This window comes from Heterodontus francisci, chromosome 34 (genome assembly GCF_036365525.1).
Source record: "Heterodontus francisci isolate sHetFra1 chromosome 34, sHetFra1.hap1, whole genome shotgun sequence".
Taxonomy (NCBI): domain Eukaryota; kingdom Metazoa; phylum Chordata; class Chondrichthyes; order Heterodontiformes; family Heterodontidae; genus Heterodontus; species Heterodontus francisci.
The window spans coordinates 48,233,445-48,305,533 of NC_090404.1; positions in this window are offsets into that span (position 1 = coordinate 48,233,445).

The following is a 72,089-nucleotide window of genomic DNA, read 5'->3' on the forward strand; positions in this document are numbered from 1 at the left end:
TTAGCCAACCCTTTATCAAAAAAGGAGCTTAGTCATATGACACCTCATCAAATGCCTTTTGCACAAGATGTACTAATTGCATAAATGTCCTTTCCAAAAATGTTGCCAGATTACAATTTTAATTTTAATCCCTGAATGAGGCTCTTGCAATTTTAGTGCCAATTAACCAATAGCTTCCCCTTTTGCCTCTTTTTCCCTGAGGAAGCATTACATTTGCACTTTTCCAATCCACAGAATCCACACAATTTTGGAAAATTACCCAATGCCTGTTACATCTTCAGCCACTTTGTTACCACAAAGCCAGCCATCAGGTCCAAAGGAATGGTCATCCTTTAGACCCATTGTTCTTGGCATTCGACTGGTAGAAAGTTAACCACTCCTTTTTCCCCCTCAATTCTTGAAATGCTTTGTGTATTCTAGGGCAAAAATCTCTATTAATTTCCTCAACCTCTCCCTGTAAGGGCGTTTACTTTAATGACTTACTGCACTTTGAATTTGTAGCCGTCTTTTGCTAGTTTACACATTCTAATTTCTAGAATGCTATCCTTTGCGGGTTTCCAAAGTTTTCCAAATCTTTCTGGCAGGTTCAATCGGATACTATCTTTAACTTACTTAAGTAGGAAGTCTAATTTTCGTTAAGTCTCAAGAGTTACAGAATAGCTCCTGAAAACGTCTGCCACTGCTGTTTTGGGTTAACGTAATGAGGGCAAAGTTAACATCCATACCAGTTTCAATTTAAGTTCTGTTGAAATTGTCTTCGTTATAAAGAGGCAGAACTAATCAAGTTGAACTGAAAGTACAAATGCGCCCTCCAATAACACTGGGATCACAGCATCATTGATACCAAACCATTGATTCTAATAAATACTCAAGTGCCTACCCTGGACTTAGCTAAAATAATAAGTTTATTATTAGTTGGGAAACTTCCATTGTATGTGGCTCAAAATTTGAATTTCATACACTGAAATATGCAGAAAGATTAGCAGTAAATTATGCCTTACAGTTGGATGTTAAAGTCTGAACAAAAAAGTTTGTTTGAGGCTCAATTTGTTTGCTAGATCAATTGAACGGAATTAAATGCGTCAATACTTTCAAAATTGCCTACAAATTGCACCAGCTACAATACATAGCAAGTGAATTAGAACGAAAATCGAAGACTTTCCAGTCTCATGACCGAGTACCACCTTCACCGCTGATAAGAGCTAGATCCCTAACCAGCAACAAGTTAGGTCGAGGAACAATATTCACAGGCTCAGGAGAATACAAGCAGGAAGGTGGTGTGGGAAATTACATTTTACTATTGATTTCTCTATTAGCGTTGGCATGCATAACAGTTTAAACACCCAGAATATTAAAACTTCCAGACTCAGCCACAGGAGACCAATAACTGATGCCCAGAGACTGAAGCTAGAGAAATAATTAATTCATACCTGATTTACCAAGTCTTTCCCAGTGAATCATAGGACACACAATAGCCTTTGGTACGCCATATTTCCAAGGTGCAGAAGGTAAGCTCACTCTGGTATTTGATGCTCCATATTTCCAAGGTGCAGAAGGCAAACTTACTCGCGCACTACTCTCCATATTTAGTTTTATTCTACAGTCACGAGTACTTCGGATTAATCTGCATCAAGAAGAAACAGGACCAGCTAGTGAAAACTTGCTTTTCACACAAAAAAAAACTGAAGCAAGGAGAGTGGAGTCTAAAACACAGCAAACATGAAATTAAAACAGTGCAGTCTTACTCCAATTATTTAAATGTGGAGTGTCCAAAATGAAAAATAAATACACGAGTAGGAGTCAACCTAAAACTTGTGAACAAGCCAAATAGTTTAGTTATTTACGAACATTTCAAAATATTAATGTGATTATTTCAATTAGAACAGGAACTGCTCCAGATTTTAGCAGAAACGTTTCAGTCATCCGACAGAACTAGAATGAAACAGACCAAGTACGAGGAAAAACAAATAACCACTTACTCACTGAAACCTTGTTTTTTATTTTGCTGGCAGAGCACCAGAAACTACTTCCAAAAAACTCACAATATATCATAAAACGCACCAGAAAACTCTTCACATTCTCTAAAAATCGTCTTTATACTGGGAAGCCAATCATGCGTTCGCCAATCAAATACCAACTCTAATCAAGTCCTCATTTGACGACCCTTATGGTCAGTGACAGTAGCAATGTTCTCAGCCAACGGCTGTCCATTCTTGTTGAGATAAATCATCATGCCAATTAAAATGGGATTGTGTGGTAATGGTGCTGCTAATTGAAGCCAATTCTCCGTCATTGGCCATGTTGATGGACCAATCAGGGTTACAATGTGTTGCCCCAGGGTCAGCAATAAAATCAATCACAAAACGCCTCTTTTAGAGTACTAGTTTAAACAAATGGTCTAAACAAGCTGTAAAGGTGCTAACAGAATAATCAACTACAACCAAGACCGATTGCATAATTTATGCTAATAAGATAGAAGAGAGGGGAAAAGTTTAAAGGGGATGTGCGAGGCAAGTTATTTACACAGAGGGTGGTGAGTGCCTGGAAATTGTTGCTGGGGGAGGTGGTGGAAGCAGGTACCATAGAGACTGTTAAGAGGCATCTTGACAAATATATGAATAGGATGGGAATAGAGGGATACGGAGCCCAGAAGTGCAGAAGGTTTTAGTTTAGACAGGCATCAAGATCGGCGCAAGCTTAAAGGGCCGAATGGCCTGTTCCTGTGCTGTACTGTTCTTTGTTCTTTGATGTTCCATAACGCTGTCATTTGGTCATCTAGGTGCTCAATTGGTTTCAGAAACTCACTCAAAAAGGTTGCACGGGGAGTGAGAGTGTTCCTTTTGGTAACGTTATCTTCTCCATGACCAGTGTTGACATCATTTTTGCAATTAGTGCTTTACTGCATGTTGGGGTCAGGCAGCGTTGCACTGAATGTTGAGGGCTAGGTAGTGTTGGAGGTCAGTATTGAGATAAGTGATAGTGTTGTGGTCAGTGTATGGATCATCATTTTGATCAGTTAAAGAGACAGTGCTAGTTTTCGGGGTCAGTTTCGTGTTTAATTTTCGGGGCAGTGTTCTGGTCAATGCCAGTGTTGGATTAGGGTTAGTTTTGGAGTTTACTTGGATCAGTGTCAATGTTGTGTCCAATCTTAGGATTAGTTTTGCAATCAGTATCAGTTTTGGGACTGATTGTTTGAGTCAATGGTGGGTCAGTGATGTCAGAATTTGGTTTAGTGTTGGTGGTCAGGTGTATCAATTTCTTGTGTTAATTTCGGGGTCAGCGTCGTGGTCAGTCGTGGAGCCAGTGTCCGCTTTTGGTCAATGTTAATGCCAGTTTTGAGGTCAGTGTTGATTCAATGTTGGGGTCCAGCCAGTGTGGTCTGCTAGTTTGGGGCCAGTATTGGTGTCGAGTCAATGATGGGGGTTTGTGTTCCATATCAGTTTTGGTTTAGGGACAATGTTGGGGCCAGTGTCAGTGTTTGGGTCAGGGTCTCTGCTACTGGTGAATTTTGGGGTCAATGTCTCTTTTGGTGTCCAGGTCAGTGTTGGGATCCGGATCAGTGGTGGACCTCAATGTCAGAATTCATTGCCTGTCAGTGTCAATGTTGGAATTAGTATTGGGGTCTATGTCGATATTGGGGATCATAGTTTGGGTCTGTGTCTGTACTGTGGTGAGTCAGTGTTGGAGATGAGGGCTGTTTTCAGTGTTGTGAGTCAATGTTGAGGGTCAGTGTTTGGCTCACTGTTGCGGTCCATTCCAGTCTTGGTTTAGGGTCAGTATTGGAATCACTCTTGAAGTTAGTGTCTGTGTTGTGGCCTATGTTGCAGTCAGTTTTGGGGTCATTGTTTAAATCAATGTTACCGTCACTGTTAGGGTTATCATCAGTGTTTGGCTCAATATTGGGGTCAGTTGAGTTAATGTCGTGTGTTAGTGTCGGGGTCAGTGGGCCCTGCGTCGGTGGTTTAATTTCGGGGGCCAGTTTGGAGGTCAGAGACAGTGTTGCAAAGAATATTCAAGTTAGTATTTGGTGAAAATTCGTTGTCAGCATTGTAATCAGTATTTGTCAGTACTGGGGTCACTACTACAGTTATGTTTGGGTCCAGTATTGTGTTCTGTTCATTTTTGGAGTTAAGTGTTGGGGTAGTTTTGCTGGTCAATGTTGGGTTCAGTGCCTGTTTTAGGGTCAGAATCAGTGTTGAGTGTTAGCGTTGAGGGTCAATGTTACAGTCAGTGTCAGAGATGGAGTTATTATAATTGCTGTGGCTAAGTGTTAGGGGTCAGTACTGTGGTCAGTATCAGCGTTGGGCGTCACTGTTGGGGTTAGTGTCCATGTTGGGGCCATTGACAATGTTAGAGTTCATTGGTATCCCCTTTCTTGGTAAACGCCGATATATAATGTTCACTTAGTATTATAGCCTTGCCTCTCTAATCATGTATCGCTGTCTTTTTCCCTAATAGGCTCTTACTACCCACTTAGTATTTACATGCCAGTAGAATACTTTTGGCTTCAATTTCATATTCTCTGTCAGTCCTATTTTCCTCTTCACTTTCCCTCTCAATTTAATGCACAGACACGGGTACTCGATTGAGGAATTTACCTGGCATGCATCGTGCACCCTTTTTTTTTGTTTCATTATATTCTCTCTCTCTCTCGTCATCCAAGGACACCTGGCTTTAGTTGTCCTACCTTTGTTCTTTGTTCTTCTGCATTACTAATCTCAAATTTCCCCCCGACACTTGGTTCATTTAGTCGACCTCATTTCACACACGCACACAATTTGGAGTACTGCAATATAACCCCAGTAATGTGATCATCCCCTTTTTTGCTGCTCAACTCAAACCAAATGAATTCTGTCCTTGCCCCTCAAGGACGCCCTCTCTTTTCAACAATAGAAAGTCTTCTCAAATTAGCACTGCCACACCACCTCCACTCTTTCCTTCCCTGTCCTTTCCAAACGCTTGAATGATATTTTGAAACGAAATCAACGTCCATTTATTCCAATGACCGAGATATAGAACCTCTTGTGAACGCCAACACTATAATCCTTTTACATTGTATTTCATGCTTATTTTGACTTTTTTTTTGTTTTAGTTGGATTGGACCATCTTATATGACTGAATCCCAAAAAGGAGCATTGTTTGTGTTGACCATTGCCTGCTGATGTTGGGGTAACCCAGTGTCACCCTGATTGGTCCCTTTTGTTGAAACAATTAATGAAAATTGGTTTCGATTTGCAGCACCGTTACCATCAATCACATTCAAAGTAGGTTGATACATTCTGTCAACAAGCACGACAGATAATGGGCAAGAAAATGTCTGACATCAATGATGACTGGCCGACCAATGAGGATTTTATTGAAAACGTGATTTGATTAGGCAAATGCACCATTGGTGTCCCTCTATAAAGTAGAACTGCGGTAAACAGAACTCCGTTAGGTTTTTTGGTGTACTCTGGGACTAGTTTCTGGAGCTTTACCAGAGGTTATGATACAACTACATTTCAGTGAGTGGGTGATTAGTTTTGTTTTTTGTTTACTCTATTCCCTCTGGTTTCAAGTTGATAATTGAACAATTTTATGTTGAATCTGGAGCATTTTTCATGGTAGTGTTTGAAATAGTTGTGGTAATCTTTTCCTTCAATATTTAGAGACTGTAGGTAACTGGGTTTCCAGATCTAAGTGAAATACTGATCTCGGCTACTTTTTCACTTTGAATATTGGGTTACCTCTTTTGTCAACTAATGAGTGTAATGTAGCCCTCACTTCTAAGATTGTGATATTTTAGTTTTGCCGCCTTTGTCTTGACACCTACTGTTATCAGTGACCTCTTAAGTGATCCTTTTAGTTTGGATGCAGATAAAAGCTAAGTATCATCGACTTTTTACAGCTTAAAAACTAAGCATGGAGTGTGGCGCTAAGGTGAGTTTACCTTCTGCACCCTGGAAATGTGGAGTAGCAAAGGCTTTTCAGTCCTATGATTTACTGGAAGGGCTCCAAAAATTTGGTTACCAGCTGATCTAGTTCTCTACTCGTTCAGTCTCTGGTCGCTAATTATTGGAGTTCCCTAGTCTCGTGGCTGACTCTAGAGGAGAACGTCCTGTGAGTTTAATTTTCTAATTGGGGTATACTTCCTAGTTGTTCTGGGCCTAGTGAGTAATGCCAGGCCAGATCTAATGGATCGCCCCATATTCCTGAACTGTTTGTAAACTAACTATCGCCTGTAACGATATATTTTGGGAAGATATGTTACTTTGCCCATTGAGTGAAGACCTTGCTCTCAGCAGCTGTTGCACTGAGCCACAGACTTTGGGTAGCCTTCAGTCTTGGTGCTTCAGTTCATTGACAGGACCTTAGTCCTGCCTTTTAATTTAGCAAGTAGTTTGGAAATAGCTTGAAACTAAGGCAGTTCTTTGAAGGGCATAAGCAGTTGATGTACCTTCAAACTAGACCAAAAAATCAAACTATACTCGTCCAACTTGTAAACCGGGGGAAGTTAATAAAGTGGGTGAAATTTCAACTGTTAGAGTCCTGTTAACCAAACAGCTTAAGTTGCGTTGTACTTGAAACAGTATAATTAAAATTCCAAACTAATAACTGGTCACTTAAAAAATCCTGGTGAAGCATATAATATCGCTTTATTTACAAAGTCCACCATCACTTGTTTGCTCCAATGCTACCCCATGTGCCCTTTCCAACGACAGTTGCATAGCTTGTCTACTCCAGCAGCACTAATTACACTGACCTTACGCTGCAGTGATCAATGACTTCGGTGCTTAACCTGCTCCTGATATCACGTGTCACCCAAATGAATTTCAGCCTCCAATGAGATAGCTGCCATAATTTGGGAAATTATGATACAAGGGGTACGGAGTCTTATGTGGACGCTCGACTTGGCTCTTATAGCTTGTAAATATTTTAAAGTTGTATACAATTGAATTCGAGTCGGTATCATAGTTCAGGAATTCTGACTTAACTTTTGTCGCACTCCTCTTTGCAGAGGCTAGAGCAATGAGCACTGAAGTCTACATTGCACCTACGAACTCTCCTTCACTCAGTATGGAGAGTCGAGTTTCTGCTATTAACAGTCCTACACAGCCTTGGGGATAAGTAACGCTTATGTTCCACTCCACCCGATAAACCTTTTCACCTTCCCAAAGTGATCAATCCCATCAGAGGATTGAGCTCGGGTTCCCAGTAGGTACCGTAGTGATGACACTATCTGGCTTGTATGTTCTCTCTCAGGTGACTGCACAATGTTTGAGAAGTTGAGTTGATGCTCCGAAGTGGTCGCTGTTTTGACACTGTACTTCACTGGAGTCGTGGCCATTCCCAACTAAAAAAAGGCACAAACTGTCCAATGCACTGTCAGGTGAACTTGCAGCTTACTGAAAGGGCAGAAGCGTCTTGGCTTCAGGCCCATTCTATGAATAGCTAGAATTCTTTTAGTAATTAGACAATTGCTGCAGAGTGAATTTACATTTTACGTGGCTCTCAAAAGCAATTGAGACACTGACTTAAATTATCCTCATAGCAATGGCAGACCAGAACCTCTTGGATTTTATTTGCCAGATGAATAGTCAGCATGATAATAGAAGACAAACGGTGAATGTGATTTTGGTGTAGGTTATGATGGGGAGGAAAGAGGGACCGAATGTGTATCTGATTTACTCAAGATCCGTGGCAAACATCACATGAAAATGCGAGCCATGCAATGTTTTCTGATTGCCCATCTGATGAGTCTTAATGTCAGATGATATTAGGAAGCTGCACACAGATACACCCCATTTATGACAGACTTTGTTGTAACTTGCTTGAAAACTGGGGTTTTGGGCACAGTCAGCTTGGGCCTCCAGAGATGCATCGCGAAGCCTCTTCTATCGGAGAAGTTCTGCAGCAATCCTGCTGGAGTAGAGAAAATTAACCATTCAAGTCAACTTTTAGCAGTGGGAAATTTATTGCACCAGGCAGTTTGGTAAGTTACCAGAAGAGAAATGAAACCCATTTAACAATGACATTCACTCCTGGATGGTGGTGACTGAGAATAAATTGATAATCTACTCTTCTGATATAAATGAGCGTTATCTACTAGCCACATTATTCAAGTCTGAATTAGCAAGTGAGGTTGGAACAATTGTAGTAATGACCAACTTGCCCTCAAAAGGAGACATACAGCAGCTGGTAGAATCGTGCTCTAATCCTTGAACAACTAAGTCAATAAACTGCGGCCAGCATCACCTCGTGATGAACCAGGTATCAAGATGTGTCTAGTTAATGCGATAGCATTACGATATATTGCTATAATAACATCTGAAATGTGAAGAGAGCTACAGACCAAGCAAAATTAATGACTACATCGTCCAGACAATAGTTTGAGACAGTTGCCCCTTTATTGGAAGAAAATATTCAATGGTTGTCCTGATGGAACTATTTCACTGACAGGTGGGCAGCAAATTCAGTTTATCGTATCAATCCGATGATGCAGATGAAGGCCACTTAGCCCATTATTCTGAAAAAGCCAATAAACTCATTCTAGTTCCAGCTCACCAAGTATTCAATTCCCTTGAAATCTCCCATTGAATCTTTATCCACGACCATATTTATGAAATACATTTGTATCCTTACTGTAGATACTGTTTATTCAATGAATAGCCTGACACTGGGAAGTTCTGAGGAACAAAGGGACCTTGGCGTGATTGTCCATAGATCTCTGAAGGCAGAAGGGCAGGTTAATAGGGTGATGAAGGCATATGGGACACTTGCCTTAATCAATCGAGGCATAGATTACAAAAGCAGGGAAGACATGTTGGCGTTGTATAGAACTTTGGTCAGGCTACAGCTGGAGTACTGTGTGCAATTTTGGTCGCCACATTATAGGAAGGATGTGATTTCACTGGAGGAGATGCAGAGGCGATTCACCAGGATGTTGCCTAGGATGGAACGTTTAAGCTATGAAGAGAGATTGGATAGGCTTGGATTGTTTTCGCTAGAGCAGAGAAGACTGAGGGGTGACCTGATCGAGATGTACAAGATTGAGGGGCATGGACAGGGTGGATAGGGAGCAGCTGTTCCTTAGTTGAAGGGTCAGTTACGAGAGAATACGTTTGAGGGGAGGGGTAAGAGGTTTAAGGGGGATTTGAGGAAGAACTCATTTTACCCAGAGGGTGGTAACGGTCTGGAATGCCCTGCCTGGGAGGGTGGTAGAGGCGGGTTGCCGCACATCCTTTAAAAAGTACCTAAATGAGCACGTGGCACGTCATAACATTCAAGGCTATAGGCCAAGTGCTATCAAATGGGATTAGTGTATTTAATGCATTGGTGCAGACTCGATGGGCCAAAGGGCTTCTTCTGCAGTAGTATTCTGATTCTGTGATTCCAGAGAAAAGACTCCTGTCGCCAGTTGTAAATCACTTAATTTAGCTCCTTTTTGGTTCTCATGGCTTCAGCCACAGACTGCCGATACTCTATCTAAACCCTTGATAATTGACAACTTCAGCCTTTTGTTTCCTAAGGAAAAGAGCCCCAGATTTTCCGGTTTATAGACCAAATGCCTCTGGAGTGCACATGGGCTATGTGGGAATTCTAGGACACATCCTGGTGTCCTACATAGCCATTATGTGCAGGAAGCATTAGTTTTTTTTTTATTCATGTGGGCATCACTGCCTAGCCCAGCATTTATTGCCGATCCCGAACTGTCCTTGATGGTAGTGGTGAGTTGCCTTCTTGAACAGCTGCACTCCATGTGGGGTAGGTGCACCCAAAATGCTGTTGGGGAGTTCCAGGATATTGACCTAGCAACAGTGAAAGAATGGTGATATCGTTCCAAGTCAGGATGGTGTGTGGCTCGGAGGGGATCATGCAAGTAGTGTTCCCATATATTCGCTGCCCTTCTCCTTCTGGGCAGTATAGGTCGTGGGTTTGGAAGGTGCAGTCTGCATAACCTTGGTACGTTGCTGCAGTGCATCTTGTATATGTTACACACTGCTGCCTCTGTGTGCTTGTGTTGGGAGTGTATGTTTGTGCAGAGGTTGCCAATCGAGCGGGCTGCTTTGTCCTGGATGGTGTTAGCTTCTTGAGTGTTGGATCTGCACCCATGCAGGCAAGTGGAGAGGATTCCATCACATTGCTGACTTGTGCCTTTGTATATGGTGGACAGGCTCTGGTGATTCAGTAGGAGAGTTACTCCCCGCAGGATTCCTAGTCTCTGAACTGCCACGGCGTTTATATGGCTACTCCTGTTCCATTTTTGGTCAAAAAATGGTAACCACCAGGATGTTGGTGTGCGGATGGGGGCAGGGGGTGGTGTCAGCCATCATAATGCCACTGACTGTCAAGGGGAGATTGTTGATTCTCTCGTTGGGGATGATGACTGCCTGGTACTTGGGGTGCAAATGTTACTTGGCACTTATCAGCCCAAGCCTGGATATTATCCAGGTCTTTCTGCATTTCTACAAGGACTCCTTCAGTACCTGAAGAGTCGCGAATGGTGCTAAAACTTTGTGCAATAATCAGTAAACATCCCCACTTCTGACCATATGATTAAAGGAAGGTCATTCATGAAGCAGCTGCAGATGGTTGGGCCGCGGACACTACCCTGAGGAACTCCTGCAGTGATGTCCTGGAGCTCCGAAGATACACTTCCAACAACCACAACCGTTTTACTTTGTGATCAGTGTGACTCAAACCAGCAGAGTTTTCTCCCCCGATTCCCATTGACTTCAGTTTTGCTGGGCTCATTGATGCCATACTCGGTCAAATACTGCTTTGATGTCAAGGGCAGTCAGTCTCACCTCGCCTCTTGAGTTCAGCTCATTTGTCCATGTTTCAACCAAGGCTGTAATGAGGTGGAACCCAAACTGAGTGTCAATGAGCAGGTCACTACTAAGCAAGTGCCGCTTGATAGCACTGTCGATGATACGTGTCCTCACTTTCCTGATGATCGAGAGTAGACTGATGGTGCAGTAATTGTCTGTGTTGGATTTTCCCTGCTTTTTGCGTACAAGACATAAAGAACAAAGCACAGTACAGCACAGAAACTGGCCATTCGGCCCTCCAAGCCAGCGCCGATCTTGATGCCTGCCCAAAGTAAAACCTTCAGCACTTCCAGGTTCCGTATCCCTCTATTTCCATCCTATTCATGTATTTGTCAAGATGCCTCTTAACAGTCTCCATGGTACCTGCTTCCACCACCTCCCCCGGCAACAAGTTCCAGGCACTCACCACCCTCTGTGTAAAGAACTTGCCTCGGACATCCCCTTTAAACTTTGCCCCTCTCTCCCTTAAACCTATGTCCCAAGTAACTAACACTTCCACCCTGGGAAAAAGCATCTGACTATCCACTCTGTCCATGCCGCTCATAACTTTGTAAACCTCTATCATGTTACCCCTCCACCTCCGTCGTTCCACTGAAAACAATCCTAGTTTATCCAACCTCTCCTCATAGCTTAGCCCTCCAGAACAGGCAACATCCTGGTAAACCTCTTCTGTACCCTCTCCAAAGCCTCCACGTCCTGCTGGTAGTGTGGCAACCAGAATTGCATGCAATATTCTAAGTGTGACCTAACTAAAGTTCTGTACAGCTGCAGCATGACTTGCCTATTTTAAGACTCTATGCCCCGACCGATGAAGACAAGCATGCCGTATACCTTCTTGACTGCCGTATGCCTTCTTGACTACCTTATCCACCTGCGTTGCCACTTTCAGTGACTTGTGGACCTGTACGCCCAGATCTCTCTGCCTGTCAATACTCCTAGGGGTTCTGCCATTTACTGTATACTTCATACCTGCATTAGACATTCCAAAATGCATTACCTCACATTTGTCCGAATTAAACTCCATCTGCCATTTCTCTGCCCAAGTCTCCAACCGATCTGCATCCTCTGACAATCCTCATCACTATCCGCAACTCCACCCACCTTTGTGTCATCCGCAAACTTACTAATCAGACCAGCTACATTTTCCTCCAAACCATTTATATATACTACAAACATGAAAGGTCCCAGCACTGATCCCTGCGGAACACCACTAGTCACATCCCTCCATTCAGAATAGCACCCTTCCACTGCTACCCTCTGTCTTCTATGACCGAGCCAGTTCTGTATCCATCTTACCAGCTCCCCTCTGATACCATGTGACTTCACCTTTTGTATCAGTCTGCTATGAGGGACTTTGTCGAAGGCTTTACTGAAGTCCATGCAGATAACATTCACTGCCCTTCCTTCATCAATCATCTTCGTCACTTCCTCAAAAAGCACAATCAAATTAGTGAGACACGACCTCCCCTACACAAAACCATGCTGCCTCTCGCTAATAAGTTCGTTTGTTTCCAAATCGGAGTAAATCCTGTCCCGAAGAATCCTCTCTAATAACTTCACTAGCACTGACGTAAGGCTCAACGGCCTATCTTTTCCTGGATTATCCTTCCTACCATTCTTAAACAAAAGAACCACATTGGCTATTCTCCAGTCCTCTGGGACCTCACCTGTAGCCAATGAGGATGCAAAGATTTCTGTCGCGGCCCGGGCAATTTCTTCCCTTGTCTCCCTCAGCATTCTGGGGTAGATCCCATCAGGCCCCGGGGACGTATCTACCTTAATGATTTGCAAGACACCCGAGACCACCTCCTTTTTGATAATGAGATAACTGAGACTATCCACACTCCCTTCCGTAGGCTCATCATCCACCAGGTCCTTCCCTTTGGTGAATACTGATGGAAAGTACTCATTTAGTGCCTCGCCCATTTCCTCTGGCTCCACTCATAGATTCACTTCTCTGTCCTTGAGTGGGCCAACCCTTTCCCTGGTTACCCTGTTGCTCTTTATATACGTATAAAAAGCCTTGGGATTTTCCTTAATCCTCTTTTCCAATGAATTCTCATAACACATTTTAGCCTTCATGACTCCTTGTTTAAGTTCCTTCCTGCTGTCTTTATATTCCTCAAGGGATTCGTCTGTTCCTAGCCTTCCAGCCCTTACGAATGCTTCCTTTTTCTTTTTGACGAGGCTGACAATATCCCGCGTTATCCAAGGTTTACGAAACTTGTCAAACTTATCCTTCTTCCTCACAGGAACATGCTGGTCCTGGATTCCTGGAAGTCCTTGATGAATACTTTGCTTCAGTATTCACTAGTGAGAGGGACATTGTCGTTTGTGAGGACAGCGTGAAACAGGTTCATGTGCTCGAACAGGTTGATGTTAAGAAGGAGGATGTGCTGGAAATTTTGAAAGACATGAGGATAGATCAGTCCCCGGAGCCAGACGGGATATACCCAAGGTTATTATGGGAAGCGAGGGAAGAGATTGCCACGCCTTTGGCTATGATCTTTGCGTCCTCACTGTCCACTGGAGTAGTACCAGATGATTGGAAGGTGGCAAATAATCCCATATTCAAGAAATTGAATAGGGATAACCCTGAGAATTACAGACCAGTAAGTCTTACGTCGGTGGTGGGCAAATTATTGGAGAGGATTCTGAGAGACAGGAATTATGATTATTTGGAAAAGCATAGTTTGATTAGAGATAGTCAGCATAGCTTTGTGAGGGGCAGGTCATGCCTCACAAGCCTTATTGAATTCTTTGAGGATGTGACTAAACACATTGATCAAGAAAGAGCAGTGGATGTGGTGTATATGGATTTTAGCAAGGCGTTTGATAAGGTTCCCCATGGTAGGCTCATTCAGAAAGTAAAGAGGCATGGGAGACAGGGAAATCTGGCTGTCTAGATACAGAATTGGCTGGCCCATAGAAGACAGAGGGTGGTAGTAGATGGAAAGTATTCAGCCTGGAGCTCGGTGACCAGTGGTGTTCCACAGGGATCTGTTCTGGGACCTCTGCTCTTTGTGATTTTCATAAATGACTTGGATGATGAAGTGGAAGGCTGGGTTAGTAAGTTTGCCGATGACACGAAGGTTGCTGGAGTTGTCGATAGTGTGGAGGGCTGTTGCAGGTTGCAAAGGGACATTGACAGGATGCAGAGCTGGGCTGAGAAGTGGCAGATGGAGTTCAACTTGAAAAAGTGTGAAGTGATTCATGTTGGAAAGTCGAATTTGAATACAGAATGCAGGCTTAAAGACAGGATTCTTGGTAGTGTGGAGGAACAGAGGGATCTTGGGGTCCATGTCCATAGATCCCTCAAAGTTGCCACCCAGGTTGATAGGGTTGTTAAGAAGGCGTATGGTGTGTTGGCTTTCATTAACAGGGGGATTGAGTTTAAGAGCCACGAGGTTATGCTGCAGCTCTATAAGGGCCTGGTTAGACCACACTTGGAATATTGTGTTCAGTTCTGGTCGCCTCATTATAGGAAGGATGTGGAAGCTTTAGAGAGGGTGCAGAGGAGATTTACCAGGATGCTGCCAGGACTGGAGGGCATATCTTATGAAGAAAGGTTGAGGGAGCTAGGGCATTTCTCATTGGACCCAAGGAGGATGAGAGGTGACTTGATAGAGGTGTACAAGATGATGAGAGACATAGATAGTGTGGATAGCCAGAGACATTTTCCCAGGGCGGAATGGGCTATCACCAGGGGGCATAATTTTAAGGTGATTGGAGGAAGGTTTAGGGGAGATGTCAGAGGTAGGTTATTTACACAGTGGTGTGTGCGTGGAATGCACTGCCAGCGGTTGTAGTAGAAGCAGATACATTCGGGACATCTTGCCAGCTCAGTTCTGATCCCGTGTGACGTTTTCTAGATTGGAAGAGAGCAGATGTCAACACGATGAGACGGGATCTTGAAAGGATTAAATGGCCAAGACAGGGAGGAAAAACTGGAATAGAACAATGGCTGATCATTAAGGTCGGGATGCTTCAGGCACAGGAATTTACATTACAACAAGGCTAAAAGGTATGGCGGGGAGGGGGACCAAAAACAGGACTCCTTGGATGACGAGGGAGATAGACATTATGGCAAAACAAGAAATGGGGGCATGATGCAATTAAGATTAATTATACAAATTAGAATCAGGCTAAATATAATAAACTGAAGGGGAGGTGGAGTAAAATAAGACTTGGCAAGAGAGAATATGGCAATAGAATGACAGTTAACACTAAAGGGACCCCACAATTCTTCTACCAGCATGTACTTAGCAAGCGGGTAGTAAGAGGTGGAATGGGGCGTATGTGAAACCACGAGGGTAATAAATACTTCGAGGCTCAGGTAAAGGCTGGAATAGTTAGTAAGAAATTTGTATCAGTGTTTATTAAGGAAGAGGAATCTTATATAATATCGTAGAAGCAGAGAGTATAGAGGCAATGGATAGGTAAAAATTGAGAGTGAAGAGATACTGGAAGGTTTGGTTATGCTGAGGGTAGATAAGTCACCCCGTCTGGATGGCGAAAGGAAGTGGGAGTGGAGGTGGTCGAAGGAGAAACAGAGGTGACCTTTCAGGTCTGTGACATTTCATCAGATGCTGCCAGATCGGCTGAGTATTTAAAGCACTTTCTGTTTTATTACAAATTTCCAGCTTCTGCAGCTTTTTGCCTTTATTATTGAGATGGGGAAGGGCTTTCCATACTCTTTCCATCTTCCCTAGATATGGGGGCGGTGCCAGAGGATTGGAAAGTGCAAATATGACATCCTTATTCAAGAATGGATGTAAGGACAGTCCTAGCAACTACAGGCCATTTAGTTTAACATCATTGATGGGTAAGGTTTTGGAAACAGGGAAAAAATCAAGGGTAACCAGCATGGATTTGTAAAAGGCAGATACTTATTCATTAATCTAACAGAATTTTGTGACTGAGTAACAGAGATTGTTGATCAAGGGAGTCGAGTGGACGTTGGCGTTTAGGAAAGCATTTGATAAAGTATCACATAAAAGCTGGTTTGTCAAAACTGAGGTACATGGAATAGGAGGACCAGCGTCCAAGTGGACCAAAAAATTGGCTGAAGGAAAGAAGCAGCAAGTCATGGTAAATGTTTGTTTTTCAGACTGGACTATTTTAGACAGTGGTGTTCTCCAAGGGTCAATGCTGGGACCACTGCTTGTTTCCATATACAAATAATTTAGATCTTGGAAGACAGAACAGAATTGCAAAATTTGCCAATGATCCTAAATTAGGAGGTGTTGGAAGCAATGAGGATGATAGGAATCACCTGAAACAGGACTTCAATGGGGTAGAGGAATGGGAAGACAGGTGGCAGATGGAATTTAATAGAGTACTGCCTCCAGTTCCAGTCACTGCACTTTAGGGTGGAAGTGAGGATCCTTGAGTGGGTTCAGAGGAGATTTATCAGAATGGTTCCAGAGATGGCGTTTGAGTTACAAAGTGGGGTTGAAAAAGCTGGGCTTGTCTTCCTGGACCACAGGGGATTCGTTTCTGATTGATAAAGGGCTATAGGGAATGTGAGTGGAATTTTAATCAGTGATGGATTGATCCATGGCAAGGGGGAGGAAAATATTCATGGAATTGGTTTGACATTGATGCTGGACGGTGGAGCAGTCGGTTTAGCTTTGAATTCATAAAGAGCTGGTGAAGTTACTTGGGGAACTTGTATTATTTCTGCATTGATGCACAGCTATGGGAAGAAAGCGAGTCATTGCAATTACTTTGTGATGGAAAACGCCGTCTGTCAAAATTATAGTGGATTGAGATGAGTCTGCGATTGATACTAGGCTATAGAGAGACAGCATGGCGACGTCATTAGTTTGCGATTGAGACAAGGCTAGGGGAACATAGGAGGGCATTCGTTTTTTGAGTGATTTAGAGTTAAGTGGTAACAGTGGGATAGCAGAATAACTTTTTTATTCATACAGGGCTACGGGGAGAAAACGTTTTTTTTACGTTTGTTGGAGGTCTATGATGAGATAGCAAGGCATTTGTGAAGGATGACAGTTGGTGTACATTTGGATTGGTACATCGCTATTTGGAGAGGCAGGCAGTGGGATTTATTTGGGATTGATACATTGTTGTGATTACAGCGTGGGTATTTTGTTGGTTATGGAGGTGGAATTGATAGAGATAGGGAGGGGTGAGGCCGTGAAAAGATTTGAAAACAAAGATGAGAATGTTAATTTCAATGTGTTGCTTAACCAGCAGCTAGTGTAGGTCAGGGAGCACAGGCATGATGGGTGAACGGGGTTTGGTTTGGGTTTGGAAGTTTTGGATGAACTTGGCTGGAGTGTGTTAGCACAGTCGTGTCCAGAGATATCAAAGCATGGATAGAGGTTTCAGAAACAAATGGGCTAAGGCAATGGCAGTAATTGGGGGGGGGGGGGGTGTTTTTGAGGGCGAAATAAGCTGTTTTATTGATTCCTTGGATACGTTGTTGGAAGATCATGTCTGTGTTGAATATGACAGCAGGTTTGTGACCAGTCATGTTTAGCCTCGGACAATTGACAGGAAGAAAGATGGAGTCACTGAGTCGGGAGCAATGTTTGTAGCGGGGAATGAAAACAATGTCTTCAGTATTTCAAATATTTAATTGGAAAAAATAAGTGATCATGCATTATTGGATGTTGGACAAATAATCTGGCAATTTAGGGACCGTGGAGGGTTCGAGGAACGTGGTGGTAAGGTGGAACTGAGTGTCATCAGCCTACAGACAGAAGCTGACGCTTTGTTTTGAGATGATGTTGCCAAGGGAAAGCATACAGATGCGAAATAGCAGAAGCACAAGAATAATGATTGGGGAACACCAGAGGTAATAGTAAGAAAGTTGGAATAGAAGCTATTGTGGGTGAGTCTTTGGGTACGCCTGTATTGATAAAATGGAACCAGGCATTTGCAGTCCCATGCAGCTGGACGGCAGTAGAGAGGTCTTGGAGGTGGACGCTGTGGTCAACCTCATCAAAGTCGGGCCGTGAAGGGATACTTTACTTTTTCCACAGTCACATAGATTGCCATTTGTCACTTTGACACGAGCCATTTTGATGCAGTGCTGCAGGCAGAAACCTGATTGGAATTATTCAAATATGGAGGTCCAGTAAAGATGTGCTCTGATTTGGGAGGTGACAACAATGCCCAAGGACTTTGGAGGGGAAAGGAAGGTTAAAATATGGGGCGGCAGTTTGCAATGCTGATTTGTTGAGGAAGAGTGTAATGAATGTAGATTTGAAGAGGGTACAGACAGTTCCTAAAGAGCAGGAACCATAACAATATCAATGGTAAATGACAAACCTAACAGGCCATCAGAAACCTTCTCACAAACTAATGAGCTTTAACATAAAATAAATGTTTTCCAAACAGATGTTTCATAGATGCCCATAATTGAAGAGTGCGCACAGTCCCTATAAAATTAATGAACTTTGTGACGATGTGATGGCATTCTTCTTTGCTTACCCAAGTCTCAATACAGAATTGTTTCTTTACAAATTACATTAATTGAATTAATACGAAAAATAATTTATTGTTGAAGAATAACATCGAACTAAAGTGGTGGCGCATACTTTGCCTATTTAGTACTCCACAGGCTCTCATTTATTTGTCAATGAACCAGTAATGGCTAAAAATAAACCAGCTCACACTTACTAAACATGTTTTTTTGTCAATAAACCTGTTCCCGCTGAGGACGTGCATTAATTAAATTGTTTGCGGTAGCAAATTCTCCTCTTCCCAGGATACAACTAACCATCAATTATGAAGAGATAATTCCTTTTGCTGCAGCCATTTAAAGTGATGTCGACCTATGTGGCTTTAATTCCGATTATAGTGATTCTCTCTGGTGGCGACTTCAGCTGCAGTGGTGCCTCTGACAGGAACTGTTGGGAACAACAACAGCAACAACTTATATTTATATAGCGCCTTTAAGGTAATGAAACATACCAAGGCATTATAAAACAAAGTATGACACCAAGCTACAAAAGGACATATTATTTCAGATGATCAAAAGCTTGGTCAAAGAGATAGATTTTAAGCAGTGTCTCAAAGGAGGAAGTGAGGTGCAGTGTTAGAGAGGTGGAGAGGTGTAGGGAGGGTCCTCCAGAGCTTGGGGCCTAGGAAACTCAAGGCGTGGTCACCAATTTTGGAATGATTAAAATCAGAGATGCACAGGAGGCCAGAATTAGGGAGAACAGGTATCTTGGAGGGTAATGGGTCTGGAGGATATTTCAGAGCTAGGGATGGGTGATGCCATGGAGTGGTTTGAAGACATGGATGGGAATTCTAAAATCAAGACTTTGCTTGACCTGGAGCCAATGTAAGGCAACGAGCACTGGAGTGATAAGGGAACGTGACTTGGTGTGAGTTAAGACATGGGCAGCAGGGTTTTGGATGATGTCAAGTTTATGGAGAGTGGAATGTGTGAGATAATCCAAGGGTGCATTGGAATAGTCAAGTTTAGAGATACCGAAGGCATGAATGAGGGCTTCAGTAGTAAAAGAGGTGTAACAGGGCAAAATCGGGCGATGTTGTGGAGGTGGAAATAGGTGATCCGAATGATGGCAAGCATATGAGGTCGAAGGTTGATCTTGAGGTCAAATGTGACATCAAGGTGGCAAACAGACTGCCTCAGTCTAAAATTGTTGCCAGGAGAGCGATGGAGTCAGTAGCTAGGGAACGGGTTTTGGAGCAGGGACAAAAACAATGGCTTCAGTCTTCCCCATATTTAATTGGAGGAAGTTTGTGCTCCTCCAGTACTGGATGGTGGATATGCAGCCTGATAATTTAGCAACAATGGAGGAGTGGAGAGTGGTGGCAATGAGTATCAGCATATGTGTGAGGACCTCTTCTGGCTTAATTGAGGTGTACAAAATTGTGGGGGGCCTAGACAGAGCAGACAGGAAGAACCTGTTCCCCTGGTGAAGAGTTCTGTTAACGGGGGCACAGACTTAAGGTGATTGGTAGAAGGATTACAGGCGACATGAGGGAAAACCTTTACACCCAGAGGGTGGTGTGTGTCTGGAATTCACTGCGAGGAATGGTGGGTGACGCAGAAAACCTCACATCACTTCAAATGTACCTGGACATGCACCTGAAGTGCTGTAACCGGCAAGACGTCGGACCAGGTGCTGAAAGGTGGGATTTCATTGGATGGCTAGAAATTTCAACTGATGCAGACTCAATGGGCAGAATGGTCTCCTTCCATGTCGTAATTTGTCTATGGGTCGATGGTTTTAATGGCATCAGTGGCAGCAGAGATTCTGCGCAAGGAGAATGATTCCTTCAGTGACATGATAACTTTAGCTAAGAATAAACTAAACTAATTGGTGGCTAAATTGGTGTTAGAATTGAAATAAGGTGACAAAAACAGTGATAATTGACCTAATAGCCCAACATCTGGAATTAGAAGAAGAGGCGAGGAACAAGAAGGCAATAAATCAGAGATTGATGCAGTGCAATTAGCCAAAATTCAGTTAGAACTGGAAAACCTTGAATTGGAGAAGGAAGAAAGAGAAAAGGAAAAAAACAATAGCAATAATAAAACTTGAGGCTGAAAAAGAATTGAGAAAACTTGAACTTGAAAAAGAGGAAAGACAGAGCGAGAGGAAACTTAGGCTAAAAGAGATGTAATGAAGACAAAGGGTTGGTCCTGACTCCAGGGAAAATTCGGGTCAGGAAGAAACTGTATTCAGCCCAGTACACAGTGAAAAGTTGTTTAAATTTATTGCAGCTCTTCCGAAGTTTGAGGAAAGGGACTCAGAGGAATTTTTCATATCTTCTGAAAAAATAGCCAGACATATGAAATGGCTGAAGAAAAGCTGCACGCTGCTTAGGCAATGCAGGTTGGTAGGCAGGGCTCAAAGTTTATGCCATGCTTCCTGAAGATACTTTTTGCAGACTATGAGATGGCAAAAAAGTCGATTCTCACTGTGTATTAGTTATTCCCTGAAACTTAGATTAGATTAGAGATACAGCACTGAAACAGGCCCTTCGGCCCACCGAGTCTGTGCCGAACATCAACCACCCATTTATACTAATCCTACGCTAATCCCATATTCCTACCACATCCCCACCTGTCCCCTATATTTCCCTACCACCTACCTACACTAGTGACAATTTATAATGGCCAATTTACCTATCAACCTGCAAGTCTTTTGGCTTGTGGGAGGAAACCGGAGCACCCGGAGAAAACCCACGCAGACACAGGGAGAACTTGCAAACTCCACACAGGCAGTACCTGGAATCGAACCCGGGTCCCTGGAGCTGTGAGGCTGCGGTGCTAACCACTGCGCCACTGTGCCGCCCAACTTGCCATCAGAAGTTTCAGAACTTATGGAGATTCGTTGTGCAGACATATGTAGAATTAAAGAGGGTGAAACAAATTAATTTTGACTGTTGGATGCGGGCATTAAAGATGGAAGCCACTTATGAGAACCTTGGAATGTTGATTCTCTTGGAGCAACTTGAAAACTCCATTCCTTTAGTCGTGAGAACTCATCTAGATACCCTGAAGGTTTTGAAATATAGGCAAGCATCGGAAATTACTGATGATTTTGAGCTTGTGAACAGCCATCACCCCCATAACCCCGAGAATGATACGAAGTGGGAGAGTGTGAGGAAAACAAGTAGCCTTGACAAGAAGTAAGAGCTGGGAATGCCCCAGGATCACCTCCTCAGGCCAGGAAGGAAGGTGCTGAGGGCAGAAGTGAAGTTCGTAAGCCAAAGTGTTATCATTGCCACAGATATTTCATCTTCATTCAGAATGCTGGAAATTGCGCGGTAAACCCACAGGACTCATTGGAGTACGCAAAGCTAATGAAGAGGAAAAGACTCTGAAAGAGAGTATAACAGAACAAGCTATAGCTTTAATGACAGCTATGAAAACAGATACAAAAACTAAAGTGAGTGTAAAGGTTAAGAATAAGAGAGCCAAAAGTTATAACTAATTCTTGTCAAAAGTGGAAAGTACCTCCATATCCTTTAAGTGAGGCAAGGAAACCGAACATTATACTTAGGGATACAAGAGCAGTCCAAACCCTCTTGCTGGGGAAAGATATAACGTTTCCACCAGAGAGCGCCTTGCATGCTAAAGCTTTACTTAATGGAATTGGCGGGGAGCATATACCCGTACCTATATATAAAGTATGTCTGGAGAGTGACTTTATATCTGGGATAGTAACTGTAGGGGTTGTCCACAGTTTTCCAGCAGAGGGAATTGATCTGCTCTGAGGAACTGATTTGGCTGGAGCAAAAGTATCAGTTTCTGCAATAATTACAGAGGAACCAAGTGAAGTTAAAGGAACAGAATAATTACAGGAACAAGTTCCAGGAATATTTAATGTGCGTGTAATCACCTGAGCAATGGCTAAAGTGGAACCATTGTCGGAGCTAAAGGTGACACACAAACAGCTAGCCAAGTATTTGAAACCTTACTGGGGACTTAGATAATCCAAAAGAGAAGTTTAACAGATCTTCTATCATTGCAGCACGGCAAGCTGATCCAGAGATATGTCAAATGGCACTGACGGATGTGATGAAACTGAAGTGTTGGAGTTCTGGAGGGCTATTTAATGGCAAACGGTATTTTGAAGAGGAAATGGAGATTGCCTCATAGACCTGCGGATGAAGAGTGGGCAGTTGTTGAACAGATAGCGGTACCACCAACAATCGCCAAGAATTATTAACGTTAGCACATGAAATTCCTTTTGCAGGACCTCAGGGAAATCGAAATACCAAATCACTCGTATACCAGCATTTTTGCTGCCCAGGTCTTACAAAGTGTGTGAGACAATTTTGCAGGACATTCCATACATGTCAAATGGTGGGAAAAACACAACCTACCATAAAACCAGCACCAATAGTTGCCATCCCAGTGATTTGAGGAACCATTTAGCAGAGTAGTCGTAGACGTTGTGGGACGCTTGCCAGAAACAAAAGTGGGGCATCAATACATACTTACTATCCTGTATATGGCTACTCGATTTCCAAAAGCCATTCCTTTGAGGGGAAACACTGCTAAAATAGTAGTAGAAAAGTTAACCCAATTCTTTGAGACATTGGTTACCACTTGACGTTCAATCGGATCAAGTTTCTAATTTCATGACTAAGATATTTCAAAAAGTCATGAGCAATTTGCGTATTAGTTAGTTGAAACCTTCAGCATATCGCCCACAGTCGCAGGGAGCTTTAGAAAGATACCACCCAGCTCTCAAAACAATGATTAGAACATACAGTCACGATAATCCGCATGACTGGGATAAAGGACTGGACTTTCGTTTATTTGCCACCAGAGACTCACCGAATGAGTCCACAATCTCCAGTCCTTTCGAATTGGTTTACAGACATGAAGTAGAAGGTCTTCTAAAACGCATAAAAGGCAGATCCGTGAAACAAAGGAATGAATCTTTGATACTGGACTATGTATCTGGGTTCCAGGAAAGACTCATGAAAGCTTGCAGTGTCGCTCAGGAACACTTGAAAGCATCCCAAGCCAATATGAAAATAATGGGCACACAAGGACCATTGAAAGCTCGGTTCAGTGGCCCATAGATAGTGATCAAAAGAGTGGGCAATGTGGATTACTTGATTGACAACCCTGATCGCCGGAAGAGTAACCAGTTGTGTCACTCAATATGTTAAAGTTATGTTATCGCAGGGAGAATGGTAAGAAAGTATATGTATGTCATGTTATAGGGATTGTTGAGAAGGAAAAGTATAGTGAGGATGAGGCAGAAGGAGGCCTAGAAAATTCTCAAATTGGCCCTCCAACTGTCAGATTAGCGAACACAAAATGGCTAGGACAATTGGACAACATATGTTAGCACTAATAGGCAAAACAACGTGAAGACATAATCAGGCTTTTCACAACATTTAAAATAATCTGTAGGGATAAGTGGGGATGTACAACCTTAGTCACACATCATGTCGATGTAGGGGCAACCGTTCCTTTAAAACAACATCCTTTCTGCTTGCGTCCGAATGAACAGGCCCAAGTGAAAGCAAAGATCAGTACATGCTGGAAAACAATTTGAGCGAACCTGGTCAAAGTAGTTGGAGTTCAACGGTAGTTCTATTACCCAAAACTGGGTCAACCCGGTTTTGTTTGGACTACAGAAAAGCCAATGCAGTAGCGAAGGCAGACTCCTACCCAATTCCACATTTAGAAAACTGTATCAACAGAGTGGGCAGTTCTAGGTTTCTTACCAAGATCGACTTTTTAAAAAGTCACTGGCAAGTTCCTTTGACTCTTCGAGCCAAAGAGATATCATCCTTTTTAACACCTGACGGTCTTAATCAGTGAGGTCAGTAATGGTGATGTCATTCGGGCTGAAAAAATGCCCCAGCCACATTTAAAAGATTAATGAATCAGTGTTTCCAACTGTGTAGTCTATCTCCATGATGTACTAATAGACAGTAAGACTTGGCAGGAACACTTAAAACAGCTAAAAATTATATTCAAAAAGTTACAAGCCTTAGGCTTAGTGATGAATCTGGCAAAAAGCGAATTCGGAAAAGCAAGACTAACTTACCTCGGACACATCATGGGGCAAGGACAAGTATTGCCAAAAACGGCAAAGGGACAAGCCTTGGTAGAGTTCCCTATGCCTAAATCTAAACGGGAAATAATGAGGATTTTAGGGATTGCAGTTTTTTAAAGGAAATTTGCACGGAATTGCACTTTGGCCGCTCCATTCACCGATGAGCTTCACACAAAAAGGAACACCAAAGTGGTGTGGTCAGATGAATACCAGGATTTTTTGTTATTGAAATACTCAAGGCAGTCTCAAGGCGGCACAGTGGCGCAGTGGTTAGCACTGCAGCCTCACAGCTCCAGCGACCCGGGTTCAATTCTGGGTGCTGCCTGTGTGGAGTTTCCAAGTTCTCCCTGTGTCTGCGTGGGTTTCCTCTGGGTGCTCCGGTTTCCTCCCACATGCCAAAGACTTGCAGGTTGGCAGGTTAATTGGCCATTGTAAATTGCCCCTAGTGTAGGTAGGTGGTCGGGAAATATTGGGACAGGTGGGGATGTGGTAGGAATATGGAATTAGTGTAGGATTAGTATATATGGGTGGTTGATGGTTGGCACAGACTCGGTGGGCCGAAGGGCCTGTTTCAGTGCTGTATCTCAAAACTAAACTAATGAACCAGTGTTGGCTGCTCACAAATGCGATAAAATGGTGATCAATGCTAGCGACCTTGGGGGTTTCTGCACTCATATTGGGCATAGAGAAACCAGCAGAGTACTTTTGGGAAAACTAGTTTACCATCATAGAACTTTTGCTGTCTCTCATACATTTTGAGGCACATTTTTGCCAGGAGTGTAAAGAAATACTAATAAACACTAACCATAACCCATTAACGATTGTGCAAATGTTTAAAAACCGAAATGCGAGAATATTTAGATGGAGTTTGTTGCTGCAGCCTTATCGTCTACAAATTGTGCATATTTTGGGGAAAAATAATGTTACCACTGACGCTTTGTCACGAATTTAACCATGTTAACTTATATGTATGGCGATAGTACAAAGAAAATGCTGCAAATTATTGATAGGGTGAATATTGTAAATGTGGAAAATGTTTGAGTGTTTTTTCCCAGTTCGTATTCTTTTGGCATTGTAATGAGACACATTTCGGGAATGGCGTTTCATTTTGCTAAGGACGGAGATATCATGAACCAGAAATTATTTTTCTCCTCACATTAAAAGCAGTGTGTGTGCCTTTATGCCTCTGTTAAAAAAAAGTACACCATTAAGGGACAGAAGGTTCTGGAGACAAAATGTGGTGCAGCTGCATTTTTGTTACCTGAGCAACAACAGGAAAGAGAGAGATCACACACGAATGTTTCTACGTGATTGTGTGTGGAATTGTCAGAAAGCGGCTGAAACCAGTTACTTCTGACAGACTCTCCAGCGAGGCGAACGAAAGAGATAAAAGCTGTCTATTTCCCTCTTAGCCGAAAATTCTACAAGGAACTACAAAACAAGTTAATTCCCTAAGTAAAGAAGAAAAGCCTTCTTTTTCGAGAAAACGTTTGCATTGCTGTGCTCATAGTTCAAAGAACTGATTAATGCCTGCTGCAGCCGAAAAGTTGAATGGTTATCCACTGAAGGACCGTTTTAATCTCATCCACGTGAAGACTTCAAGTGATTTTTGACTATTTTCACATTAGAAGAACTCATCCACCAGAACGTAACATGCAAATACTTTCTTATTTTATTTGTTCTTAAGAGACAGCTAATGTTTAAAAACACCACTTTAAAAAAAAGACAATTAACTACTGTTGGTTATGAATGTACGCGTGTGAGTGGGGGCAGTTTGATTATTATAAGAAGTTGTAAAGTCTTTAGACATAGGTGTATCTTAATCCTGTTTAAGACATAGTTTTAATATGTCGTTAATTTGTTGTTTCCTAAAGATACCTGGTTTGGTCTGTCTTACTCCTAAGGTCACCAGAGTGCTTGACTTAGCTGTTTTCCGATTGGGTGTGAAAGCTTAATAATATGGTGCGACCTGTGGAGTGACGGGACTGAATTGACAGTGTGTTGCCACCGCCACAGTCCGAACAGTTTTAATAAAAATAGAATGGCTGTTGCACAATTCAATAGGAAACAATCAACGTTCAAGGTGATAGTTTCATCTAGCTCTTGCGAAAACTATTTTCCGAAAGGTCCCTGGGGTTAGGTAAAGGAAATTCGCTTCTTCTTCTTGCTGGTTATTGCTGACCAGTGATTCTGGGGTGTTGGCTTCGACTTCAGAATTGGGCTTAATTGAAACGCTCTCTAGGTCCACAACTCATGAGGTCCATCTGGACAGCCCTGTTCTTATCACTGTCATATCTTATGTAAAATGAATTTGCTCTCTAATTTCTCTCATGTCTGTGTAAGAGAAATTATCTCTTTTTTGTCTGCCATGAATTTACAAAGTTAAAACCTTTCTAATCGCAACGATATGTGTGTAGTTTTAATTCTCCCGATTACATGCCGTGGCTGTGTAAGTTAAATTGTCTCTCTTTAATCGCTGCCATGACTGTATTGCCTAATTATTTCCTCCGATACCTGCACGGCTGTACATCCTAAATTATCTTATTAAACTACAATTATATCATCTACCTGACAATGTAGAAAATTGCCCAGATATGTCCGGTCCACAAAAAGCCGAACAAATCCATTCTGTCCCGTTACCGCCCAATCAGTCTTCTCTCAATCATTAGCAAAGTGATGGAAGGTGTCACTGACAGTGCCATCAAGTGGCAATTGCTCAGCAATAATCAGGTACCGATGCTCTGTTTTAGTTCCACCAGGGCCAATCGAATCTAGACATCATTGCAGACTTGGTCCAAACTGGGGCAAAGGAGTTACATTCCAGAGGTGCGGTGAGAGTGACCACCCTTGGCAACAATGTTGAATATGACCCGGTATTGTATCATGGAGACCAAGGAAAATTAAAGTCAGTGGGAATCAGGGAGAAACTCTTCACTGGGTGGTCTCATACCGAGCACGAAGGAAGACGGTTGTGGTTCCACTGACCAAGAATCTAAGACCTAACTGCTCTTCAGGGCGTGCCCCAGGCCTAACCATCTTCAGCGGCTTAATCAATGACATTCCCTAAATCATAACGTTAGATATGGGAATGTTTGCTAATAATTGCAGAGTTCAATATAATTTATGACTCCTCAGATACTGAAGCAGTCTTTGTCCACATGTAGAAAGGCCTTCACAAAATTTAGCCTTCGTCTGATAACTGCCAAGTAGCATTCATGGTACGCATGCGCCATACAATGATCATCTCTAACAAGAGATAATCTAACCATCTCTCCTTGACATTCAATGGCATTACCATCATTGAATCCAACATTATCATCATGCTGGGAGTTCCAATTGACCTTAAACTGACAGAGTCTTGGAATTCTGCGGGAATAACCCAAGTCCTGACTCCACAAACTCTGTGCATCAGCTGAAAGGCACAAATAAAGGATGCCATGGATGAGTACAGCTCCAACAACACTCAAGAAGCTCGACACCATCCAGAAAAAAGCATCCCACTTGATCGGCACCCCAGTCAACATCTTAAATATTCACTCCATCCACAATGGCACACATTGGCAGCAGTGTTTTGTACCTACAAGATGCACTTCAGCAACTCACCAAGCCTCCTTCGACAGCACCTTCCAAACCTGTGACCTCGTCCATCTAGAAGGACAGGAGCAGCAGACATATGGCAACACCACCAACTGTATGTTCCACTCCAAGCCACACACTACTCTGATTTGTAACTAAATTGCAGTTCCTTCACTGTTGCTTGGTAAGAAAAAAAAACAACTTGAAACAACATGCTTGCAAAGCATTAAGGTAGATAAGTCCCCAGGGCCTGATGGGACCTACCTCAGAATACAGAGGGAGGCAAGGGAGGAAATTGTGGGGCCTTGACAGAAATCTTTGTACCCTCATTGGCTACAGGTGACTTCCGAGAGGACTGGAGAATAGCCAATATTATCCTTTGTTTAAGTAGTGTAGCAAGGATAATCCAGGAAATTATAGGCCAGTGAGCCATACGTCATTGGTTGGGAAATTATTGGAGAGGATTCTTCGGAACAGGATTTACTCCCATTTGGAAACAAATGAATTTATTAGCGAGAGGCGGCATTGTTCTGTGAAGGGCAGGTCGTGTCTCACTAACGTGATCGAGTTTTTTGAGGAAGTGACGAAGATGACTGATGAAGGAAGGGCAGTTGATGTTGTCTACATGGACTTCAGTAAAGCCTTTGACAAGGTCCCGCATGGCAAACCGGTACAAATGGTGAAGTCACACGGGATCAGATGTGAGCTGGCAAGATGGATACAGAACTGGCTCGGTCACAAATACAGAGGGTAGCAGTGGAAGGGTGCTTTTCTGAATGCAGGGCTGTGACTAGTGGCGTTCTGCAGGGATCAGTGCTGGGACCTTTGCTGTTTGTAGTATGTATAAATGATTTGGAGGAAAATGTAGCTGGTCTGATTAGTAAGTTTGCGGACGACACAAAGGTTGGTGGAGTTGTGGAAAGTGATGAGGATTGTCAGAGGATACAGCAGGATATAGATCGGTTGGAAACTTGGGCGGAGAAATGGCAGATAGAGTTTAATCTGGACAAATGTGAGGTAATGCATTTTGTAAGATCTAATACAGGTGGGAAGTATACAGTAAATGGCAGAACCCTTAGGAGTATTGACAGGCAGAGAGATCTGGGCGTACAGGTCCAAAGGTCACTGAAAGTGGCAACGCAGGTGGATAAGGTAGTCAAGAAGGCATACGGCATGCTTGCCTTTAGCGGTCGGGGCTTAGCGTATAAAAATTGGCAAGTCATGCTGCATCTATACAGAACCTTAGTTGGGCCACACTTAGAATATTGAGGGAAATTCTGGTCGTCACACTACCAGAAGTATGTGGAGGCTTTGGAGAATGTGCAGAAGAAGTTTACCAGGATGTTGCCTGGTCTGGAGGGTATGAACTATGAGGAGAGGTTGGATAAACTCGGATTGTTTTCATTGGAACGACGAAGGTGGAGGGGAGACATGATAGAGGTTTACAAAGTTATGAGCTGCATGGACAGAGTGGATAGTCAGAAGCTTTTTCCTAGGGTGGAAGAGTCAGTTACTAGGGAAGATAGTTTTAAGGTGCGAGGGGCAAATTTTAGAGGGGATATGAGAAGCAAGTTCTTTACACAGAGGGTGGTGAGTGCCTGGAACTTACTGCTGGGGGAGATGGTGGAAGTAGGTACGACAGCGACGTTTAAGAAGCAGCTTGACAAATACATGGATAGGATGGGAATGGAGGGATACGTACCCCGGAAGTGCAGAAGGTATTAGTTTAGACAGGCATCAAGATCGGCGCAGGCTTGGAGTGCCGAATGGCCTGTTCCTGTGCTGTACTGTTCTTTGTTCTTCTTTGAAACACCCTCCCTAAAAGCACTGTGGGTGTACATACACTGAATGGAATTGAATGGTTCAAGATGACGGCTCACACCACCTTCTCAAGGGCCATAAGTGGTTGGCACCAAATGCTGGACTGGCCAGTGATTCCAACATCTCATGTAACAGTATAAAATTTCCATTTCACTTGAATTGTTTCAGTAGTCTCTTCCACGTCTCATTGACCTCTATGCTCTCTCTAAACTTTGCCATGCCTGTATAACTGAATACTACCTCAAGTCTCTGTCAAGTATACTGACAGGGTCTAAGTGGAATGCAAAGACAGGATAGAAAGCTTGTATGTAAATGTACAAATTTGGTGAATACGTTTGGTGATCAATACACACAATTAGGAGTATGGGGATATGATGCTGTGGCAATGACGAAACGTTGCTTAAAATGGTGAGGACTGACAAGGATATAAATTGTTCATATATAGGGGGAGAACAAGGAGGTGCAGTGGTAGTACTGATTAGGGACGACGTTGAAATGCTGCTAAGAGGAGATGACCTTGAGAGGGCAAGGACAGAATCCATTTGGATGGAGTTGAGCATCAAAAATGGTATCACAGTACTAGGTGTATTCTATAGGCTTCTATATAGTGTGTGTGGGAGAGAAAGAGATGAGCAAAAACTGAAGGGAAATCACAGAGATGTGCAAGAACTATAGAGCGGTGATCCTGGGAGACTTAATTTACCCAAATATCGACTGGGATTATGTTAGAGTAAAGGGAAAGGAGGGGCAGAAATTTCAGGAGAATGTCCATGATCAGTATGTTCTCAGCCCAACTAGAAAGGAGGCGTTTCCTGATCTGGTGTTGGGAAATGAAGTGGGACAAGTGGACCAAGTGTCTGTGGGGGAGCACTTGGGTAAGTGCAATGCAGAAAATCAAGGAATGATGTAAGGTAGAATGGCTAGATTGGAAGAGAGCTAATGTCTACACGATGAGAAGGGATCTAGCAAAGATTAAATGGACAAAGACTGAGAGGGAAAACTGGAATAGAAGTATGGGTTATCTTTAAGGACAGGATGCTTCAGGTACTGGCTAGGTACATTCCAACAAGGGTAAAAGGTATTGGGACCAAAAAACATGGCTCCGTGGATGCCGAGGGAGGTAGAAATTACGATGGAACTAAAAGGAGGGTGAATGATGCAAGTCAGATGAATTATTCAAAAGAAAATCAGGCCAAATTTAATAAGCTGAGAAGGGAGGTGGAGGAAAATAAGACTGGCAAAGAGAGAATATGGGAATGGAATGACAGTTAACATAAAAGTGACGCCAAAAATCTACTAGCATGTAAATAGTAAGTGGGTAGCAAGAGGTGGAGACGGCCGTATTAGAGATAAAGAGGGTAATATATGCTTAGAGGCACAGGGAAAGGCTAGAATACTTAATAAGAACTTTGCATCAGTGTGTGCTAAGGAAGAGGAATCTGACAAAATACCAGAGAAGCAGAGAATGGAGAGGCAATGGATCGGGTAAAAATGGAGAGTGAAGAGATACGGGAAAGCTGAGCTGTGTTGAGGGTAGATAAGTCATCTGGTCCGTTGGCTAAAAGAAGTGGGAGTGGAGATGCTGGAAGTAGAAACAAAATTAACATTTCAGGACTGTGACATTTCATCAGATGCTGCCAGTCCAGTTGAGTATTTCCAGCACTTCCTGTTTTCATTTCAAATTTCCAGCTTCTGCAGCTTTTTGCTTTTATTTTTGAGATAGTGGAAGGTCTTTCCATACTCGTTCAATCTTCCCTAGATCTGGGGGAGGTGCCAGAGGATTGGAGAGTGGCTAATATGAAACCATTATTTAAGAAAGGATGTCAGGACAGTCCAAGCAACTACAGGCCATTTAGTTTAACATCATTAGTGGGTAAAGTTTTAGAAACAGAGGAGAAAAAAAAGAGCAAACGGTACAGATGGGTAGGCGGTAGTGTAGAGCTATTATCTCTGGACTAGTAACCCAGAGACCCAGGGTATTTCTCTGGGGGCATGGGTTCGAATCCCACCACAGCAGAAGGTGGAACTTGAATTTAATTAATAAATATGGAATTAAAAGCTAGTCTAATGATGGCCATGACCCCATGGTCGATTGTTGGAAAAACCCATCTGGTTCACTAATATCCTTCAGGGAAGTAAATCTGATGTCCTTGTCTTGTCTGGCCTACATGTGACTCCAGACCCACAGCAATGTGGTTAACTCTTACACGCCCTCTGAAATGGCCTGGCAAGCCACTCTGTTGTACCTAACCGCTACGAAGTCAATAAAAAGAAATGAAACTTGACAGATCACCCGGCATCGACCTAGGCACTGGAAACGACAACGGCAAACCCAGCCCTGTCGACCCTGCAAAGTCTTCCTTACTAACACCTAGGGGCTTGTGCCAAAGTTGGGAGAGATGTCCCACAGACCAGTCAAGCAACAGCCTGACATAGTCATAATCACGGAATCATACCTGACAGACATTGTCCGAGACACTGCCATCCCCATCCCCGGGTATGTCCTATCCCACTGGCAGGGCAGACCCACAGAGGTGGTGGCACAGTGGTATGCAGTAGGGAGGCAGTTGCCCTGGGAGTCCTCAACATTGAGTCCGGACCCCATGAAGTCTCATGGCATCAGGTCAAACATGGGCAAAATAACCTCCTACTGATTGCCACCTACCGCCCTCCCTCAGCTGATGACTCAGTACTCCTTCATGTTGAACACAACTTGGAGGAAGCACTGAGGGTGGCAAGGGTGAAAAATGTACTCTGGGTGGGGGACTTCAATGCACAATATTATGGCAGGCTTAGATAAGTTTGACAAAGAATAACGGTTCCCATTAACTGATGGTGCAAGGACTAAGGGACACATATTGATGATTTTGGGCAAGAGATGCAGCGGGAATGAGAGGAAGAACTTTTCTATGGAGCGAGTGGTAATGACTTGGAACGTGCTGCCTACGAGGGCAGTGGAAGTGGAGACAATGAATGATTTCTAAAAGAAATTGAATGGTCACCCGAAGGCGTTAAACTTGCAGAACCACGGTGAAATAGGAGGTGCGTGGGACTGACTGGATTGCTTCGTGGTGAGCTGGCATGGACTCGATGGGCTGAACGGCCTGAAAGGTGTCCTGCTCTGCCGTAAATAACTCTAAGCCATGAATGGTTGTGGATACTGTGAAATCATTAGCGAACATCCTCACTTCTGATCTTATGATTGAAGGAAGGTCATTGATGAACCTGCTGAACACGGTTGGAACTAGGACACTACCCTAAGGAACTCCTGCAGCAATATCCTTTGGCTGAGATGATTGTCCTCCAAAATTCACACCCAATTTCCTTTGTGCTATGTATGGCTCCAGCCAGTGGAGAGCTACCCCCGATTCCCATTGACTTCAATGTTGCACAGGCTTTTTGCTGCCACAGTACATCAAAAGTTGCCTTGATATCAAGGGCAATGCCTCTCACCTCACCTCTCGAATTCAGCTGTTTTGGCCATGTTTGGATAAAGGATGGCCTGAAGTCTGAAGCTCAATGGCCCTGGCTGAAACCAAACAGAGAATCAGTGATCAGGATATTGCTGCATAAGTGCTACTTGATAGCACTGTCAATGACACTTTCTGTCACTTTGCTGATAAATGCGAGTAGACTGATGGGCGATAACTGGTAGATTGTCTTTGTCTGGCTTTGCGCAGACAGGACATAACTGGTTAGTTTTTCACGTCATCAGGCATTTGTAAATACAGTGAGGTGGCTTGCCTAGGGGTGCAGCCAGCTCTGGTGTACAAGTCTCCTGCGCCTTCAACGGTTTCGTGATATTGCGTGGAGTGCATCGAATTGGAGTTTTTGTGGAGACTCCCCCTCTGGTTAGTTGTTCACTACCTTTACAACCTGATTTATATGTCTTTTTTATAAATGACCTGGAAGAGGGTGCAGAAGGGTGGGTTAGTAAATTTGCAGATGACACTAAGGTCGGTGGAGTTGTGGATAGTGCCGAAGGATGTTGTTGGGTACAGAGGGACATAGATAGGCTGCAGAGCTGGCATGATGAGAGATGGCAAATGGAGTTTAATGCGGAAAAGTGCGAGGTGATTCACTTTCGAAGGAGTAACAGGAATGCAGAGTACTGGGCTAATGGGAAGATTCTTGGTAGTGTAGATAAACAGAGAGATCTTGGTGTCCAGGCCGCACCTGGAGTATTGCGTGCAGTTCTGCTCACCGCATTATAGGAAGGATGTGGAAGCTATGGAAAGGGTGCAGAGGAGATTTGCTAGGATGTTGCCTGGTATGGAGGGAAGGTCTTACGAGGAAAGGCTGAGGGACTTGAGGTTGTTTTCATTGGAGAGAAGGAGGAGGAGAGGTGACTTAATAGAGACATATAAGATAATCAGAGGGTTAGATAGGGTGGATAGTGAGAGTCCTTTTCCTCGGATGGTGATGGCAAACACGAGGGGACATAGCTATAAGTTGAGGGGTGATAGATATAGGACAGATGTTAGAGGTAGTTTCTTTACTCAGAGAGTAGTAGGGGCGTGGAATGCCCTGCCTGCAACAGTAGTAGACTCGCCAACTTTAAGGGCATTTAAGTGGTCATTGGATAGACATATGGATGAAAATGGAATAGTGTAGGTCAGATGGTTTCACAGGTCGGCGCAACATCGAGGGCCGAAGGGCCTGTACTGCGCTGCAATGTTCTAATGTGGCAGTACTGCAGAACTCTGATCTGATCCTTCAGTTGTGGGATCACTTAGTTCTATCTTTCACATGCTGCTTCCGATATTTACTTATTTGCAGTCCTGTGTTGTGGTCCAGGTTGGCACCTCATTTTTAAGTATGCCTGATGCTGAGCTTAGCATGCTCTCCTGCACCCCTCATTGAACCATGGTACTTCCTCTGGTTTGATTGTAATGGTAGAGCGAGGGTTATGCCGGGTCATGAGATAACAGATTTAGGTTGAATACAATTGTGCTGCTGCTATTGACCCCCAGTGTGTAATGAGTACCCAGCTTTCACATACTGATTCTCTTCTGAATCTATTCCATTTAACACACTGGTAATGCCACAGAACGCTATCGAGTGTATACTTAGTGTGAAAACGGGAACAATACAGTCATGGACAGAGGCATCTGCGACTGGAAGATTTGTGAGGGCGAGGCCAGTTAGGTTTTTCCCTCTTGTTGTTTCCTCACCACCTGCCACAGACCCAGTCTAGCAGCTATGTGCTTCAGAACTCAGCCACAGCGGTCAGTACATTATGTGCCTCTGCTGCACTCAGTGCTTCTTCCAAGTAGTGTTCAACACAGAGGAGTACTGACTTCTCAGCTGAGGACAGCGGTAGTTGAGAATCAGTAGAAGACTTTTTTTCTCATGTTTGAGCTAACACCATGAGACATTATGTGATACAGAGTCAATGTTGAGGACGCCCAGGGCCAATCCCTGCTAACTGTATACCCCTGTACCACCACCTCTGGTGGCTCTATCATACCCGTGGGACAGGCCACAACCAGGAATGTTGATAGAAGAATCTGGGACATTGGCTGTCAACTCTGATTCTGTCAGTATGGATATTTCAGACTGATTCTTGACAAGTCTGTGGATAGCTCTCCCACTTTTGGGACAAGTCCCCAAATGTTCATGAGGAGGACTTTGCAGGGTCTGTCTTTGTCATTTGCAGTGCCTAGATCAATGCCGTGTGCTCCATCAGCTTACAATCTTTTTGGATTATTCTGCAGCAGATTGATATAACTGAGTGGCTTGTTGGGCAATTTCAGAGGGCAGTTAAAAGTCAAACACTTTACTGTGGATCTACAGTCACATGCAGGCCAGACAGGGCAAGGATGGCAGATTTGCTTCACTGAGACGAGTTTACCTTATTCTAGATTTATTAATTATTTGGATTTAAGCTCCACCAGGGATTTGAACTCATGTCTCTAAAGCATTTATCTGCGACTCTGGATTACTAGTCCACTGCTGCCATACATAATTGCCCAGAAGATAGAAATAACTCCAAATAAGAATTTCATTGAATTACCACTTATCGTTATTCTTTCATAGAATGTGGGTGTCACTGGCACGGCCAGCATTTTTCGTCTATTCCTAATTGCCCTTGATAATGGACTAGCTTGCTAGGCCATTTCGGAGAGCAGTCAAATGTCAACCACATTGTATGCAGTAACTTGTCGGCCAGACCAGGTAAGGGCAGCGCATTTCATTTCCTAAAAGACATCCCTGAAGCAGATAGGTTTTTACAATAATCAATTATAGCTTCATGGATCCTTACTGAGTGTGGCTTTCAGTTCCAGATTATTTTAATAAATAATTTGAATTTAAATTCCACCAGATGCCGAGGTGATATTTGAACCTGTCCCGCCTGAGCATTAGGCTTGATTCTGGTTTAGTGATATTATCATCACCTCCCATTATTAGTGAATTGCTTCTGGTGGTTGTAAAACAAAAGGGTTGTTAGCTCTGCAACAATCACAGTATGATGATTCTGGTTCGAATGGTTTTCACCATCAAGGTTTAACACGAATTGATCGTTAACAGTATTGTTCTTTTGCAGTATGATAGCAAATGACAAGTAATGACCTGTTTACCCCATGGATTTCAAAATAATCAGACGTGGCCTCCCCGCGCTCCTGTCCATGCAGTGCACTTCAGACTATGAAAAAAGCTTTACCTTTTGGTGGGAACAGGCACTATATTGATCCTATTCAAATACCTTTGATGGCACCTATGCATCTTTGTCCTTATGCTTTAATATTAATCCTGCCCTCATATTGACTGTGTGTTAATTGACTTCAGAGGTGCCACATACTATGGCTAGTTCATCCTTTATCTCGGTTGGATAACAATTTGTTTGTCTCAGGAATGTGTAGCACAAATGTCATCTATGTTCAGGCCTCGTAAGGCCTTGTGTTCCTCCATAAACCTGAACGCTTTAGTATTTTTTCAATTCTATCAGTTGCTGTGGCATGTTGGTGACTTAGCATCAGCACCCCTTAACTAGATCACCAATTAGATCTTAACTTTCACCACCAGCATTAACACACTCATTGCCTTTGTGTCAGGGCAGCTTTGTTATTTAATCTCTCCTGCCCTCTGCCCTATCAAACTCCTTTTCCTTTGTTCTCTTCCCCACCCCCTCCCCCTCACTTGCTTAAAATCTAATCATTTTCTAACATTCGCCAGTTCTAATGAAAGGTCACAGACCAGAATTTAACTCTGCTTCTATCTCCATAGATGCTGTCTGACCTGCTGAGTATTTCCAGTACCTTATGTTTTACTATAACTTGAATTCCTGAAGGACTTTAGAAAACACCAGAAAGTTGCAATGCGACTCAATGGTTCAGCTCACAATGTAACTATTCGCTGTTACCTTTTAAAACTCTGTGGCATCCAGCTTTGTCCAATTTACTGCATCGAAAAAATGAGTCAAATTGACTGAATTGATCTGTTTGTTTAATGACTGTAATCAACATGATGTAACAACCTGTTTGTTCAATGACTGACACTCACTTTAATGAAAGCCAAATACTGCGGATGCTGGAAATCTGAAACAACAAACAAGAAATGCTGGAATCACTCAGCAGGTCTGGCAGCATCTGTGGAAAGAGAAGCAGAGTTAATGTTGCGGGTCAGTGACCCTTCTTCGGAACTGACAAATATTAGAAAAGTCACAGATTATAAGCAAGTGAGGTGGGGGTGGGGCAAGAGATAACAAAGAAGAAGGTGCAGATTGGACCAGGCCACATAGCTGACCACATGGACGTCCAATCGCTCTACACCTCCATCCCCCACCAGGATGGTTTGAGGGCTCTCCGCTTCTTCCTGGAACAGAGGCCCAACCAGTCCCCATCCACCACCACCCTCCCCCGCCTGGCTGAACTTGTTCTCACATTGAACAACTTCTCCTTCAACTCCACGCACTTCCTTCAAGTAAAAGGTGTCGCTATGGGTACCCGCATGGGTCCTAGTTATGCCTGTCTTTTTGTGGGATATGTTGAGCATTCTTTGTTCCAGTCCTACTCAGGCCCCCTCCCCCAACTCTTTTTCCGGTACATTGGTGACTGTATCGGTGCCGTTTCCTGCTCCCGCCCCGAACTGGAAAACGTTATCAACTTTGCTTCCAATTTCCACCCTTCTCTCACCTTTACATGGTCCATCTCTGACACTTCCCTTCCCTTCCTCGACTTCTCTGTCTCCATCTCTGGGGATAGGTTGTCCACCAATATCCATTATAAGCCCACCGACTCCCACAGCTACCTAGACTACACTTCTTCACACCCTACCTCATGTAAGGACTCCATTCCATTCTCCCAGTTTCTCCATCTCCGACGCATCTGCTCTGATGATGCTACCTTCCATGACGGTGCTTCTGATATGACCTCCTTTTTCCTCAACTGAGATTTCCCCCCACTGTGGTTGACAGGGCCCTCAACCGTGTCCGACCCATTCCCCGCACCTCTACCCTCACCCCTTCCCCTCCCTCCCAGAACCGTGACAGGGTTCCCCTTGTCCTCACTTTTCATCCCACCAGCCTCTATATCCAAAGGATCATCCTCCGCCATTTTCGCCACATCCAGCGTGATGCCACTACCAGTCGCATCTTGCCCTCCCTTCCCCTGTCAGCATTCCGAAGGGATCGTTCCCTCTGCGACACCCTGGTCCACTCCTCCATTACCCCCACCACCTCGTCCCCGTCCCAGGGCACCTTCCCTTGCAATCGCAGGAGGTGTAATACCTGCCCATTTACCTCCTCTCTCCTCACTATCCCAGGCCCCAAACACTCCTTTCAGGTGAAGCAGCGATTTACTTGTACTTCTTTCAATGTAGTGTACTGTATTCGCTGCTCACAGTGTGGTCTCCTCTACATTGGGGAGACCAAGTGCAGACTGGGTGACCGCTTTGCGGAACATCTCCGCTCAGTCCGCAAGCAGGACCCTGAGCTTCCGGTTGCTTGCCATTTCAACACTCCCCCCTGCTCTCATGCTCACATCTCTGTCCTGGGATTGCTGCAATGTTCCAGTGAACATCAACGCAAGCTCGAGGAACAGCATCTCACCTACCGATTAGGCACACTACAGCCTGCCGGACTGAACATTGAGTTCAATAATTTCAGAGCATGACAGCCCCCCATTTTACTTTCATTTTTAGTTATTTTTTCTTCCTTTTTTTATATTCTTTTTTACATTTTTTACAATCTTTTTTTGCATTTATTTCATTTCATCTTAGTTTGTTCAGTTTGCTTACCCACTGTTTTTTTCAGGTTTTTTTTCAGGTTTGCACTTGCTGCTGTTCAATATTCAGTGTATTCACACCTAATCTGTACTAATGCTTTGTCTTTCAACATACCATTAACATATTGTTTGCCTTTGCTCCGTGACCTTTTGGTGAGCTATGTGGCCTGGTCCAATCTGCACCTACTCCTTTGTTATCTCTTGCCCCACCCCCACCTCACTTGCTTCTAATCTGTGACTTTTCTAATATTTGTCAGTTCCGAAGACGGGTCACTGACCCGAAACGTTAACTCTGCTTCTCTTTCCACAGATGCTGCCAGACCTGCTGAGTGATTCCAGCATTTCTTGTTTTTGACTCACTTTAATGATGCTTTTGTCTAATTGTGTCTCTGGGGATTTAACATCGGGTATAATAAGGTATCATTCGGAAGTTAAAAGACCGTGTGTGGGATTCCAATCAGAGATCACTGCCACTTGCAGTAAAATGCACGCCCCGCCAAGAGGCCTGGCCTATGCCATTTATTACACTGTCTTTGCAGCTATCGCAGTTCCAGGTAAAGTGTTTCTGTCGACTATTCGTTGTGAAAAGTGCCAGTTATTTGGATTGCCACAGTAACTTGCTATTGAACACACTTTATGCAATGTGCTGCCTAAGAGCCACCTGTACAGCGATATTCGTTTAATTGGTCACAAACTGAAGGACTTTTTTTAAAAGTGTGTTGTTTTATTGATATTATATTAACGGACCTGAACATCGGCATCTGAATAACATTTGAAAATTCTCCCCATTTTCACTGAATCAACCATTTCTCCGCTGTGGGGAGTGAGTGAACATTCCAAAAGCTTTCTCTTTGTTCCCACATAGCTTTATCTGGGTGATGATATTGTACGTCCGCAACTACCACTGGGTTTTACATCAATCCATACACTTCCAAGCACGGCTTTTAAATCAAGTTCCAGGATTCTAAGCTCTGTTGCCACCTTCCTTCATCCCTTAGCCTGACTCAGAACAGTTTGTACTATGGGGGTAGAACAGGAGAACGTTGTAAAGAGAATGTTTTAACTCGCAAATTATATTGCCGCAGGGCACAAGCGGACTATATAGTAGGATGGTACTGTGAAAACGTGTTCACACATTTTAGCGCGTTAATGATACTATATTCTATTAATAATATCACATTGCAATCACTGATGAACCTGTTCCTTCCCTCCATACTATCTTGTGAATTGCTACGCGGCAGTTTGTTTGTAAGTGCTGAGGTACCGTGGCCATTTTATATTATATATATTTAATTCTTCAGTCACTGTGAATATGCACAGTCACGTGTTTAATCTACATCGGATGTAAAACAGACAATTAACTCAAACTTTAATATTGTGTGCAAGGCAGAAACCAGATCTTTTTAAAACCAAGCCCACCGGGGAACAAAAGCGGTCCCAGATAACATGAGCAAAAGGTAAGGATAATGACCATAGTCTTCTGCCCGTCCCTGAATTGCACACAGTGAGAAAACAGATGGGCATGTATTGATAGATATGGCCGAAAGGATCAAAATTACAGGACAAAAAAAATAAAATCACGTTAATTTTCTACGGACTTCATTGAAACTCAGATAAATCCTAATTGGTTTCAAGAATTATGAAATGCTTGGCCAAAAGAGAGAAAGGGAAGACTTGCATTTTAACAGCACCTATCAACCTCAGGATGCTGCAAAGCGCCCGACAGCCACAGAAGTAGTTTTGAAGTTACTGTTACCGTTGTAATGTCGGGAAAGCGGCATCCAATTTGCATACAACACGCTTCCACAAAACAAGGTTATGATAAGACAAGATAACCACCGTTTTTGTGATGTGAATGTTATCCTGGCTACCGGGGCTAATTCTGCTGCCCTTCTTCGACATGGTGCCGGAGAATATTTTGCAGCAGACAGGGGCTTCGGCTTAACATCTCCTCTGATGAATGTAATGAATATTTGATTCGTTGACTGTGTTGATTAAATAGCTAATTGTCACCCTTTTTTGATAGTTACACCATTCGAACATATCGACCAATTACTGAGATTATTTAATGTTTTATTATACTTCTCTTCAACAGATCAACTTTTGCAGGTTATTCAAAGGTCAACGTGTTATTGACAAGTTGAAAGAATGAATCAAGTGACTGGTTCATTAATACGCCATATTTTTGGATAGTTACACCATTCGAACATATCGATCAATTACTGAGATTATTTAATGTTTTATTATACTTTGGCTTCAACAAACCAACTTTTGCAGGTAAATTAAAGGTCATCGTTTATTGACAAGTTGAAACAATGAATTAAGTGACTGGTTCATTAATAAGCCATATTCTAGGCTTCTGTCTCGTTTTAAAATCCATCCATTGGTTGCACCCGTTACTGGACTTCCACATTCACTGCTCCTGCCAGCTTTCCATAAACATTGCTCAAGTCCTCATGCTCTTTGTCTCCTCATGCCGTTTCGGGTTATTTTATTTATCACTGCATAATTGACCATTTTAATCCATCTGAAGCTTACACATGATTTGAATCGATTTTGTTTCCTTACAGATCCCAATGATATCATTATTAAAATTTACCTTTCATGCGCCCGAGGTCTCCAAAAGATCCCAATTTCACTTTGGAAGATAACACGGGTTTCATTACTTCAAGTGTCAAAGCTGTAAACTTTGAAAAACTCTGATTAACATGATACATTTCCTAAGAGTTAATTATCTTTTACTTGTTATATCTCCCTCTCTCCTTACAGTTAATTTAGTGGCGATTGTGATCCTGTCCCGAGGAAGGTGCGGTCTCTCCAGATGTGTCACTTGGTACCTGGTGTCCATGGCAGCGGCGGATCTCCTGGTCATTATCACCGCTGTGATATTAAACCGTATTCCTGGTGTTTATTTTCCAGATAGCTTCCTCTCCATTACTCCCATATGCAGTCTCAGCATTGCTTTAATTTATGCATCCAGAGACAGTTCTGTTTGGTTAACGGTTGCTTTCACCTTCGATCGATTTGTGGCTATTTGTTGCCAGAAATTAAAGACAAAATATTGTATCAAGCAAACGGCAGTGGTCGTGATAGGACTGGTTTGCTCAGTGGGATGTTTAAAAAGTGCTCCCAGGTACTTTTACACGAACCTATCTATAAAATTAACAATGTTCCATGGTATTGCAAGCTAAAAAAAAACCATTACACTTCTGACATATGGAGTGCATTTGACTGGTTTGACCGCATTTTGACCCCATGTACCCCATTCCTTCTGATTATTCTGCTGAATGCTTTGACCGTCAGACACATTCTGGCATCTAGTAGAAGTCGCAGGAGACTCCAGGTCCCCGGCAAAGGAGAGAATCAGAGGGACCCAGAGATGGAGAGCCGGAGAAAATCCATTATTTTACTGTTTGCCGTCTCGGGCAGTTTCATCCTGTTGAGGATGACCTATGTTGTACAGTTTTTTTATGAGCGAATTACTAATGATTATCAGATCATGGGCTTCAGTGATCCCAAATTTATTCTGCAAGGAAGTGGAAATATGCTCCAGCTGTTGAGTTCGTGCACCAACACGTTTATTTATGCAGTAACACAGAGTAAATTCAGAGAGGAGTTAAAGAATGCAATCAATTATCCATTGAATATATTAAGTAAATTAATTAAATAATGAAAGTATAAACAATGTATTAATTCGGTGAGCATGCGAATATTGTTATTTCTGTGAAGTTAATTCAATAGATATGTTCATTTGTGTGCTGGCACCAGAAAAATAGGCATGAAATCTGCTAGATTGCTGTTAAATGTATGGCCGGTTCAGTAATGTGAGACAGAAAAGTGTATCTCCCAAAGTTCTCTTTCTTGGCCTACGTGTACTTCAGTACCACAGGGTACAGATGACTCTTCACCCCTAGATGCAGAAAAGGAATGATCATTTATTGTGGGTTTGTCGGTGTCACCCACATCTCCAGAAAAAATATCTCTAATAAATTATATGTAGCAAATAATCACCACCGATTCATTCATTTAAAGGTGAAACTTACAAGCTGAGTTTAAAGACAGAGGTACAATCTTGGGGAATAATCACACTGCTTAATGATGTTGACAACTGGACTGTGCCAGAGACAAAAAAAACGCATTCAAATTTGTTGATATGTGACCTTCCTTTACTTGGGTCAACAAACATTCCAATTTACTGATAGGTGACCTTCAATCTCTTCATTACTCTACCAGAGTTTTGAAGGATCTGCAGCTTATTTTTCTCTGCTTCAGACATGGTGAACTGAAGTCTGTCCCCAGCTATCTTACATCTACACCTATCAGAATGATGTGCAATTTTATTTTTGTAACACCCAGTGCAATTGCTAATTTAATCTTGTGTACGATTCCTGAAATTGGAACTCCAAGGTCTATTCTTTTAATGCAGCATCATAGCTCATCATCGAGTAATTTGGGTTTAAAAAGGACTATGGTAAGCTATCAGGGAGAAGAGATTAGTTTTAGATTGTAACAGGGCTATTGGGAAACAGCAAGGCAGTGGGATTATCTTGACATAGTGCACGGCCATGGCGAGAGAGTTGGACAGTTGCATCAGCGTGGTGTATATACTGATGTGTAAAGTGATTATTGGTAATGAGATTAGTTTAGGAATCGTACAGGGCTGACGGAGACAGAGGGACTATGTTGTTCAGTACGCATTGCTACCAGGTATGAGGAATTAGCAATGCAAATTGATTAGCTTGGCATTGGAATAGAGCGAAGGAAACAAAGGATAGGTTTAAGATAATGCAGGTCTACAAGAGAACATTGGCTGGTGAGATTAGTTTATGATTGATAAAGGACGATAGGGAATGGAAGTGGATGTTGAATTAGTGATGGACTGATCCCTGGCAAGGGAGTGGAAGCTGTTCATGTGATTAGATTTGCATTGATTGTGGACGATGGAGTAGTTGTTTTAGCTTTGCATTGATCAAGGGCTGGTGAAGTTATTTGGGGAACTCGGATTATTTTTGCATTGATGCACAGCTATGGGCATAAAGCGAGGCATTGCGATTACTTTGGGGTTGAAAAGGGACTTTGGCAAAATTATAGGGGATTGTGGTGAGTCAGGGATTGATATCAGGCTGCAGGGAGACAGCAAGGCTGCAGGATTAGTTTGTGATTGAGACAAGGCTATGGGAAATGAAGAGTGCATTAGATTTTCGAGTCGTTCAGAGCAATGGGCTGACAGTGGGCTAGTGGAATTATTTTAGTATTGATGCAGGGCCATGGGGAGAAAACAGAGGAGTAACGTTGATTTATGCTTGGGAGATGTCTATGACGAGATAGCAGGGCAATTGGGAAGGATGACAATTGGAATGCATTTGGATTGGTACAGGGCGCTTTGAGAGGCAGGCAGTGGGGTTTATTTGGGATTGATACATTGCTGTGGGGACAACGTGAGTGTCCAGGAGAGTTTGGGTGGTTTAAGTGATAGAGATAGGGAGGGGTGAGGCCAAGGAGAGACATAAAACAAGGCTGAGAATTTTAAATTGAATGTGCAGTCATTGTAAGTCAGCGAGCATAGGGATGATGGGTGAACAGGATTTGGATCGCGTTAGCAAACTGACAGCAGAGCTTTAGCTGAACTTGGGAGACCAGTGAGAATGTGTTAGAATAGTCGTGTCCAGAGGTATAAAAGCATGGATAGAGGTTTCAGAAGCAAATGGGCTAAGGCAAGGGGATGTCATCGAGGTGGAATTAAGCCATCTTATTGGTGGTGTGGATATGTGGTTGGAAGATCATCTCTTGGTTGAACATGACACCAGGTTTGTGACCAGTCTCGTTTAGCCTCAGACAATTGCCAGAAAGAAAGATGGAGTCGCTGAGTCGGAAGGAGAGTTTGTGGCGGGACTGAAACAATGGCTTCAGCCTTCGGAATATTTAATCGAGTCAAATAACTGCTCATCCGTTATTGGATGTTGGACAAGTATTCTGGCAATTTAGAGACAGTAGATGGATCGAGGAAGGTGGTGGAAAGGTGGAACCGAGTGTTATCAGCCGACAGACAGAAGCTGACGCTGTGTTTAGATATAATGTTGCCAAGGGGCAGCATACAGATGAGAAATAGGAGAAGCTCAAGAATAATGATTGGGGAACACCAGATGTAATCGTAAAATAGTTGGAATAGAAGATATTACGTGTAATTCTTTGGCTACGTCTGTATTGACAAGAATGGAACCAAGAATTTGCAGTCCCATGCAGCTGGTCAGCGAGAGGTGTTGGAGGTGGATGCCGTGGTCAACTTAATCAAAGCCTGGCCGAGAAGGGATAGTTTACTTTTTCCACAGTCACAAAGATTATTATTTGTCACTTTGACACGAGCCATTTTGATGCAGTGCTGCAGACAGAAACTTGATTTGAATTATTCAAACATGAAGGTATTGATTTGTGAGGTGAAAACACGCTCAAGGACTTTGGAGGGAAAAGGGAGATTAGAAAATGGGGCGGCAGTTTGCAAACCGGATTTATTGAGAAACAATGTGATGACTGTAGATTTGAAGAGGAGGCAGACAGTTCCGAAAGAGCAAGAACCATAACAATATTAATCATAAACGACTAGCCTAAGAGGCCAACATAAACCTTCTCACAAACTAATGAGCTTTATCATAACGAGCTTTTCTACTCAGATGTTTAACAGATACCCATAATTGAAGAGTATATACAGTCCTTCTGTAAAATTAATGAACTTTATCACGATGTGACTGCATTCTTGAGACGCTTGAGAGTTACAAGCTAGCCAGGGAGGATCTCAAGGGAGAGCTAAGAAGAGCAAGGAGAGGACACGAGAAGTCATTGGCGGATAGGATCAAGGAAAACCCTAAGACTTTCTATCGGTATATCAGGAATAAAAGAATGACCAGAGTTAGATTAGGGCCAATCAAGGATAGTAGTGGGAAGTTGTGTGTGGAATCAGAGGAGATAGGGGAAGCGTTAAATGAATATTTTTCGTCAGTATTTACAGTAGAGAAAGAGAATGTTGTCTAGGAGAATACCGAGATTCAGACTACTAGGCTGGATGGGATTGAGGTTCACAAGGAGGAGGTGTTAGCAATTTTGGAAGGGTGAAAATAGATAAGTCCCCTGGGCCAGATGGGATTTATCCGAGGATTCGCTGGGAAGCCAGGGAGGAGATTGCAGAGCCTTTGTCCTTGACCTTTATGTCGTCATTGTCGACAGGAATAGTGCCGGAAGACTGGAGGATAGCAAATGTTGTCCCCTTGTTCAAGAAGGGGAGTAGAGACAGCCCTGGTAATTATAGACCTGTGAGCCTTACTTCGGTTGTGGGTAAAAAGTTGGAAAAGGGTATAAGAGACAGGATTTATAATCATGTTGAAAAGAATAAGTTCATTAGCGATAGTCAGCACGGTTTTGTGAAGGGTAGGTCGTGCCTCACAAACCTTATTGAGTTTTTCGAGAAGGTGACCAAACAGGAGGATGAGGGTAAAACAGTGGATGTGGTGTATATGGATTTCAGTAAGGCGTTTGATAAGGTTCTCCACGGTAGGCTATTGCAGAAAATACAGAAGTATGGGGTTGAATGTGATTTAGAGCTTTGGATCAGAAATTGGCTAGCTGATGGTGGTTGATGGCAAATGTTCATCCTGGAGTTTAGTTACTAGTGGTGTACCGCAAGGATCTGTTTTGGGGCCACTGCTGTTTGTCATTTTTATAAATGACCTGGAAGAGGGTGTAGAAGGGTGGGTTAGTAAATTTTCGGATGACACAAAGGTCGGTGGAGTTGTGGATAGTGCCGAAGGATGTTGTTGGGTACAGAGGGACATAGATAGGCTGCAGAGCTGGGCTGAGAGATGGCAAATGGAGTTTAATGTCGAAAAGTGTGAGGTGATTCACTTTGGAAGGAGTAACAGGAATGCAGAGTACTGGGCTAATGGGAAGATTCTTGGTAGTGTAGATGAACAGAGAGATCTTGGTGTCCAGGTACATAAATCCCTGAAAGTTGCTACCCAGGTTAATAGGGCTGTTAAGAAGGCATATGGTGTGTTAGCTTTTATTAGTAGGGGGATCGAGTTTAGGAGCCACGAGGTTATGCTGCAGCTGTACAAAACTCTGGTGAGACCGCACCTGGAGTATTGCGTGCAGTTCTGGTCACCGCATTATAGGAAGGATGTGGAAGCTTTGGAAAAGGTGCAGAGGAGATTTACTAGGATGTTGCCTGGTATGGAGGGAAGGCCTTATGAGGAAAGGCTGAGGGACTTGAGGTTGTTTTCGTTGGAGAGAAGGAGGAGGAGAGGTGACTTAATAGAGACATATAAGATAATCAGAGGGTTAGATAGGGTGGATAGTGAGAGTCTTTTTCCTCGGATGGTGATGGCAAACACGAGGGGACATAGCTTTAAGTTGAGGGGTGATAGATATCGGACAGATGTTAGAGGTAGTTTCTTTACTCAGATAGTAGTAGGGGCGTGGAACGCCCTGCCTGCAACAGGAGTAGACTCGCCAACTTTAAGTGCATTTAAGTGGTCATTGGATAGACATATGGATGAAAATGGAATAGTGCAGGTCAGATGGTTTCACAGGTCGGCGCAACATCGAGGGCCGAAGGGCCTGTACTGCGCTGTAATGTTCTAATTCTTCTAATTCTAATTCTTCTTTGCTTACCCGAGTCTCAATTCAGCATTGTTTCTTTATAAGTTACATCAATTGAATTGATATGAAAAAAAAACTTCTTGATGAAGATTAACACCGAACTGAAAGTGATAGCGCATACTTTGCCACAAACTCTGAGCTATTTGTCAACAAACCAGTTCTTGCTATCGATAAACCAGCAGGCACTTACTAAACATGTTGTTTGCTATCAATAAACCTGTTCCCGCTGAGGACACGCATTAATAAAATTGTTTGCATTAACAAATTTTCATCCTCCCTGGATACAACTAATTATCTATTATTGAGCGATAATTTTCTTTGTTACAGTCATTTAAAGCGATGTTGACCTATGAGGCTTTAATTCTGATTATAGTGACTCTCTCTGGTGGCGACTGCAGCTGCAGTGGTGCCCCTGACAGCAACTGTTGGGAACAACAACAGAAACAACTTATATTTATTTAGCGCCTTTAAGGTAATGAAACATACCAAGGCATTGTAAAACAAAGTATGACACCAAGCCACAACGGGACATAATATTTCAGATGATAAAGAATCGTGGTCAAAGAGCCAGGTTTTGAGCAATGTCTTAAAGGAGAAAAGTGAGGTGGAGATGTGCAGAGGTGTGGGGAGGGTTTTCTAGAGTTTGTGGCATAGGCAACTCAAGGCACAGCCACCAATTTTGGAGTGATTAAAATCAGGGATGCACAGGAGGCCAGAATTAGAGGAGCACAGGTATCTTGCAGGGGTGTGGTGTTGGAAGAGATTACAGAGATAGGGATGGGCGAGGCTCTGGAGTGATTTGAGGACAAGGATGCGAATTTTAAAATCAGGACTTTGCTTGACCTGGAGCCAATGTAGGGAAACGAGCACAGGAGTGATAAGGGAACGTGACTTGGTGTGGGTTAAGACATGGGAAACAGAGTTTTGGATGATGTCAAGTTTATGGAGAGTAGAATGTGGGAGGTCATGCAAGGTTGCATTGGAATAGGCAAGCCTAGAGATAACGAAAGCACGAATGAGGGCTTCATCAGCAGATGAGATGGCACAGGACAAAATCGGGCGATGTTGACGAGGTGGAAATAGATGGTCCTAGTGATGGCATGAATATGAGGTTGAAAGCTTATTTCGAGATCAAATGTGACATCAAAGTTCCAAACAGACAGTCTTAATCTAAGATTGTTGCCAGGGAGCACGGTGGGGTCAGTAGCTAGGGAATGGACTTTGGAGCAGCTACAAAAACAATGGCTTCAGTCTTCCCAATACCTAATTGGAGGAAATTTCTGCTCCTGCAGTACTGGATGTTGGATAAGCAGTCTGATAATTTAGCAACAGTGGAAGGGTCGAGAGAGGTGCTGATGTGTGTTATCATACGTGTGAAAGCTAATGCCGTGCTTTCGGATGATGTTACAGAGATGCGGCAAGTAACAAGAAATTGGAGGGAGCTAAGAATGGATCTTTGAGGAACAACAAAAACAGGGGACAGATAAGTGCATCATGTGACTGGCACAAGAGTGAAAGTTCAAGCTTTTTCAAAATGAGTCACCAGAATTCTCATTTTCCACTGTATCATTAGATGTTAAAATCATTCACCAAGTATTTGAAGCCGTCCCCGCTGCTCCATCTATCTCGCCGGTCACTGAACCGCCATATGCATTTTTTATTTCATTTTAGAGATACAGCACTGAAACAGGCCCTTCGGTCCACCGAGTCCGTGCTGACCATCAACCACCCATTTACACTAATTACTATTAATCCCATATTCCTACCACATACCCAACCTATACTAGGGGCAATTTAAAATGGCCAATTTACCTATCAACCTACAAGTATGGCTGTGGGAGGAAACTGGAGTTGTGAGGCTGCGCTGCTAACCACTGCGCCACTGTCCTATTTGAATCACTAGCGAATGGCACTGGGGGTAAACCAGAGACTATCGCCTTTGAGGTCCAGATTTGTAACTCAATACATTCGTGGAAACACAGCATTGCATGATTAATGCTGCTTCCCCAAATCAATGTTGAAGATTAAACCGCTTTGAGAACTAACTTAACATCTTCAAATATGGGGTAGTCCACTGTCACGGAGAGCATGCACAGACAAGCCAGGTAATATAGTCAGGCACGATCCTGGGTCACTCCTCGGAGCCCGAGCTCAATTCTCATGGACCTGCATTTGTCAGCCAAATGGAGACGGTGAATGGGAGATGGGCAGTCGAATGGCTGTAACCACTGGGATAGCTGATCTCTGCAGAGGGCACTTGACCATCTGTGGAACGTCTCCAGGCAGCCAGCAAAGTCATGTCAGAAGAAGCAACGAGGATTTCGGTGCTTGTTATTCCACCCTTTGCAAAGGCAAGGTGGAGTGAGAGAAAAGGCTGAGGGTCAAAGGTCCAGAACTGAAACTGAGTCGAAACTGGCATTCAATATCTGCTTAAAGCCACATTTATAACAATTCTGGGGTGTGTGTCCAGCGACTGCTGTGAGTGTATGCAATAAGGCACTGAGGCTTAAAGGAGACTCTCCGGACAAAGAAACCACACCCCTTAGTTACGGTGGGTGACTCGTTAATCCTAAATTCTTTTTTCTGGATGGTGTCGCCCTCATGCAGTTGGGGTGACAATCATTCAGAGTGGGGAGTATTCCAACAGACTCCTCAATTATGCCTTGCAGTGGTCAGGCATTGAGGAGTTAGGAGGTGGGTTACTCCACGCAGAATTTCAGCTCCACCTGCTCTTGCGGACACAATATTTATATGTCAGCTCCAGCTAAGTAACTGGTCAATGGTAATATCTAGAATGTTGATGTTGGGATCCAACGATGATAATGCTGCTGAACGTCAAGGCGAGATGGTTAGAATCTCTTGTTGGAGATTGTCATTGCCTGGCACTTTTGTGGCACGAATTTAATGTGTCATCTAGCAGCCTAAGCCTGAATAATGACTATGGTATGCACTGGGTTGGGGACTGTGAGAAGTCTATTAGTTTCCAGGGCGCAGTCTGATCAAAGCAACAATTTGACTCATGGTCTGTGTTTCTGCACACAGAGTTCTGAGCTGTTGGTTTGGAACTGTCACTTCAATGGTCTATCCTGATGGCCAGGTGGGTCCAGCAGGACAGAGACACTGAAGCAGAGCGCAAAGACAGCATTAACAAGTTCACTTTACATCAAAACCACTTCTAAATGGTCAATAGAGGCTTATGTGTAAGAGTACCGTTCTTCAGTCTTGAATAAATGATACCCCCGCCCCCCCACCCCCGCCGGGTCTGTTGAGATTGAACTTAAAATGGAGGCAAAACTAATCAAGTATAAGTTTGCCTCTGCTGATGATACTGAAGCCACGCAGCGTCATCACGGATAACCAAAAATAAATGTTCATGCAGTGTACCCTTTTCTTCAGCTCCCTGATCTTGAGTTTGCCAAGTTGCCAATAAATAGTCCAGAAACTTAGGATTGTACTTAGATTCACTTCTTACATTTACATCCCCAGTTTTGAGAAGCAAAATTTACTTCAAATGTTACAGACTGTTATCAATTTTGGTCCAGTTTATTTGAAGGGAATAGAATGTTGGAATGCCTTCCATAGAATTGCCTCAGATTTAAACCAGTTGCCAATTCACTTCCAAAATGTACTCAACCAGAGTCAAGGTCCACCAAGTAAATGTGAGAAAGAGAAGCTGAAGACTTCTTTAGCTCTGTAACTCAGTGCCACATTTACATCTGCTAAGAGCTAGAGCCCCTCCACCCAGCTGGTACTTACCAGACAGATCATCTCTACAGGCACCGAGTGTGGTTGCAAACAGTTGAGGGATCTGGAGTAAAAACAAGAAATGCTGGAATACTCAGCAGGTCTGGTAGCATCTGTGGAGAGAGAAGCAGAGTTAACGTTTCAGGTCAGTGACCCTTCTTCAGAACTGACAAATATTAGAAATGTGAAAGGTTTTAAAGACATCAAACGGGGATGAGGCAAGAGATAACAAAGGAAAAGGAGTTGAGAGGACAACGTCATAGAGAATAACAGACCAGAAGGTCATGGAGCAAAGGCAAACAATATGTTAATGGTGTGTTGAAAGACAAAGCATTAGTACAGATAGGATGTTAACGGACTGAAAACTGAACAGCTGCAAGTACAAACATGAAAAAAAAAATCTGTGGATATGCAAACTGATCTGGGGTAATCCATTAGATTTGGCCTGATATTTCTATCCACGCTCAATTTACAACATGCGTACCAGCCAGTCAAAAGGAAATTAAACAGTTTCAAGACCCAAGACAGACAACCATTTTCAGGCTCAACCGAGAGACTCCCACAACGGCTGCCGAGACACTGAGTGAGTATAGAGAAACAAATTCAGTTGCGACCTGAATTATCGAGTCTTTCCCAGTGCAACAGCATTTGGTACTCCACATTTCCGAGGTTCAAATGGTAAATCCAATTTGGCGCCACCTTTCATATCTAATTGTTTTATTAAAAATGGTCGCCGTCACTTAGATTTAAGCTGCATCAGAAGGAATCTGCATCAGCTGAACTAATCGTTTATTTTTAACATATCAAGGACATAGCAGTTGTCGGAGGGAAGGAACGAAAGTTGAGGCAAAGCCTAGAAGTGAGGACAATCATGCATTCAAAAAGCTGCCAAAGAGGTTTAGAGAAAATGCAAAAAATAACAAAAGAAAAATAGGTTGAGGATAAGAGTTCAGCCCAGACCTGGAAAATCAAAGAAACCAGACAAATAATTAAATATGATTATAGTATTTGTTTCTTTAAGCACGAGGTCAGGAACTGCTCTCGGTTCAACCCAATTTCTCTCACTTATCAACTAGAAGCAGAAAGAAACAAAAAATAGAATACACAAAAAAAGTATAATCCCCCATTCACTGAAATTCTGCTCTTTTCTTCCTCCAGCAGAGCACCGGAAACCATTTCAAGAGATCATGCGGTACACTAGAAATTCCAACAGCCCTGAGAAACACCAACATGCTGACCATCTCACCACACTTGCCAGAGCTCTACTTCATACTGAGACTCTAATCATGCGTTGGACAATTCAATCTCCAATGCAATCAAATCCTTATTCGCTGGACCATCTGGCCAGTGATGTCTGCATTATTATCACCCAGTAGCTGTCAAAACTTGATGAAAAAAAAGCATTATGTCACAGAAAATGGAAATGAGTGAAAGAGACAGTGCTAATCAAAGCTGAATCTCAGTAATTACGTATTTGTGATGGTGCAGTCAGGGTGATACTGGGTTGGTCCAATGTCACCAAGCAAAAATAACTACAACCAAAGCCCCTATTAGAGCACCACTAATATAAGTTGGTCCAGTCAAACTGTATGGATGGCATATTGCATTATAGATGTTTACAAGAGATGACAAGGAGGCAAGAGGGCACTGGCAAGCAAGAACTTGGTTTAAAGTGTGTCTACTTCAACGCCAGGAGCATCCAGAATAAGGTGGGTGAGCTTGCAGCATGGGTTGGTACCTTGGATCTCGATGTTGTGGCCATTTCGGAGACATGGGTAGAGCAGGGACAGAATAGATGTTGCAGGTTCCGGGATTTAGATGTTTCAGTAAGAACAGAGAAGATGGTAAAACAGGGGGGGGGGGGGGTGTGGCATTGTTAATCAAGGAGAGTATTACGGTGGCAGAGAGGACGTTTGAGGACTCGTCTAATGAGGTAGTATGGGCCGAGGTTAGAAACAGGAGAGGAGAGGTCACCCTGTTGGGAGTTTTCTATAGACCTCCGAATAGTTCCAGAGATGTAGAGGAAAGGATAGCGAAGATGATTCTTGACAGGAGCGAAAGTAACAGGGTAGTTGTTATGGGGGACTTTAACTTTCAAATATGAACTGGAAATACTATAGTTCGAGCAATTTAGACGGGTCAGTTTTTGTCCATTGTGTGCAGGAGGGTTTTCTGACACAGTATGTAGACAGGCCAACCAGGGGCGATTCCACATTGGATTTGGTACTGGGTAATGAACCCGGCCAGGCGTTAGATTTACATGTAGGTGAGCACTTTGGTGATAGTGATCACAATTCGGTTAGGTTTACCTGAGCGATGGGCAGGGACAGATATATACAGCAGGGCAAGAATTATAGCTGGGGGAAAGGAAATTATGATGCGATTAGGCAAGATTTAAGATGCGTAGGATGGGGAAAGAAACTGCAGGGGATGGGCACAATCGAAATGTGGAGCTTATTCAAGGAGCATCCATTGCGTGTCCTTGATAGGTATGTACCTGTCAGGCAGGGAGGAAGTTGTTGAGCGAGGGAGCCGTGGTTTACTAAAGAAGTTGAAGCGCTTGTCAAGAGGAAGAAGAAGGCTTATGTTAGGATGAGACGTGAAGGCTCAGTTAGGGCGCTTGAGAGTTACAAGCTAGCCAGGAAGGATCGAAAGGGAGAACTTAGAAGAGCGAGGAGAGGACACGAGAAGTCATTGGCGGATAGGATCAAGGAAAACCCTAAGGCTTTCTATAGGTATATCAGGAATAAAAGAATGACTAGAGTTAGATTAGGGCCAATCAAGGATAGTAGTGGGAAGTTGTGTGTGGAATCAGAGGAGATAGGGGAAGCGTTAAATGAATATTTTTCGTCAGTATTTACAGTAGAGCAAGAAAATGATGTCGAGGAGAATACTGCGACACAGACTACTAGGCTAGATGGGATTGCGGTTCACAAGGAGGAGGTGTTAGCAATTTTGGAAAGTGTGAAAATAGATAAGTCCCCTGGGCCAGATGGGATTCATCCTAGGATTCTCTGGGAAGCCAGGGAGGAGATTGCAGAGCCTTTGTCCTTGATCTTTATGTCGTCATTGTCGACAGGAATAGTGCCAGAAGACTGGAGGATAGCAAATGTTGTCCCCTTGTTCAAGAAGGGGAGTAGAGACAGCCCTGGTAATTATAGACCTGTGAGCCTTACTTCGGTTGTGGGTAAAATGTTGGAAAAGGTTATAAGCGATAGGATTTATAATCGTCTTGAAAAGAATAAGTTCATTAGTGATAGTCAGCACGGTTTTGTGAAGGGTAGGTCGTGCCTCACAAACCTTATTGAGTTTGTTGAGAAGGTGACCAAACAGGTGGATGAGGGGAAAGCCGTGGATGTGGTGCATATGGATTTCAGGAAGGCGTTTGATAAGGTTCCCCACGGTAGGCTATTGCAGAAAATACGGAAGTATGGGATTAAAGGTGATTTAGTGCTTTGGATCAGAAATTGGCTAGATGGAAGAAGACAGAGGGTGGTGGTTGATGGCAAATGTTCATCCTGGCGTTTAGTTACTAGTGATGTACCGCAAGGATCTGTTTTGGGGCCACTGCTGTTTGTCATAGAACAGAGAACATAGAACATTACAGCGCAGTACATGTCCTTCAGCCCTCGATGTTGCGCCGACCTGTGAAACCATCTGACCTACACTACTCCATTTTCATCCATATGTCTATCCAATGACCACTTAAATGCCCGGAAAGTTGGCGAGTCTACTACTGTTGCAGGCAGGGCGTTCCACGCCCCTACTACTCTCTGTGTAAAGAAACTACCTCTGACATCTGTCCTATATCTATCACCCCTCAACTTAAAGCTATGTCCCCTCGTGTTTGCCATCACCATCCGAGGAAAAAGACTCTCACTATCCACCCTGTCCAACCCTGTGATTATTTTATATGTCTCTATTAAGTCACCTCTTCTCCTCCTTCTCTCTGACGAAAACAACCTCAAGTCCCTCAGCCTTTCCTCGTAAGACCTTCCCTCCATACCAGGCAACATCCTAGTAAATCTCCTCTGCACCTTTTCCAAATCTTCCACATCCTTCCTATAATTCGGTGAGCAGAACTGCACGCAAAACTCCAGGTGCGGCCGCACAAGAGTTCTGTAGAGCTGCAGCATGACCTCGTGGCTCCTAAACCCGATCCCCCTACTAATAAAAGCTAACACACCACATGCCTTCTTAACTGCTCTATTAACCTGGGTGGCAACTTTCAGGGATTTATGTACCTGGACACCAAGATCTCTCTGCTCTTCTACAACACCAAGAATCTTCCCATTAGCCCAGTATTCTGCAATCCTGTTGCTCCTTCCGAAGTGAATCACCTCAAACTTTTCCGCATTAAACTCCATTTGCCATCTCTATGCCCAGCTCTGCAGCCTATCTATGTCCCTCTGTAACCTACAACATCCTTCGGCACTATCCACAACTCCACCGACCTTCGTGTCATCCGCAAATTTACTAACCCACCCTTCTACACCCTCATCCAGGTCATTTATAAAAATGACAAACAACAGTGGCCCCAAAACAGATCCTTGCGGTACACCACTAGAAACTATACTCCAGGATGAACATTTACCATCAACCACCACCCTCTGTCTTTTTTCAGCTTGCCAATTTCTGATCCAAAGCACGAATTCACCTTCAATCCCATACTTCTGTATTTTCTGCAATAGCTTACCGTGGGGAACTTTATCAAACGCCTTACTGAAATCCATGTGGACCACAACCACGGCTTTACCCTCATCCACCTGTTTGGTCACCTTGTCAAAAAACTCAATAAGGTTTGTGAGGCACGACCTACCCTTCACAAAACCGTGCTGACTATCGCTAATGAACTTATTCTTTTCAAGATGATTATAAATCCTATCTCTTATAACCTTTTCCAACATTTTACCCACAACCGAAGTAAGGCTCACCGGTCTATAATTACCAGGGCTGTCTCTACTCCCCTTCTTGAACAAGGGGACAACATTTGCTACCCTCCAGTCTTCCGGCACTATTCCTGTCGACAATGACGACATAAAAATCAAGGACAAAGGCTCTGCAATCTCCTCCCTGGCTTCCCAGAGAATCCTAGGATAAATCCCATCTGGCCCAGGGGACTTATCTATTTTCACACTTTCCAAAATTGATAATACCTCCTCCTTGTGAACCTCAATCCCATCTAGCCTAGTAGTCTGTATCTCAGTATTCTCCTCGACAACATTTTCTTTCTCCACTGCAAATACTGACGAAAAATATTAATTTAACGCTTCCACTATCTCCTCCGATTCCACACACAACTTCCCACTACTATCCTTGATTGGCCCTCACCTATCTCTAGTCATTCTTTTATTCCTGATATACCTATAGAAAGCCTTAGGGTTTTCTTTGATCCGATCCGCCAATGACTTCTCGTGTCCTCTCCTTGCTCTTCTTATCTCTCCCTTTCGATCCTTCCTGGCTAGCTTGTAACTCTCAAGCGCCCTAACTGAGCCTTCACGTCTCATCCTAACATAAGCCTTCTTCTTCCTCTTGACAAGCTCTTCAACTTCTTTAGTAAACCACGGCTCCCTCGCTCGACAACTTCCTCCCTGCCTGACAGGTCCATACTTATCAAGGACACTCAGTTGCTGCTCCTTGAATAAGCTCCACATTTCGATTGTGCCCATCCCCTGCAGTTTCCTTCCCCATCTTACGCATCCTAAATCTTGCCTAATCACATCATAATTTCCTTTCCCCCAGCTATAATTCTTGCCCTGCTATGTATGCCTGTCCCTGCCCATCGCTAAGGTAAACCTAACCGAATTGTGATCACTATCACCAAAGTGCTCACCAACTTCTAAATCTCACACCTGGCCGGGTTCATTACCCAGTACCAATTCCAATGTGGCATCGCCCCTGGTTGGCCTGTCTGCATACTGTGTCAGAAAACGCTCCTGCACACACTGGACAAAAACAGACCCATCTAAACTACTCGAACTATAGTATTTCCAGTCAATATTTGGAAAGTTAAAGTCCCCCATAACCACTACCCTGTTACTCTCGCTCCTGTCAAGAATCATCTTTGCTATCCTTTCCTCTACATCTCTGGAACTATTTGGAGGTCTATAGAAAACTCCCAACAGGGTGACATCTCCTCTCCTGTTTCTAACCTCGGCCCAGACTACCTCAGTAGACGAGTCCTCAAACGTCCTTTCTGCCGCTGTAATACTTTCCTTGATTAACAATGCCACCCCCCCTCTTTTACCATCTTCTCTGTTCTTAGTGAAACATCTAAATCCCGGAACCCGCAACATCCATTCCTGTCCCTGCTCTACCCATGTCTCTGAAATGGCCACAACATCGAGATCCCATGTACCAACCCATGCTGCAAGCTCACCCACATTATTCCGGATGCTCCTGGCGTTGAAGCAGACACATTGTAAACCAAGCTCTTGCTTGCCAGTGCCCTCTTGTGTCCTTATAACCATATTTTCTAAATGACCTGGATGAGGGTGTGGAAGGGTGGGTTAGTAAATTGGCGGATGGCACGAAGGTCGGTGGATTTGTGCATAGTCCCGAAGGATGTTGTAGGTTACAGAGGGACATCGATAGGCTGCAGAGCTGGGCTGAGAGATGGCAAATGGAGTTTAATGCGGAAAAGTGTGAGGTGATTCACTTTGGAAGGAGTAACAGGAATGCAGAGTACTGGGCGAATGGGAAGATTCTTGGTCGTGCAGATGAGCAGTGGGATCTTGGTGTCCAGGTACATAAATCCCTGAAAGTTGCCACCCAGGTTAATAGGGCTGTTAAGAAGGCATATGGTGTGTTAGCTTTTATTCGTAGGGAGAACGAGTTTCGGAGCCACGAGGTCATGCTGCAGCTGTACAAAACTCTGGTGAGACCGCCCCTGGAGTATTGCGTGCAGTTCTGGTCAGCGCATTATCGGAAGGATGTGGAAGCTTTCGAAAGGGTGCAGAGGAGATTTACTAGGATGTTGCTTGGTATGGAGGGAAGGTATTACGAGGAAAGGCTGAGGGACTTGAGGTTGTTTTCGTTGGAGAGAAGGAGGAGGAGAGGTGACTTAATAGAGACATATAAGATAATCAGAGTGTCAGATAGGGTGGATAGTGAGAGTCTTTTTCCTCGGATGGTGATTGCAAACACGAGGGGACATAGCTTTAAGTTGAGGGGTGATAGATATAGGACAGATGTCAGAGGTAGTTTCTTTACTCAGAGAGTAGTCGGGGCGTGGAACGCCCTGCCTGCAGCAGTAGTAGACTCGCCAACTTTAAGGGCATTTAAGCGGTCATTGGATAGACATATGGATGAAAATGGAATAGTTTAGGTCAGATGGTTTCAGAGGTCGGCGCAACATCGAGGGCCGAAGGGCCTATACTGCGCTGTAATGTTCTATGTAACATTTCTGATGAAAGGTCACAGACCTGAATCTTAAATTCTGCTTCTCTCTCCACGGAAGCTGTCGGACCTGCTAAGTATTTCCAGCACTTCCAGTTTTTTTTATTTCAGATTTCCAGCATCTGCAGAATTTTGCTTTTGTTACACTATAACTGTTATTTTGTTAGATTGGGCTTCGATTCAATTCAAAAACTCACTCACAAAATTTGCACAGGGAGTGGGAGTGTTCCCCCTCGCCATATTATCTCAGCCATCTGCTCTGGTCACATCCAGGGTGCACATAAAATAATAATGGACCTGATGAGGGATGAGGACCATTTCAGGGAGTGGGTGAGGCAGTGAGATTATTTTGGGGATTAATGCAGCACTGGTTGGATACCGGAGCAGTGGCCTCTTGGCGGAGAAAACTGAGTGATTATAATAATGAAAGCAAATATTCTGGTAAATAAAGTTGGAGTGGTGTGTGACGATAAAAGCAACTTGCAGCTGGTTTTGTTTCCATGCAATTGCTGCCCTTGCCCTCCAGACAATCGAGGTCGTGAGGCTTAGAAAGCGCTGTCAAAGAAACCTTGACAAGCTGTTCCAGTGCATCTTATAGATGGTACATGCTGCTGCCACACTGCATGACTGGTGGCGAGTGTTTCAGGGGCTCCAGCAGCTTCGAACAAATGTGCTCGTTTGTCAACCATTGCTTTGTTTATTTTTCCTGGGAGGTGGCTTACGCTGGCAAGACCAGCCGTTGTTGCCCATCCCTAATTGCTTTTGATAGCTGAATGGCTCGCTCGACCATTTTAAATGGCAGTTTAAGAGCGAAGCACGTTGCTGTGGTTCTGGAGTACCACGAAGGTCAGTTGAGGTTTGGACAGCAGAGTACCGACCCTAAAGGAAATTAGTGAACCGGATGGGTCTTTACAACAATCGATGATAGCTTTAGGACACCATTAACTGAGGCTACATTTCAATTCAATTGTTTCCATTATTAATTTAATTTAAACTGCACCAGCCATGGTGGAACTTGAACTGATATCCCCAGGTTATTGGCATGAGCCTGTGAATCACTAATTGAGTGATATTACCGCTCTGCCCCCGCTTCCCCTTTTGCTGTACATGTCAGCAAAATTGGAGTGCATTCGTTAAACAGGGTGCCTGTTAGTTTTGGTGCTGGGGAGAGTGACTGTGTAGAGGGCCAAGGCCATTGTTGAGGATAGTGACAATGTGGAGTCTAGATTGAAGCCATTGTTAAGGTCACTGTTGGAAACGAATTCAATGTCACCACATAGTTGGGGACAGGATCATGGTTGAGGACAATGCTGGTGTCACTCTGGCATGTACTGTTGGGACACGGTCAGTGTCGATGGCAATAGCCGGATCAAAGGCATGATTGAGATCAGTATTGGCGACAGGGTCAGTTTTGATATCCGGGAAAGTATCAGAGGGCAGGGTTGAGGGCAACGTCGAAGGCCAATGTTGGGCCAAAGTCAACGTTGGGGTAAGGGCCAGTTTTTGAGATCAGTGCGAGAGTCAATGTACGGGTCAGGGTCATTTTGTTGGTTTAGTGCTCTGGGCATTGCCAATCTTGACATCAATTTTGGGGTCAGTTCAGCTTCGACAAATCCCCCATATATTTGCACTATTACTTCCCGTCATGCTCTACTCAGTTAACCATTTGCTATGACTCACTGTTCTATTAAGCTTTCAAATTCAAGCTGCCACTTACCATTTGCTACCTTTTCTGGTACTTTGTAAAAGCTCTCAAAATCTAGTCAATCTGCACTAAGTTTGATCAAAAATGCCGGTTAGTTTAGCTTTTTATAAACCTGGTGACTATTCTTCATGTGTCAAACCTCTCAAAGTGCCTGTTGATTTTGCTCATGATCCCACATGTCAGGAAGTTGACTGCTCAGTTTACTCATTTACACCTTGCAACTGTCACACGGTTATTCATGCAACTCCCCATGCCTCCTTCCCCAGAGAGGAAGGTTACAGTCAACCCTTCCATCTCCAACCAGTCCCTTCTACATTAAATACAAGCTATCCAGTCCAGTTGATTTTGTTACCTAGCTCCACCATTGCACTACGTTATCAATCATCCCATCTATTACCACTGCCATCTCTGCTTCTCTTGGTATCAAAAATACCAAAGCAAAACTCATTTAATATTCCAAGCTTTTAGCATCCATCACTGTCCCAGCACTTCCACCCCACCTCCCTACTCAATATAAGTGACATCAGTTGCAGAACCAACTTAATTTACCCTGGTGAAAGTTTTGCAAGGACGAGGCCACGATGTTACGTTGAAAATCTTAATTAAATGTGACATACAAGACTGGTTAGAACATTTAAAAATCCAAATTGTTACCTTGTGAAAACCTTGGCTACCTATCAACCTTCCCTGAAGATATCATCAATTGAAATGGGCATTAACACTGTCTTAATGCGATACAAGAATAGGACCTTAGGTTAGGAAATTTGCCCTGGTGATCAGAGCAAATCTTGGGAATCAGACTTGTGCATCACCACACATAAAAGTTAAACATTGATTGGTGACTGAAAAAATGTCAGGATAGTATTCTGAAGAATTAAGTGCAACTCAACACTGACCTGCTGACAACCAGCATGACCATAGAGCAGAGAAATTAACAAGGATGTTAAGTCGAGCAGCGGACTTTCTCCCCTCCACCCTAAATCTGAGTTTAAAGAGAATTCGGCCTGCTTTGCAAATCTGGTGAACTAAACTGGAATCATTCCATTCGCTTTCAGTTATGGATTATGCCAGAAGTATCAAGAAAACTTGCAAAAATGTTGTCAAAACTGGAAGCGATGTATGCAAAAAAAGGAACTGGACAAGACAATAGAACACAATATGGACACGTGGTCTGGAAGTGCGGCTCGAGAGTTCACTGACTCAGGTTTTCATGACCTCCTGTCTGCGAGATCGACTCATTTATCTGCAAAGATCACAGGGAAATGAATAAGTATAATTTCAGCGTGGTGATTTCTGTCCAGCTGGATTCCTATCCCTGACCAGTGTTCCTAGATGATTGACCGACCTAGTTTGTCAGTGGGACCTGGGATTCTGTCAATGTGCCTAAACTATTAGGTCACGGATCTGAAACGTTAGCTCTGCTTCCCTCCAGATGCTGGCAGACCAGCGAGTATTTCCAGCATTTCTTTTTATTGCCTTAACTATATAATTTCGTCACTGGGAGGTGATAAACCCGTAGTTTGATAGCTAACTGCCACTTGCAGTACACTACACAGCCTCATTGTGGGCGATGTAAAAGGTAAGGTCATCAATTGCCATATGTGGACATAGCAATGAAGTAAGGCTTTGGTAGGTTCTTCACTTTGATCCCTTGAATAGTCTAAAATACTAAAACACGAACTCCAAGTGTCCTGTTGGGAAAGTAAGTTTCAAGGCTCCCTACAGCTAGACGTGGAACCATTAGCTTGTACAATCAGCTCACGCAGACCACTCGCCTTTGGGTTTAAAATTCAAACGCTGACAGCGTTTCTGGCGGTTTCTTCCAACAACAACGTTCACGGATGGGCCTAAAACCAATCGGCACAGACCCATTGTGGGCTGTTATGGGTTGGGGCAGTAAGCAAGGAATCTCCAGGGACTTTTAGCGGGCCGGTGTTACATACATATCAGTCCCTAGTTTAAGGGTTACATCGGTTCATTTAAATGATGATCTTCAAGGCTTAAGATAATGAACATTTGCAGGGAAAGGATTAAAGTCTTAATGGCGTTGGTGAGGCAGAGTGCCCAAAAGTCTGGGGAAAAAACTGCTATGTAATACCTGGCGTCTTCTGTTACTTGGCTTTGTTGTGGCCCCTTGAGCACGATATACAAACATGTTAATGGACTCTGCAATTGAGACATACTGTTCAGTAGGCACATCCTCACATGCCCTTTTCCTGCAGCAAGACAGCATGAACGGTTTGGGCACAGTGTGTCCTCTAATGACGTGTGCCTGGAATGACAAGAGGTAGAATGGAAGAGCATTTAAATTTTCCATTATGAGATTCGCTATATTGGTTTCCTAGAAGAAAACGTTTAGCCTTGATCTAACTACGGCTCTGTACAAGCAAGCTAATTTATGTTAGCATTAACGCAGTTAGGATTGTTGTAGCGGTCTAGTCTAATGGCTGTGCATATGCATATAACACTATTCAAGGTAAACATGAGGACCTAACACTAGACATTCTTGGGTCTAAAGTGGATGACATGAAACTTCACCACACGTCTTTTCAATGGCCACATTTGCCAGTTGAAACCACACAAATAGGCCCAACTGGTGTATGACTGTTTGCTATGCATGAGCTGATTTCCATCATTTTAAGCCCATCACTAGGAACTTGTATTTCTCCCCATGTTCAGTCAAATTGCCAGATGCATCAACTGCTTCCTATCAAGTTTAATTGTAGTCTCAAAACTAGCATCTACGAGCGAAATCTACCCAATCGCCCCAGTCAACCCGTTCACAATTTGATAGAACGTGGTCAGTCCTAGCAAAATGGCATTAACTCAGCAACAACTTTCACACCAATAGCCAATTTGGTTCCACCAGCGATACGCAGGCTCTTGACCTCCAGCCCTTTGTAAACAAATAAGCTATATAAATATTGTATCTACAAGAGCAGGTAAAAGTCTTGGAATTGAGGCAAGTAACTTACTTGATACTCCAAAGCTTGTCCACCATCTACAAGTTACAGGTCAGTGGTGATAGAATGCTTGCAACTTTCCTGGATGGGTGCAGATTTGCACCATCCAGGACAAAGCAGCCTGATGCGCACCCCTCCAGCACCTTTAACACTCCCTCCACCACTGATGCAGTGGCAGAGTGTACTATCTGCAGGATGCACCGCAGCAACTTATCACGTTGTTTGAATTCCTTCGACAGCAATTTCCAAATCTACTTCATCTACAATAAAGGAAACAAATGCATGGAACCATCTGCAAATACCCCTCCAAGCCACACCATCTGTCCTGAAATAGTATTACCATTCCTTCAGTCATGGGATGAAAATCATGGAAGCCGAACTGCACTGTGGGTTTGCCTGCACCAGATGAACTGCAGCAGTTCAAGGCAGCAGACAACTACCTTTTAGGCAACTGGGGATGATGGTGGCCTTGTCAGAGAATAGTACAGCACAGGAACTGGCTATTCGTCCCTCCAAGCCTGCGCTGATCTTGATGCCTCCGTGAACTAAAAGCTTCTGCACTTCCGGGGCCCATATACCTCTACGCCCTTCCTATTCATGTATTTGTCAAGATGTCTCAAACTTGGCTATCGTATCTGCATCCACCACCTCCCCTGGAAGCAAGTTCCAGGCACTCACCACTTTTTTTTTTTTTATAAACTTGCCTCGCACATCCCCTCTAAACTTTTCCCCTCGCACCTTAAACCTATGTCCCCTAGTAACTGACTCTTCCACCCTGGGAAAAAGCTTCTGACTATCCACTCTGTCCATGCCACTCAACTTCGTAAAGCTCCATCGGGTTGCCCCTCCACCTCCGTGGTTCCAGTGAAAACAAACCGAGTTTATCCAGCCTCTCCTCAGCTAATGCTCGACTGACCAGGCAACATCCTGGAAACTGCCTCTGTACCCTTTCCAAAGCTTCCACGTCCTTCTGGTAGTGTGGCGACCAGAATTGCACGCAATATTCTAAGATTGGCCTAACTAAGGTTCTGTACAGCTGCAACATGACATGCCAATTTTTATAGTCTATGTCCCGACAGAAGGCCAGCATGCCATATGCCTTCTTGACTACCTTAACCAGCTGCGTTGCCACTTTGCGACCTGTGGACCTGTACGCCCAGATCTCTCTCCCGGTCAATACTCCTAAGGGTTCTGCCATTTACTGTATACCTCCAACCTGCATTAGACATTCCAAAATGCATTACCTCACATTTGACTGGATTAAACTCCATCTGCCATTTCTCTGCCCAAGTCTCCAACCGATCTGTATCCTGCTGCATCCTCTGACAATCCTCCTCATTATCCACAACTCCACTAATCTGTGTCGTCCGCAAACTTTCTAATCAGACCAGCTACATTTTCCTCCAAATCATTTATATTTACTACAAACAGCAAAGGTCCCAGCACTGATCCCTGCAGACCACCAGTAGTCACATCCATCTTCAGAAAAACACCCATGCATTCATAGCCTTTGTCTTCTGACAGCCAGTTCTGTATCCATCTTGCCAGCTCACCTGATCCCGTGTGACTTCACCTTTTGTACCGTCTGCCATGATGGACCTTGTCAAACGCTTTACTAAATTCCATATAGGTAATTTCCACTGCCCTTCCTTCATCAATTCCTCAAAAAGCTCGATTAGTAAGACGACCTCCCCTTCACAAAACCATGCTGTCTCACGCTAAGTTCGTTTGTTTCCCAATGGGAGTAAATCCTGTCCTGAAGAATACTCCAATAGTTTCCCCAGCACTGATGTAAGGCTCACCGCCCTATAATCTCCTTGATTATCCTTACCACCCTCCTTAAACAAAGGAACTAGATTAGCTATTATCCAGTCCTTTTGGACCTCACCTGTAGCCAATGAGGATGCAAAGATTTCTGTTCAGACCCCAGCAATTTCTTCCCTTGCCTCCCTCAGTATTCTAGGGTAGATCCCATCAGGCCCTGGGGACTTATCTACCTTAATGCTTTGCAAGACACCCAACACCTCCTTTTTGATAATGATATGCCCGAGACTATCTGCACTCCCTTCTGTAGGCTCATCATCCACCAGGTCCTTCTCTTTGGTGAATACTGATGCAAAGTACTCATTTCGCACCTCACGCATTTCCTCTGGCTCCACAGATTCCCATCTCTGTCCTTGAGTGGGCAAACCCTTTCCCTGGTTACCCTCTTGTTCTTTATATACGTATAAAGTCAGTGACACCTATATTCCATGAATGAATTTTTTTTTTTTTTTTTTAAAAGCATTAACTGTACAAAACAGGTTAGACCATATCCATATTACATTTCATATCCATATTACATTTCATTCTGGCCATAGGATTCACCACTGATACATGGATTAAGGACCAAAGTAAGTGATTATGTAAATTAAGTGTCTAAACTTCAGCAAGAATTTCAAATCAGTTTAATAATTTAGAAAGGATTGAGTCTATAGAAATTCGTTAACAGTTGGTCAGTTTTGGACTTGGATTTACTTAACTAGAGGCAGCCCTTTCAAGAGAATAATCAGCAAAACATTTTAAAACGCAAATGCTTGATGAAATTTGGAAATCAAAAGTTGAACGATTGAAGATACAATAGGAGGGGCAGCATTTGCCTCTGGCTACCGAAGGGCTTTCCAACCATTAACCCATAGGTCAGCATATTGCATACTCTGTATATTGAAGCATTTTAAATGTGATGGACGTGTCTGCTTCTACCAGCCGTTCAGAAAGTGAGTTCAGACACTCAGCGCCCTCTGGATGCAAATTTCCAAGCCATCCAATCCACATGCCACACACTTGGCACCCAGGCCCCTTTATTGTCTAAGGAAAATTTTAGGGCCATTCCATTAAATCATCCCATAGTCTTTGTTTGAGGAAAAACAGTGGTTAATATTGGTCAATTATCAAATTGGTAAACTTGCTAACCACATGTCTTAATGAATATGGAGCAGAGGAGGGCGACATGGGTAATCGATCTTTGTACAACAGGCTCGAGTTCGAAGTTGTGCACTCCTGCTCTTAAGGCCCTCGGGACTTAATGAAGTAGTTACAAAAGCTTTGGATACTGCTGCTTTACACAGTTGGCAAAATATCACATGGCTCCAGGTTGTATGTCAACTCACTGAGGGCGGGTACTTGCGAAGCTCCTTGATGAAGTTGAACTCTTTATACTCTGGGTATGATCTTGATGGTGTACGAGCTCTGGTTGCCCGGTTTGTGGGGAACTGGTTGTTGATGGGCCTTGTAAGTGGCATTAAAGACCTCATGTGCTGACCTGAAAAATTATGAAAAGCATAGGTTTGCTCTGGATCTGCCTAAAGCCCTGAAACTCAACTACCTCTCCCAATTACCGCCCCTGCCAAAAACACTGCCTCTTGAAGCATCTTGTTTCGATTACTTGAACCCAATTCAGCCTTAAATAAATGATCCATTCAAGAACCAATAATTCCTTTGCTCTGCATTCTGGCCAGTAAGTCTCAACCAAAAAACCTTATGCGTGGAAGCCTTTTGCAACCATCACTTGATGTGGAAACTTAAAATGCTAAATGAAAATCTGGCTATATCCCATAATACGACTTTCTACTGTTCAATTTGACTTAACTCAAACTCCCAATACATCGAAAAAGTGTTCAACATTTACTGTCTAAATCCATATTTATTTCAAGGCCATACCAGATGCAGAAGTGCTCCCTGGATATAGGAGGACCACTTACTTTGAAAATGGCTGCAATGCCAGCGTCAGGACAGCCCTCTGGTCAGGCGGCCATTACTCAAGCTCTCTGCACATTTTTGATCATTAGATGGTGCTAAGCCAGAGCTAGTAACGTACTGCATCTGCACTGTCAAAGACTAATGATGCAATTCACTGTCAGCACGCACCTCCAATGCTGGAAATATTTAGGGTCACACTGTTAGCAGCCACAATGTTGGATTATGGGAATGATCCAGCTCAGCGATTCTACTGTCTTTAAACAGACAAGTGCAATATCTTGGAAGCCATTCATGCAATGGGAATCAAACTCAGAGGCAAGGTTAGCCTGGTATTAGGGATTCCAACAACCAATTGCATTCAAGTGACCTACTGCCTTTACATTGGCAAACGATCAATAAATTGAATAACGACGGAACTAAAGTTGGGCTTTGCTCCAAATGCGTGACCAGGACCTTGAAATAGATTTAGAAGTGATAGTGAGGAAAGAAAGCTAGAGGGAGTCATAATGAGGGAGGCATGGATGCATAACAAGAGAAATTGAAGGTCGTCAGAGGCCTAACAGATTGATGTGATCTAATCATTTGCTTGGCACAAACATGATTCATGGCTGAAAGGTACTCAGACGACAATGAGGTCATTACGACTCAGCTTTCTGTTCCTAGGATGGCTGATAAAAACACATTTCCAGGCTTTCCTCTTGCTCTTCTTCCCCCAGCTAAGAGGCAATTCTGACTGGTAGAAAGTTAAACATGTTGGTTAAAGGAATGGAGAGGCAATATGTAGTTGATCGTACAGTTCTAAGGATTGTGCAGGGACAGAGGGATCTGGGGGTGCATGTGAATAGATCTTTCAGGGGGCAGGACATAGAGTAATTAGTAAAAGCATTGAAAACTTGCTGCTTCATAGCATTGTGTAAAAAGCAGGGAAGTTATTCTGAATTTTGAAAGTTCTGGTTAGGTCCCAATTTGAGTATTGTATCCAGTTCGGTCATGACACAAGGAGGATGCGGGGTCCTTGGATAAGTTTAACCAGAATGGTTTCAGGAATGGAGGATTTTTGTTACAAGGTTCAGTTAGAAGAGATTGTTCTCCTTTGAATAAAGGAGAAGGAAGCTTCACAGCAGAGGTGTACAAGATGACAAGCTTAGATAAGTTAATCAGGCCAACTGGTCATTATCAACGGCTACAAGAACTGGGGCACCTCTTGAAAGCTTCGGGCAAAAAAGGTGCAGGGGAAAATGAGGAAGCATTTTTATGTAGCGGCTGGCAAGACCATGGAACTCTGCCCACAAGGGTTGTGAAAGCACAGATGATTAATGGGCGAGTGGAAGTTGGATGATCACTTGAGTAGACTTGCAGGGCTATGGGTTAGAGCCAGGGATTGGGACTGACATCATAACTCTGCAGAGAGCCAGCATGGGGCCTTTGGGCCGAATGACCTACTTGTGTGGGGAGACAATTAAACTACATTTTATCGAACCTAATTAGCTTCTGCAGTCTTGTTCCACCCATATCATGCTGATCCACCCAGGATAGAGTTGTTTATGGAATGAGTCTAACTGGAGATGATGTCCTAAAACTGCTAAACTTTATGAAACATGAGCCTTGGAATAGAGAATTGTTTGGAAACAGTGACTATCCGCTGGTTTGTAGATAGTGCAGGCAGACCTCCAGCTAAACGGACGGATATTGCAGCAATGGATGGAATACATGTGCACCCCATACAAACTATATAGTAAGGGGACACAAGAAGCTTGGAGTATCCAATGCTATTCTGAGCATGACCTTATTGAATGTTGCAGTCGGCATAGACATTGGTGGCTTTCTTTTCCACAGAGATTTAATAATTGAAAATTAAACATGTGGAATCAATCACACTATACCTGGTCCAGCAATCGAACGGCGTATTGTTACTTCATTGCGCTTTATGTGTTCTGCTGTCTCCTTCTGCAAGAGGGAGATCATTGCCATTTCCAGTTCTTCAGAGCTCATCGGCCTCTGGGATGTACTGCGCCTCCTAGAGTAAAAGTAAGGTGAACTGGCCGTTAGTTCAGTCTGGACAAAGTAGTATCAACCTGATTTTACACTGGCTGCACAAGTAGTATTGAATATTTTCCACTAGTCCCTACACTGCCTATTAACCACCCGAAATGGAAACAAATAGGCAACTCATTGTGTCCTGGACTATGGAGGCTCACAGTTCCAAGTTTCGGTTTAGATTTTTTTTTTTTTTTTTTAAGATTTATAGATACAGCACTGAAATAGGCCCTTCGGCCCACCGAGTCTGTGCCGACCATTAACCACCCATTTATTCGAATCCTACACTAATCCCATATTCCTCCCACATCCCCATCTGTCCCTCTATTCCCCTACCTGTACTAGGGGCAATTTATAATGGCCAATTTACCCATCAACCTGCAAGTCTTTTGGCTGTGGGAGGAAACCGGAGCACCCGGAGGAAACCCACGCAGACACAGGGAGAACTTGCAAACTCCACACAGGCAGTACCCAGAATTGAACCCGGGTCTCTGGAGCTGTGAGGTTGCGGTGCTAACCACTGCGCCACTGTGCTGCCCCAGCTGAGTGTTCCCAGCTGATACCAATGTCAAGCATGACATGTTTCTCAGCCTGTTATTGCCAGTTTTCTGGAGGAAGCAACTCAAGACGAAGGCAGCTCAACCATCCAGAATGAGACTTCACCTGCTCAGCTTTCTGGGAACTCAGCAGACTGGCCTAACTCATGCTGCCCATTAACAAGCTAAACGCTTAATCTGGTTCTGAACTGCAATTTTAATATTTCATTCAGAAATCAAACGTCTCCAGCGCCAACTCCATCATTGGAAAATTAGTTGCTCAGTGCAAGAGTTGGATGGCTTTTTGCCTCATGCAGTGGACAACTGAAAAAAAACTATGGGGAGGGGCAGAAAGTGGTAGCAATTCACAGACAGTATTACCATCACCTCTTATAAATAAATAAGCACTTGATGGTCCAGCACTTACAATCCAGAGAGATTGTGAAATGAAGGGGCAGAAATATCTTCAGATCCAGTCAAAAGAATTATAAAAAATTAGACAAGAATTCCTGTAATTAGGAGGTGGCATAGTGGTAATGTCAGTAGACCAGTAACTCAGAGTCCCAGGCTAATACTCTGGACAGGGTTTGAATCCCACCACAGCAGATGGTGAAATTTGAATTCATTTAAATCTAGAATTTAAAAGGTTAGGCTGTGACCATGAAACAATTGTCGATTGTGGTCAAAATCCATCTGGCTGATTAATGTCCTTTAAATGATGGACATCTGCTGCCCTTATCTGGTTTGGCCCACATGTGACTTCAGACCCACAGCAAGCCACTTAGTTCAAGGGCAATAAATGCTGGCTTGCCAGCAGCGCTAACATCCCAGAAAACCAACTGATAATCCTGCATTTACCCAGTCATTACAAGGAGCGGAGAGGAGTTTGAATTTAAATAGGCCTCAAAACCAGCACTGACACATTGGCAGAGGCACAAGTTAGATCCAATTCTTATACAGCTCTGGATCAAATCTGAAATACATTGTTTCATTTGCCAGGTGAGCAGCCAGGATGGATAACAGCACATCAAGTGTCAATGTGGTGTAACAGGGTTTATGCTTTCATCTCCATCAGAATCCCCCAGGACTGAAGCTTTCCCTGATCACCAGATGATCAGTGACCAAATACAACTTTGCAATAGGAGCCAAACGATCTTCCCCTGATTTTTGGATTCTTATTCGAGAATAACAGTCAGATGGCATCTGAAGCTGGACTCTGGAAGACAGCCAGTTCACACACTCGGGTACAACTTACTTCAGAACTGTGGGGGTTCTAGATACAGTCAGCTTCGGCCTCCAAGCAGGCTCACTGTGGCCAGACTGTCCCAACTCTTGGTCTGCAGCAATTCTGCTGGAGTAGAAAATAATTAGTTTAAAATCCAAGTTAACTTTAACAGTGAGAATATAGCTCTTTGGTCTAAAGGGATCAAAGAGTATGGGGCAAAGGCAGGAAAATGTTACTGAGTTGAATGATCAGCCATGATCATAGTGAATAGTGGAGCAGGCTAGAAGGGCCGAATGGCCTACTCCTGCTCCTATATTCTATGTTTCCATGAATGTGGTGCAACAGTGGAACCGAAACAAAATGAAATCTACTTAAAGAAAGTCACTAACTCAATGCCTGTGCTGGTTCACTGAACTAACTTAGTATGAACTAAAGCTAGATTTAGTCACTCATTATTGGAGTCTGAGTGAGCAATTGGAGGTGGGAGGAATTATGACGGTACCAATTTGACTTCAGGCATCAAATTGGACACTGGTGGTAGAAACAAGCATTTGGACAGTGAGGACAATGGACTACAGCCATAAACTCCTGGCATCTAAGGCAGAATTAACCAGGCGAATTATACAGCATACGCCTTTCCTTGTAAAAGGCGTGTTGAGAGAAGTTGGTAGAGCAATAGCAGTCAATATCCAAATAGTGGCATTTGAGCATTAATGAGGCTTCATTATTGCCTTAGACAAATTCATTGAATTGTACCTGAACTTTGAAAACAATTGGATAGAAAATAGAGTTCATAAAGCAGACTACACTAGCTGAGGGAGGTAATTCAATTGATAGTAGGTTTGTTGACTTTTGTATAGCATTTTGATTAGTCCCACACTTTCACAGTATACTTGCATTTTTTGCTGAGATATATTCAACCTCCTTTTGAAAACTATCATTGAAACTCTCCACCACGTTAAGCAGTTTTACTATTGATTGCCTAGAAAGTCTTTTCAGACAATTTTACTTTTGTTTCCCAAGTTATTGGTATTCAGAAACAGAAAACAAATCTAAATCCTTCATGACTTCTAAAAAGCCTCCTACCTGTTTCTGCTGTAACAGCAGCAACTTCTAGTCTATCC